General features: G+C 49.0%; 1 protein-coding gene across 1 annotated transcript; it reads left to right on the plus strand.

Annotated features, from left to right (window-relative positions):
• Positions 1 to 1,148: 1,148 nt before the first annotated feature.
• On the plus strand, positions 1,149 to 44,524 carry LOC119456641 (uncharacterized). The gene is made up of 7 exons (XM_037718468.1): positions 1,149 to 1,179; positions 4,020 to 4,233; positions 15,302 to 15,569; positions 26,463 to 26,852; positions 37,290 to 37,496; positions 41,089 to 41,170; positions 44,301 to 44,524. The coding sequence occupies exons 1-7, from the start codon at positions 1,149 to 1,151 to the stop codon at positions 44,522 to 44,524; spliced, it is 1,416 nt and encodes a 471-aa protein (XP_037574396.1).
• Positions 44,525 to 72,089: the final 27,565 nt, after the last annotated feature.

Raw genomic sequence — 72,089 nt, forward strand, 5'->3', positions numbered from 1 at the left:
CTCATGGTCGTTTTGTTAGCTTTGTAGGCTCCAGGCACACTGCTTCGCATAACATCGATTCCCACAGGGCGTGGGATCTGCTGGCTTTTTGAGTATTAATCTATTTTCGCTGAGTCATTGTCATGACCTACATGACACCCATGACATGACATTCATCTCATGACCTATCATTTATATTCGTCATACAATCTTGATCTTATGCCAATTTTAGTACATACCAAGTTAACGAAACGACCATGAGAGCTCACAGACGTAGGCAGCTAGATAGATAGATAGATAGATAGATAGATAGATAGATAGATAGATAGATAGATAGATAGATAGATAGATAGATAGATAGATAGATAGATAGATAGATACTGTCAAAATGACAAATGTTCGCCAAGAAATGCTTCGCATTTAAAAGCAGCAGAAAGAAGATGTGACAAGCACTGTCGCACTTCATTTTCTTTATCTTTTCTCGTGATCTCTCTGCAGGTTTCAGAAAGTTATGAACGACTAGTTGAATTTTGTGCAAACAAAGCACGATGGTTGTTAGTGATTGATATCATTGGCGCGCGTGTTTTTCTTGCAGTTCTTCAAGCACCCGTCGCCCTGCGAAGTACGTCCGGGAAGAAACAAATTCGACCGTACACGTCGCCGGCAGCTCTCTGTAAGTGAGCAAAAAAGTGTTAGTACCGAGGTCAACGCGCTTTTCTATAACCACGTGCTTAGGGCTGCGATGGCGGCATCTAAAAATGGACGTATGATGCAAAATCGGCTGGATGTGAGCTTGCGTACCTACATTTAAATTTTCCATTAATCTCTCTCGACCTGGTATTCGCCTCAAGATTTTGCAGCTGCTAGGGCCCTCAGGAGCCCATCCTAGACAAGTGTATTGACCTCTGCACTTAATGCTGGCAGCCACTTCCATAAGGGGGCCTGCAATTTATGTATGGCACGCCTTTCTTTTTATGGCGCAATGCAAGGACTGTCGCGCAGGGTGGTCAGTCAAGTAGCGATTGCGCGAAAATTGCGTAACTGCTACATGATAACGCTACGTAAAGGAATTTTTATTAGAGGTTGTTGCCTAAAATCACAGTAACGTATATGGAGCCCTACGCTAAACGTAGTGATAAATTAGCATTATATGTCTATTGTGTGCTCCGATGAGAAAAGATGCCAAGCGCTGCTCCAGCCGTGAGAGATTCGTTTTCGGCTTATCAAGGTGGTCGTCATGTGGCTCACGCTTTCAGACCATCTGATTTTTTTTCTGCAACAGTATACGTGTTTGTCCATTTGTTGTTGAAGCGTCTTTCCTGTTCCGATTATTTAAGAGGTAGTTAGTTGATGCCGAGCTCCGCCCTTATTGCTTGGGAGTTCGGACACTGTGAAATTCAGCCATGTTGTCAAATTCCGCTACGTTGTCGTCTTCAGCCAATCAGAGATGCCGTAGCAGCCGCGCGGGCCAATTAGAGCTGACATTCTGGCGGGTTTGACAATGCGCCGGAATTCGACAATACACGGAAGGGCAAACATTAATTTCGGACAATATCTGGAAGTGCCGACACTTCCTTACGCACGGAAACTTTACGGTTCAACGCACCGAAGGCGTTGCATATACCGCAAGGAGAACACAGAACAGCATAGAGGGCGCTCTGGAAGAATCGCAAACTCGCATCCGTAGGAAACACCGATGCACACCGCCATGCTATGAGGGACTCCACACGACGCCCCTGTTGCACGCTTTGATTCGTTCCCACGATGACAGGGCTGCTTGTAAACGTGAACTTTGTTTGCATCGCCATACGGCACTGAAAAGTGCGCGAACGCAAGTAAAATGCAATACTTGTTCCAACGAAAAACAGGGTGCAGTTTTATAGTATATCTTAGGTACATCATAACAAGCACTGCGATGGGCCTAGTTGGTACGGATGCATAATGTCGAATCGTCGCGCAAGAGGGACGAATCTCCCGTGTAGTTCTTGGTCGTTCGTCTCTTTTGTGCTATCCGAAGTTAAGAACAATTTGTCATCAAGGGTGTTTATTGAAAGCTATAGAGTTGCGACACGCAGTTTTACACCGTCTTCGGTGCATATCCTAAATTTACTTCCGACTGTTAACGTCCTTTTATAATATGTGATTGTAAGGATCACTCTTTTCAATCCCATCAAGTTACTATGACGCGTTTTTCATCAGTTGTCGTGCGCATTCGCAGCATGAATAGGGTTTACACCAAAATGTGTACTTGGAACGAATAACATGGCTCAAACAATGGGATGTCTCGTACTGGAGCGAATGTACCGATAGGGGGACTTGGCTTGGCTTAAAGAGGGTACTTGACGGGGAAACATTGGCTCAAGCATGTGATGTTCCATGTTCGACCAGCCTTAATCCTTTTATTGGCAGCCTATAGGCTTGAATGAACAAGTTGAAGATTCTTACTGTGAAGCAGTCGTGGAAGTATTGAACGCAGGTTGACGAACACTCTTGCGCTTACTCATGAGTCGTTCATTAGAAAGAGTAACTGTTGGGGTTTTTGGTCTGGCATGTTGACTACAAAACTGAGCACGAGTGATTTAGACAGACACATGGAACAGACGAGGACAAGCGCTTGTCCTCGTCTGTTACATGTGTCTTTGTCTAAATTATTCACGTCTAGTTTTTCATTGGTTCATTAGAAGCTGCCTATCCATAAAACTGATTATTTCGCAGAGTAGAGACGGGGGACTCCCTCGACTACCTTGTCATCTGCGCCGTTATAATTTCTGCCGGTAAGTGCTTTCAATAGAGGAAACGTTTCTTATCCCCACAGTGCGTCGTAAATATATTGCTTCGAAATTTGCGCTGGTAGTGACAGACCACATTGTCCTGAACACGTAACAAGACATTAATCTGGACACTGGCAATTGCTTTTATCGCCCAGCACAGCCAACTTCTGTGACTTTGCATACAGCCCAACTTTCAGCGAAGTTGCATCTTTCTAACAGTTGCATTAGGAATTTGAATTTCGTAAAGTTAAGGTACACACTCTAAAACATTGCCCAAAGATGATTCAAGACGCAAGTTTCATTTCGTGCAATTTAAACACGGTGGCACATTTCGTTCTCCTAGGACATCGTGAAAACGTATACAAATAACGCTTCGCTTACGTAGTAGTACAACAACGTGTACACAGTAAACTTTGTACGAACGTAACACATAGTGTTCATTACAAATATAAAATTACTGCCACCTTTAGTTCTTCCATGGCAGGGAGTGAACTTTGTAATCCTCTCATACAACACCTCTCAACCAGCAGCGCACGACTGTTAAGCAATTTTCCTTTCTCACGCCAAATTAACATACCCACTCCAAAACTTGATTGGCTATCTTCTATAACGTGCCCCCCCCCCCCCTTTCCCCCTTTCCACTTTCTCGAAAAGTAAACTCGGTGGGTGGTTTAGTTTTTCCAGGGCATCTTAAAGCACGCACATAACGCTTTCGAGCGCATCGAGTTGCACAAATAACTTGGCTGCATATACGTACTCGTGTATCGACACGAACAGTTAAGGCATTCCGAGGACGATACCCAATGTCTCTGCAGCATTAATAACTAACGACACAAGAAAAGCAATACAGTGGCCATGGCATACTCACATGTGGCAAATGGGAGATTTCACCCGATTACCCTATTTGTTCGAAAAAGAAGCTCAGAGGTTCCTCACATGGTCACTGACCAAGTAAGAAGTTAACTGCCATCAACCCAATCGGATCCATACGGGTTCCTTGTTTGCATGCAGAAACCCTGTATAGGTTCCGAAACAAATCACTTTCGACTTCGTCATTAACGTTCCTTGTTCCCAGAAGTGTGAACAAACTACCAGCCCGATTCTTTATGGGTTTACGTAAGCTAAATTTTTCCTTGGTCCGTTACCTGAATCGTTTGCGTTTTTTTTTCTAACATGCAACCGAAAAAAAAACGATTTTTCGTCAAACTCTTGACCACAGCTTTACTTGTGCTGCTCGAACGATCTTTCTTCTATCCTGACCCAACGCAGTGGTGTTGAAAAGAGTGCAGCGCCAGATCCACGTCCCGTACACCGTGTTCATGTTACTCGCTGGCATATGGTTCTCCTACCAAGACCTGCAAACCCAGGGCATTGGGTCTCTGTCCAACTGGTTGCGAAACATCAAGTTCCACGTGCTCATGGTGTTCGTGCCGGCAGCCACGGTCTACGCCACTCAAGGCATCAACCATTTCATCTTTCGAAGGTTAGTTGCAGCCGAGGCATGGATTCCTCTATGTAGGGCATTTTTCTAGTGCATAAAAGAAACGCTTGAGTGCATATTTTCAGCACGCAAAAAAAAAAGAAAACTAAAATCCTTGGACACATCAGGGCACACGCGATGTGCGGAACATTTAGAAAATCATGCGTAATAATTTTTTTTCATTCTATGCAGTCGTTTTAGCTTGTAATTTTGTGAAAACCATAGGATATGGTAGGAATTAAGACATAAGTGCAGTGATGGTTCAAATACAAGAACTTGTATTTAAAGCTTTTGTTTAAAAATCAGCTTCGAGGGGTAATGGTTCGAGATGAATTACACTCTTCAATTAAATAGTTGCAATCTTCCTACGATGGTAAATAACTTGCCTGTAAGTAATGTTGATCCGAATTCGTGTATGACCTTCTATAGATATGCTGTTTTTTTTTTACTTTGAAATCTTTCACGTGCTTTCAATTGTGTTTCCCTGAATTTTTATTAGTCGGTTTTTTACCGAATTCCCAATCTATCATTTTCTATGCAATCATTGTAAGTGTTTTGACCTGTTTGATTGATGCACCTGTTGATTGATGCATCGAATGTCTATTTTCTTGCATATACTTCTGTTATTCATGCACTCGGTAGTTTTGTAGATTTAATAAAAATTGGTTTTACACTGTCGCAAGAGTATTCCGCGCATTAATCCGACAAAACATACTCTTGAGTAATTTGATTTATTTGATTCTTTATTACAATAATTTCTCGCGTCACATGCTCCTTCTGCCCGTGTCATCGTGCACAGGGATCCGGGCGTTGTCAGGTTCTTCACGTAACTTTTTACAGCAAAGCTGCATATGGCTACCCCGGGAAATTTTCTGCATCCGTGCGTGTACACCGTCTCCAGAGACGGTGTACACGCTGTACACGACAAAAAAATTTCGTCTCCAGAGCTTATTGAATAAGTTCAGTAATTGCACTTGCGCCAGGCGGAGGTCTACTACAGAACGAGGATATATGCTGCACTCCGGAGCACCTGCGTGCGCGCGTGACAAGCGTGTGCACACGATGTATCTGTCCTTGATGAGTGGGCGCTCTTTCCGTTGCATCGGTCGCGCAGAGTGTGCTGCGACCATAAACGACATCAGGGCAAGACTGTTAAAAAAAATCTCATCATCTCACCCTACGGGCAACCGTGGTGGGATGCGAAAGCATCGCGGGGTGTGCGCATCGAGTTTTCGCTTCGTTTCACTTGGCAACACAATCCAATGAAAGTGAGAGTGAGACAATGTATTGGGAACAGAGGAGACGTTTGTACGGGGTTGTTTTCGTTTGACGTGTACGCCGATCGCCGCGTAGTCAGGAACGTTCCTGGGTAGGCATTGCGCGAGTTCCCCCACTTCGATCGGAACGTTCACGACTTTACTCGACGCTGACGTTCGTTCTGGACGCTGCCGACCTTGCTCAGGTTGTTGCGAACCAAAGCCGGTCGCATACGTTTCAGCTGTGCCCGAAGCTTCGAACGCAACAACCCCGGCTCCCCGAGCCTTCCTATGCTCCGCGGCGGTGGCGCTGCAACTAGCGCCGACGTTGACATTGTTCATGGCGTTTCGTACATCGTTGTACAGAGAGAGAATGAAGGAAGCACAGCGAACGCCCGCTTTATACTGCGCCGCGACACTGGCGCCGCCTACCGGCGTACCCTTAGAGAGAGAGAGGGAGAGAGTGAGAGAGAGAGTTATATACAATGATTTGCTGCGCCGCACCTGTGGCGGAGAGGGGGAGTGGCGAGGAGGAGACCGCACACCTGCGTAGGAGAGGAGAATGAGGGAGAGTTGCGCATGCGCAGTATGGGTGCGGACGCCGCAGAACGGACACTGCCTCGAGCATAAGATGCTGTCGCATCTAAAATTGCAGTGACGTTCACTTCGTGAACGCGGGTTACATCCAAGCCTATGGAGGCCGCGAACGTGCACCGTGGCGTAGAAGCACCAACGAAGAGGGCGCGAACGAGGTAGTGGACGCTGCATTTACCGCGACGGTGCGACGCCTTGTGGTGGTGGCGCTTGTGTAACGTCGGCGACAGCTTCGCTGTACATACACTTTCACAGGGTGGAATTGAGGCGAAATTTTTTGATCGATCTCCTTCCATATGCACATTTCTATCAAAAATGAAAGACCAAATTAATAACGCAACAATTCGTCAGATCATGATATGATATGATTAATAAAAATCGGGCCCCTCGGTTCCCTTTCTTCTCGTTCATAACAATTCGTCAGGTGGTTCGAAGCCTGAAGGAAGTGTAAGCAAACACATGCGCTAACATTTGTTCCGAGTGTTGTCGTTGACATACTTGGACACTAGCGCCATATTCCGCTATATATATACGAGCGCTGTTAGCGCACCTCATCGTTTTCGTCTGTATATAATCATTCCATACCTCCTCCTCCTTGGCGGGTGCTATCCTGCGGCCTCGCCTAATACAAGCGTTTGGTCTGGTTCCGTCCTTTTAAGTGGTGGAGGCTCTCCTCGAACTTTGTGCGGCCATACAAGCTTCCCGTTCTCCCTGGAGCTGAGCTCAGGCAGCCGGGTGCGCCCGCTTACAAGCGAAATGTTGGACTCCCGTGTGTCTGTTTCTACTAACCCTAAAGCTCCAGCAGCCCCAAGCACGCCAGTTGGCACTGTGAATAGTCGTCAGCGTGATCCCAAGTTTTCGCAGGACTCCGTGGTGTCGACATTGAAGACTGAATCGACGACTGCAACAGAGTCAGCGACTATAACGAGTGGAATGACCATCAAAAGTTAGTAAGCGTAGCATTTTACTGCACCCACACCGCCAAAACATCGTTCCTCAACCAGGAACAGGAAATCGTCGATTAGGCTACGTTTACACAGAAGACCCAACAAATATTTGGCACTATTTCTGTAGATCTGATGCCGCCAAAGAGAAGCTCACCGACCGCTGCCAGCATAAAGGTGATTCGTATACTTCGCACATTGAAGAAGACATGACGTACGCAGATCGCATTCGACATATTTTTAAGGGAATGAGCCCCATCGCATTTAATACCTTGGTGGTTCAAAATCCCACTTCGGTTACTGATACCGCCACTACATGCCAGCGGCCTGACAAGCTTCACTTTCTTCGGGTACCGCGTCTCTACGACAGTGTGAATCTTCCCGGTAAGGCTGATCTAGCTGATCTATGGGATCTCATAGGCACGACAATATGTGAGGAGCTTCGCAGTCAAGATGCAACGTTCTCCTCTGTTGCCTCTCACCAGTACGCACCTTCTGGACTCAAATCATCAGGGAAGAAGTAGCGCCACTGTCATATATTTGCACCACATACACTCGGTCCACCACCCCGTCGCCTCGCAGTCACCTCTGACAGCGCCTGCTTTAACGTTCCAGCATTCAATAAAGCTGCTACGATGGGACTAGAGCCACCCATCACCCAATATGAAGCTGATGTACCCGTATGTCCACCCTTGCCGACTGCATCTGCTTCTACCCACCTAGCTCCGATGGCAAAGCATTTAACGGCCACGGCGTCTTATACTCCTTGGCGTCAATCCTAACCAATGTGCTACTACTGCGGCATTCGGGGGCACATTGCTTGAGTTTACGTGACGTTTGAGCGTGAGCCTGTCCGTCGACTGCAGATTTACCAACCTCGTGTGTACTTGGCCCCCTCTCACCGCTCTCCACCCCCTGTGAAGTCTGTGGATACATTTCGCCATTCTCTTTCGTCCACTCTACCGCCGCCCTACTTCGCCGATTCGTGCCGCCATGCCACCTCTCGATCTCAACTCAGAAACTAAGTTGCAGTTGCTGGAGTGGAAACTTTTTTCCGTCGAACTATATCAATTCCTCCTGCCAATCCTGCCAATTTACTATGTCTATGTGTTGTGGCTGTTTCTGCGCACGCGCTCATTGACACTGGTATCGCTATTTCTGTCATTCGGCAAGTCTTGCGTACCCTTCTTCGGAAAGTGCAGACACCGTATCTCGGTTCCGTTCTTCGCTGCGCTAATGGCGTTTTGATTCATACAGCTGGACAATCCACCGCTCATGTGTTCATCGATGGCATTCGCCACGACATTGAGCTCGTAGTGCTTCAAACACGCATACAAGTTACTCTTGGTTGACTATACACCATTAACCTTACGGAGGCAACGCCATTGCTCACTTCGGATCGCTCATGCCTCAGTATAGTAATACACGCCGACTGTGTTATCCCTCCTGACTAGGAAGAAATTCTCACCGCCTCATCTCCCTCTATCATCGACGTGGTGACAGAGGGAGATGATCCCTCATTTTTATCACGCCTTCAGCCAGATGCATTCCTCGGGGAATTGCCATCACCTCCCTCTATCATCGACGTGGTGACAGAGGGAGATGATCCCTCATTTTTATCACGCCTTCAGCCCGATGCATTCCTCGGGGAATTGCCATCACCTCCTGCCTTCTTCGCTTTTCACGTCATCGTGCCTGTCTAGTAGCCCCGAACACAACCCGTGAACACGTGCTGCCTAAAGGGACCACCGTTGCCTGTGTTGCGGACGCAACGCCAACATCGGTCTTGGCTGTTTCTCCTCCGACTTCCCCCGCCAGTTCTGCTGTTTTGGAGCCCAATGCGATTTTTTTAATGTTTGTTCATGAGCTTTCGGACAGACATACCTTGTTACACACTGCTCAGACTCGAAGGTTATTCCTTGTCCTCGCTACCATGTTTCCTCGCCCCAACGGAACGTCATCGAGGACGACGTTGCTTACACGCTCGTACGCAAAATCGTACGACCTTCAGTGAGCCCTTGCGTCTTCTTCCGTTGTCCTCGTAAAAAAAAAGGACGGCTCTGCGCCGTTTTGTGTATATTGTAGGGCCCTGCACAAGGTCACTCGGAAGGATGTCCCTCCGATGCTTCGCATTGATGACACTCTCGACCTCCTCTAAGGTTCTGAATACTTTTCGAGCCTAGAATCTCCTGAACGGAGATTCTAGGCTAGAAATCGATGCACGCGGCAGACAAAGAAATCACTCCGTTCGCTACAACTGATGGCCTGTTCGAATTTAATGTAATCTCTTACGGTGTCTGCAGCGCCCCTGCCCCATTCGAACAAATGATAGTCACAGTACTGCATGGTGCACGGTGCTGCGTGGAAAGCCACGCTCTGGATTTCAAGTCGCGCGATGTTAGGAAAGCGCCTGGCAGATCTTGGCTGAAATAAGTTGAAGTATAGTGACAGAACCATAGAAACAGCGGCTGTGATTATTAAAGATATGGCGCCTAATGCTAGAAGGGCCACGCATCCAACTCAACGATGCAAACGACAGTAAGTCTGTTGCGACTTGTTTTTGAAGAAGCCATCTATTGAGCAATTCTACTACTACTACTACGACTACTACTACTACTACTACTACTACTACTACTAGACTACTACTACTACTACACTACTACTACTACTACTACTATACTACTACTACTACTACTACTACTACTACTACTACTACTACTACTACTACTACGACTACTACTACTACTACTACTACTACTACTACTACTGGATAACTACTACTACTAACTACTACTACTACTACTACTACTACTACTACTACTACTACTACTACTGACTACTACTACTTACTACTACACTACTACTACTACTACTACTACTACTACTACTACTACTACTGACTACTACTACTACTACTACTACTACTACTACTACTACTAACTACTACTACTACTACTACTCTACTACTACTACTTACTACTACTACTACTACTACTACTAAACTACTACTACTACTACGACTACTACTACTACTACTACTACTTACTACTACGACTACTACTACTACTACTACTACTACTACTACTACTACGACTACACTACTACTACTACTACTACTACTAACTACTACTACTACTACTACTACTACTACTACTACTACTACTACTACACTACTACTACTACTACTACTACTACTACTACTACTACTACTACTACTACTACTACTACTACTACTAAACTACTACTACTACTACTACTACTACTACTACTACTACTACTACTACTACTTACTACTACTAATACTACTACTACGACGACTACTACTACTACTACTACTACTACTACTACTACTACTACTACTACTACTACTACTACTACTACTACTACTACTACTACTACTACTACTACTACTACTACTACTACTACTACTACTACTACTACTACTACTACTACTACTACTACTACTACTACTACTACTACTACTACTACTACTACTACTACTACTACTACTACTACTACTACTACTACTACTACTACTACTACTACTACTACTACTACTACTACTACTACTACTACTACTACTACTACTACTACTACTACTACTACTACTACTACTACTACTACTACTACTACTACTACTACTACTACTACTACTACTACTACTACTACTACTACTACTACTACTACTACTACTACTACTACTACTACTACTACTACTACTACTACTACTACTACTACTACTACTACTACTACTACTACTACTACTACTACTACTACTACTACTACTACTACTACTACTACTACTACTACTACTACTACTACTACTACTACTACTACTACTACTACTACTACTACTACTACTACTACTACTACTACTACTACTACTACTACTACTACTACTACTACTACTACTACTACTACTACTACTACTACTACTACTACTACTACTACTACTACTACTACTACTACTACTACTACTACTACTACTACTACTACTACTACTACTACTACTACTACTACTACTACTACTACTACTACTACTACTACTACTACTACTACTACTACTACTACTACTACTACTACTACTACTACTACTACTACTACTACTACTACTACTACTACTACTACTACTACTACTACTACTACTACTACTACTACTACTACTACTACTACTACTACTACTACTACTACTACTACTACTACTACTACTACTACTACTACTACTACTACTACTACTACTACTACTACTACTACTACTACTACTACTACTACTACTACTACTACTACTACTACTACTACTACTACTACTACTACTACTACTACTACTACTACTACTACTACTACTACTACTACTACTACTACTACTACTACTACTACTACTACTACTACTACTACTACTACTACTACTACTACTACTACTACTACTACTACTACTACTACTACTACTACTACTACTACTACTACTACTACTACTACTACTACTACTACTACTACTACTACTACTACTACTACTACTACTACTACTACTACTACTACTACTACTACTACTACTACTACTACTACTACTACTACTACTACTACTACTACTACTACTACTACTACTACTACTACTACTACTACTACTACTACTACTACTACTACTACTACTACTACTACTACTACTACTAGAAGAGGGAACGACCCACACCCTAAGGAGCTTCGCCCCTAAAACTGCTTCGTCTCTGCGCGCCACGCGGTGCTTGCAGACACAATTTGTTATTAGTCCTGCAGCGCTCACGAAACTGAGCTTCTGCTATTCAGAAATTAAATAGCTCCAATTTTTATGAGTCCATTGGCAACAAACACTTCAGCAGAAGAGCTTCGGTTAAGTAGTTACTTTGCGTTTGGCAATATTAGCTTAAAGGATGTAAATGGTAAATGAAGAATCTTGAAAAGGCATATATATTGTATGGTTGCTTTTAATTATAATTGTAAGTGATGGCAAAATTAGCCGAATAACCATAGAATCGCGGAGGCTTTTAAATATAGAGTACGTTAGCAGCGCCTGCAACACCTGGCTCCATTAGAGGTGCGATTTCTTCCTTGCTACGTATCCATCAGAAAATGGCCCTGTGTGCAATGTTCGGTACTTCGTGTATGTTATCGTCCTGGTGGAATTGTGCCGTCATAGTGACTCCGCACCCGCCGCGGTGGCTCAGTCAGCTGAGGCGTTGCGCTGCTCGCAGCACGAGATCCCGGCCGTGGCGGCCGCATTTCGATGGAGCCAAAATGCAAAAAATGTGGTTGATCCCTCTTATATAGGAATCGGTATAGAACACGAAAGTGAAACGTGTCTTCACAGAAGTAGTGTAATGTTTATTGCACATTGATATATAATGTCTATTGGTGTTTTGTGGCTAAAGCGCCCTTAGGCGTTGATGCACCCACGCTGACGCCTGGTGGCACGTCTCCTCCATCACGACTACCAACGTCGATGACCATGAGCAACCGTCGTGCATATGGAAGCTGCACTACGCTGCACACGCTAGCACAACGCGAAAGACGAAGCACGTAACTGACACACTAATACAACGCGCAAGACAAAGCACGTAACTGAATCGTCACCGAGTCAAATCAGCGCGTACAGCGCGTCGTAATTGCAGCCTCCGCGATCAACTTCAGAAACATTTTCAGAGCTAATTGCGGAGGCCACGCTCCGCTGTGCTGAGTACGGTGAACGCCACCTAGTAGTGCTTCTGCGAGAACGCGTTGGTAGTGCTTCTTGATGCCAGCGTCCCTTCGAATGCTGGCATCGAGGCGTCGTAGTGTTGAGACCACCGAAGCGTTCACTGTCGGTGCGCGTTAGTGTCATAATGCAGTACTTCTCTTTTCTGCTCGTAGGCGGCGGCACCGCCCCGAGCAAGAGCGCGGGTACACGGAGGAGTGTTAGATATATAAGGCGCGTCTGTGTAGCTCTCTGCAAATGCGTTTGTGGCGCAATGGGTTAAACGCTCGGCGATCTATCGTCGCGGACCGAGAGGTCGTGGGTTCGATTTCCAAATTTTGCATGTTTGTGGAACTTCTTCTTCTGGTTTCTTTCTTTGTATTATGTTCGTGTATGTTCGTGTGACGTATTTCCGTGACGGAAATACGTCAGTGAAGTCTTGGTGGACCCCGGCATAAAACACTTTTGTGTTAAAACGCCCGTGTGCTTGCGTTGTAGTCCGTTTTAAAGAACCCGATGTGGTCAAAATTAATCCGGAGCCCTCCACTACGGCGGGCCACATAATCAGAACTGGTTTTGGCACGTAAAACCCTAGAAAGAACATAGTGACTCAGTGTTTGTATCGCCTCTGGTGGAATAAACATTTTCTAAGCCCATCCATCATTTACCAGTGCTTCAAACACGCATACAAGTTACTCTTGGTTGAGATTTTCTCTCCCCTGCGTCTGCGCTCCTTTCTAGTCATGACTATACACCATTAACCTTACGGAGGCAACGCCATTGCTCACTTCGGATCACTCATGCCTCAGTATAGTAATACACGCCGACTGTGTTATCCCTCCTGACTAGGAAGAAATTCTCACCGCCTCATCTCCCTCTATCATCGACGTCGTGACAGAGGGAGATGATCCCTCATTTTTATCACGCCTTCAGCCCGATGCATTCCTCGGGGAATTGCCATCACCTCCTGCCTTCTTCGCTTTTCACGTCATCGTGCCTGTCTAGTAGCCCCGAACACAACCCGTGAACACGTGCTGCCTAAAGGGACCACCGTTGCCTGTGTTGCGGACGCAACGCCAACATCGGTCTTGGCTGTTTCTCCTCCGACTTCCCCCGCCAGTTCTGCTGTTTTGGAGCCCTATGCGATTTTTTTAATGTTTGTTCATGAGCTTTCGGACAGACATACCTTGTTACACACTGCTCAGACTCGAAGGTTATTCCTTGTCCTCGCTACCATGTTTCCTCGCCCCAACGGAACGTCATCGAGGACGACGTTGCTTACACGCTCGTACGCAAAATCGTACGACCTTCAGTGAGCCCTTGGGTCTTCTCCCGTTGTCCTCGTAAAAAAAAGGATGGCTCTGCGCCGTTTTGTGTATATTGTAGGGCCCTGAACAAGGTCACTCGGAAGGATGTCCCTCCGATGCTTCGCATTGATGACACTCTCGACCTCCTCTAAGGTTCTGAATACTTTTCGAGCCTAGAATCTCCTGAACGGAGATTCTAGGCTAGAAATCGATGCACGCGGCAGACAAAGAAATCACTCCGTTCGCTACAACTGATGGCCTGTTCGAATTTAATGTAATCTCTTACGGTGTCTGCAGCGCCCCTGCCCCATTCGAACGAATGATAGTCACGGTACTGCATGGTGCACGGTGCTGCGTGGAAAGCCACGCTCTGGATTTCAAGTCGCGCGATGTTAGGAAAGCGCCTGGCAGATCTTGGCTGAAATAAGTTGAAGTATAGTGACAGAACCATAGAAACAGCGGCTGTGATTATTAAAGATATGGCGCCTAATGCTAGAAGGGCCACGCATCCAACTCAACGATGCAAACGACAGTAAGTCTGTTGCTACTTGTTTTTGAAGAAGTAGCGAAGTGGTGAACTAGCGGGAACCGTAGAAATACAATAATGCAGACACAGTACGTAGATGAGTGTATGTAGACCGTTTCAAGTGGAAAAAGTGACAGCAATACAGATGTTAAAACACTGAAGAAGCTGGGGAAATGAATGGGGGCCTGGCAGGGCTAATACGTTAAATTTACTGTTAATAGGTGTCTCATGGGCAAGCAAGACCCTGCGGACAGTGCATTTATAATTCGCAGCTCATTTTAAACGTGTGTTAAAATCACTCCGGCTTAGTCAATAGCAGTGTTTAGGAGGAAAACTGCAGAACATAGGATGAACGATATTGATATTTAGCAAAATTAATATATTTTTTACGAGGAGAAAGAGTCTAGCAGACGCGTATGTAAACATATTATTTGCATTTAGAGGCGCTCTGGAAGACACGCAATACAGGTCATACATGAAGCTCACGCAAGCTGCCTACTGCACTTCTCTTCGTCGCTGCTTCTTGCATGAGAGTCTTCTTCAATTAGCTCCGTAACAATACATTAGGGGCTTCACCGGAAAGCGTCTTTCGTATGCTCCTGGGCAATTCAACCTTTCCGGGCGAATTCAGAGTAGACGATTCGCTAGCTCATGTATGCACAATCGCTGCAAGCAGCATTTGCCCCTTCGTTCCTGACCTGTCGCTGTCTATTACAGTAATTCACTTGCGATGCTTTCAGGTGCCACCGGGAGATCCTGGTGTTCGCCGTGGGCACCCTGGTCATCAGCACAGCGGTTTCGGCACTGTACGCGTACAGCTTCCTGGGCCCCATGAACATCAACGACTGCCTGCTCTTCGGCATCCTGCTCTGCTCCAACGAGCGACTGCCCATAGCCGACCAGTTGTTCGAGGAAGGCCGATACCCGATTCTGACGACCATGCTGCAAGCAGAGTCTATCCTCAACAACCTCTTCGTCTGGTCCGTTTTGGACATCATCGAGGCGAACGTATGTTTGCGTTGCCCGCACACAGCGATTATTTATTATTACAACCAGCCGCTAACATGCAGTTGATTCTTAACACTTTTACTGACAGCTCAACAATATTGTCGACCTAACAAAAGTATCTGCAAAAACTAGACAAATCCAAATAATAATTTTTGCCTTTCAATTTAACTTTATTTATGTACCTGCTAAACAGTGGGATACAATAAAATGTTGAGCGTGCGCAGCAGATGAGTTGGTCACAAAACCTGCGCACGTGGGGGTCATATTCTCACCAATGCGATTTTTTTTCTTTTTTAAGCAAGCTCTTATTTCTTAACTTCATAAAGGTATGTACATTTCAAGAACACGCATTAACCTTGCCAAATCAAGTGCCAGAGACCTGGTGAACAATAATTTTGACTTACTGTATATCACTTAGTTTTTGGAGAAACCGTTTATTATTGCAATTGCTATGTATTTGAACAAAGTAAAGAAGAACTAAAGCTATAAAAACATTCTAGGTCAAGTCTTTCTTATCTTGCCAGTTAAAGGGTTAAAAATAGTCGTTCCTCAACGATTTTCCACGACAAAAAAGTGGCAGTTTCGCCCGAAAGGCGAACTATCAATTGCGATAGCAAATTTAGTAGTAGAGTATACGGAGTAAGGATAGTAGTTTTATGGGCTGCATAAACTTGGACAAATTCGTTTACTAACTGAATTAACAAGCATGGTGTCAATGCGCTCAAGCAAACATGATTAGATCACACTCGATGACCGCAGACAAGCACGGTCAAAAGGCTGGCGTGTGCAAGCGCGGCAGGAGCAGTGACCGAAGGTTCGTGTAGTTTGTCGCTACCACTGGAACTCAGCGGCGAATACACAGCGCATACAAAGGTCAGAGGTGTGTGGAGATGGCTTTCAAGATACGGTGCGCTCGACAGCCCTCAGCCGCGCAAAGCAAGCAGTTCCTGGCAGAGTAGAAGCCGCGCACTCTGCCTCCCGCGCTGCTTACCGCTTTCCTCCTTTCGAGTGGGAGTTTGAGTGACCAGTTACCCTTGCGCCCGGTCGCAAGATACGCATTTAGTGCCACAGCTAAACGTCGCCTCCCCTCCCTCCCTCCCATCCCCCCCGGCCTTTCGCACGAACGGAGACGTCGTGTTCGCTCTACGTGAAAGCACGCGTCCCTCGCACGCTTTTCACTAACACATGCAGCATTACGGCGCGCTGCGACGGGTTTATCGCCGTTGGACTTTATAAGGAACCTCACGGCGACGACGACGGCAGGAATGCGCTTGAAGTGTCCATATAATTGCTATCACAATAAAACCAAGTTGCACTACTGCATTTTCCATTGACAGCACCCGCAAAGACACTGCTTTATGAACTGCTTCTATAAAAGCCGGCACGCTGAAACATTTTGCATCAGTTTAGGCCTAACTGAGCGCGCTCCCAATACTGTAAAATACAGTAAAACAATAAAATATAGTAAATTTTAAAGTCTAAGTAAACCTTGCTATGCTGCATCTGACCCGGGTAGGGCCTCCATGTGATAGTGATAATTGGAATAGAATAAAGAATGTCACTGTTACTTCTCTTCTTCGTTTTTCAAATGCACCGCTTGAGTGTCTCAACACACCATCCTTGCGTTTTGGGCAATCAGATGCGCAAAAAGCATCTCCCCTCCTCTAAAAAGTCACCGAAGGGCAACTCACACACTTTCCTCAATCTCATGAACTGTAATCACTTCTAAAATCTCTCTAATTAGCTTGACTGCTTCCTTCCAACACACCTTCGTTTTCTCGAGTTCGGTTGCGCAGCAGCAGTATCTACAGTGAAACGGCAGTGCCGGAATCTTTTTTTCGAACAATGATATCGATGCTCCATCAGGCTTGTGTTTAGGCTCCTTCCTGTTTGGCCAATGTAGACTTTATGGCACGTTAATGGGGTACCGTTAATGGGGTACCGTAAACAAGCCGCTCTGCACCTTCGACGTAAGAGTGCTGTGCAATCATTGATTGCATACCCGGCCTTACGAGGCTTGCCCATATTAACCTGCCAAATCTATTCTTCGATTTGAGTCCGCTTACAGCTTGACGTTTAGGCTGCACACTGCCCTTTGGGTTTTTGTAGACTGGAGAGATTCGTGCAAGAGTGTGGAGCTACGACGTCCACTAAAGCGTTCAACAGTCGGAATTGGGCGAAAATGTTTTGTGCCCTTTAAAAAGTTTTGATAATTCAGACATACGTAGATAGAGGGTGCATGGTACTTGCAATGATTACTACACGAAGCATCTTTCACTATGTTCTGGCTGCCAGTTCTCTGGAAGTCGTTTGCCTATCTGTTAAGTTGTTCAGCAGCATAAACCATTGCTTGATTGCTCTCTAAGTTGCGGTGAGCAACGCTAATACAATCATGCCGGGCTCATAGCTGTGTTAGCGGTTCAGCTACTTCAGGACTTGGCAGGACCAGGCACCCTGTCTACGTGCGGTTTATGTTTTGCTCTCTTCAGTTGTCTGTGCTGCTGGCCATGTTGAACGCGCACAAATCAGCCCAGTTTAACTCCCCTCAGCAGTATACTTCTTCGGCGCAGGACCATTTTCGGGCCGTTTCTCTTCCGTGTTTTCGATAACACGAACGCGTCCCGTTTGTCTCACTCTTGGTGCTGTCGGCGATGTTCGTCTTGAGCTCAGTTGTTCATTCCTATTGGCGCGGGAGGTGCATATTCCGGGAGGTAGTTAGCTGCTGCTCAACTTGGCTATTTTCTCGCTAAAAGGAAAATTGCCACCCCCGTGCCTATGTAAAACAGGCATGCAATGCGCACACGTATCTTTTGATGTGACTATTCATGCTTGTGCTGAGTCCCGGGCAGTCGATGGTTGCCGGCAACCTCCACGCGCTGGTCATTGGCTGCTGCAATAATTCAAGCTTTCGCTTTAGGATAGTTATACAAGGTGATATTGTTTAATCCTAAGAAGATCTCCGATAACACGAATACAGAAGCACCAGTGAGGAAATATGCTTCGCAGTCAATCCCTTTTCTGGGTGTGAGTAGCTCGATTTGTGGTGAGCAGTTGTCGCTCTCGTGCTTCAATTTTTTTTATTTTCTTTAACGATGGACATAGCCGATCTGGTTGCAACAGATGGTGGGCATTTGTGCGTTGGAATAAGTGATGACCGCTGGCTTCACGAAGGTACTCGACGTTACTGCAGCTACCCACTTGGACGCGGACTTTGATGGCGCCTGTTTGGGCTGCACAAACTCCTATTTACCCGTTGATTTTCATAGCAAAGGAAGAATAAGCTGCGTATACAGCTGTCGGCCATGGTAAGCCAGGGAAAGTGTTAAAGATAGGTCCCTTTATTACATTTCTAAAGTGTTAGAACAAAGTGCAAGCATCCCCGCCATGAATTCAAAGCTGTCGTTCGCATATTTCGCGTCCCATAAAATGGTCGCCAAGCTTCTTTTTTTTCGCAAGTTGATACGTCTTATCACTTTACCGGGTATTACTCGACCATATTACGCCTTGTGGTGCACCGATCTCCGTTGTTAATGCAAATAAGTTACGATATACTAAATGCATGGTCATCTGGCAACAGTGGCTATGTCCACCATCTTTGTTACGGCGTAGTCGTGAGGTGGCTGTGTGTCACGAGGTTCGGTTATGGTCACCGCGCGGCTCTTCGGGACTCTAAAATACAATAATCTCATTCATCGTCTCGAGAATAATAAACAGTGAACTTCATTGTGCTGCCAATAATCAACGAAGCCACGGCATGGGGTTTTCGCACGGCATTCTTAAGAAGCGTGTACTGCCTTCAAACTGAAATCTATGCCGAGCCTCCTTTTGCGGCCGTGTGCGTTTCCAGCCTAAGCTAAGCGCCCTGAAAAAAAAATGCTCATTCGTTCTGGAATTTTTGCGCCAAGGCTTTAAAGCAACCTTACAGCGCAATACAAGGCACCAGATTCGTTGCGTCCGAAAGAAAACATGTCACGTATAAAAAAAAAAAAATAGCGAATCCGGTACTAGTGCCGCTCGTTTAGGCTGGTAATAAATATAAAAGTTCATGAACGCAACTGACTAGAGCTGTTATTGCTCTCTTTGCACTGGATTCTCGCTTCGAGTGGGCGAACTGAAAGGCAGCAACTCAGTACGCGTGTCTGTGTCCTGGGAAAACGGAAGACAAACGTGATCGGCAGTTAGATCAATGTCAGGACTTTGTTACGTGTGCTGCTCGTACGTAGGAAGTTGTCGCACGATGGGGCGTTGAGCGCATTCCCTCTCGCTCGCGTTTTGTGCACAGCTCAATTCTCGCTCAGGTTTAGTGTCTGTAAGTCGACGACTCCACTGTTCACATACTGAACGCACAACGCAGTAACATGAACAGATCTGCAAGTGCGCGGCCCGCTAGCACTGCCTGTCAGTAGCGGAACCGAAAACGAAGAAACACAAGGTGATTAAATGCACAAGCGAAGCGCGGAAAAGAAACGCACGTACGATTCAAGAGCAGGCTGCGTGGTGAAGCCACCATAGCTTTGGGTTAAGGCACGCAGACATCTACTTTTGGTGCTCTGATGCGAAGCTGTGCAGCATCGATTCACGTGCACCGATGTCCTAGCGTCGGCGCACGTTACGCCATAGTGCTGCCCCCCCCCCCCCCACCAACCCCCTTTTGTTAATGTTAATGTTAATGGCAAAACCTTCTCCTACATTTTTTTTTCAGTTGTCTTGACTTTGCAGAGGCTAAATGGCGACAAAAAATACTCCATCGGCACCCCTATAATAAAACACGTGAAAGCGCATTGTTTTTTTTTTTTTTTCAGTGCGAATTGGAGTGCATGTTTGGGAACATCGTGCTGTCTTCTGAGAAGTTTCATATTTATTCAGACTGAAAAAGAAAATTTGGAGTAAAATTGGTGTCGTGCCGGCCCATGAGGGTTTTTTTTTCTTGTTTTACTTCATTAGTAAAGCAACTTTGCCGCTGCACTGTTTAAAACACTTTTGAAAAATCACATAGTGCGTTGTTAGAAAAAAGCAATGCCATTGCATAGAAAAATGTTCACTAGTATCAGTCATTCGCTAAACCGTCATTTTTCAAAGAATGTTTTGTGCAGAACGAAGCGTTGCCTCCGAAAGCAAATTTAAACGAAGTTGAAGAGCTGAAAAGTCAACCAGAAAACTTTATCTTTCATTTTTAGGGAAGGGGAGGAGGAGGCTAACATACTAATCACGGTTAAGACACGAGAGAACGAGATGTAAGTTAGAGTTATGTGCTAACAGCAGATACCAGGCCCACCACGTCGTCCGTGTCGGCCACAGTTTGGCATGTAGATTTAATTTCATTCCCTCATCTTGTTGGGCCTAGACTGTTGAAAAAAAGAAACAGCCCTTGGGGGTTGTTGCCGGTGTCCCCCCGGATCATCCGGTTAGATTACAGCTGCAATCAACAGAGGGAGGTCACCGCACAAGGTGGTTGAAAGCAGCAGCTAGGCGCGTAGCTTTGTTGTCGAGGGACCAGCTCAATCTTCAATTTCAATTTCAATGCTCGGCCGTAACCAAGATGATGGATGGCGCTTTGCTGTGAGTCGGTGGATGGCACTCTACTTTTGAATACTATAAAGCTCTGTAATTTCGCGGCCTCAATTGTTCGCGAATCAGAAACTTTGGGCCTGTTCGCAGCTATGGAACTTCGCGATGACAGGCTTGTACAATACGGAACCCTTTGACTGCAAAAAAGCCTCCGCGTATTTTTTTTTTTTACTACCTGTACTGTTGCGCTGATATAATCGCGATGTAGCTTAAGCAGGGTAAATACGGCAGTGTTGTAGGAGCCTTGCTGATGAATGCCCTGCACGCCGCGAAGCTTATGGAAGTAAGGCCCTCCCTCGCTGCGAGGCCGGAGGTTCGCCGCACAGAATTTGATAGGACTGGCATAAAGCAAGCGTGAGGAGCGAACTAAATTGAATACGCTGCATTTTAGGGGTCATAGCCAAAGGAACTATACGGCAAAATTAGTTTTTTTTGTGTGTGTGTGTGTTCAGTGTAATGTTCGTATTGTTCACGTGAACTATTCGAGTGCCCTTAAATTTACAGCATTTTCCTATCGCCAAATAAGGTGCGCGCAAAAACAGTTTTTCAGTATCCCCTACTACTCGCATGCAACATTTAAACTTGCCTTCCGCGGCCTATGCATTCGAGTTGACATGATTCGGACCATTTTCCCGTGGAGAATTGATTCTTTCTAAGACAAAATACGCGTTTCAAGAGCATGTAGCCAATATTGTATGCTTATCGGTACTAATAACAAGCCAGAAACACAACAACTAACTTTCATAATAAGAGATGAGGAGTAATGGGAAACCGTGCTGCTCAGCCTGGAGTCGGATGTTCAAGCAAGACTAGTCCAAACGGCTGAAGACGACTCCGCGGCCCAGGGGCTGCCGGCCGCCGTGTAAATGAGGAATGGGAGGAGCTTCTAGTCATTACTCCCTCCTCTAACCAAATTTTGGGCAAAAGAAAGTTATGTTTCTTTCTCTCAGTACTAGGACGTGATTCTGATTAATTAGATTGATTTTTCTAATGTGTGTAACTCACATTGCGTACTAGGAAGCTTCGGGTGCTTAAGGTGTACATTGGCATACGGCTGAGAGTATTCTGTGAAATGATCAGTAAGGGATGCCAGCGCACACTTTTATTTCTCAGCACGCGTGTTCCAGAAAAGTACAAGGCAAGGAAATGTTTCTTTTATGAAAAAGAAAGAAAAAAAACAAAGCTTATTGCAAAAGAAAGTGAAGTGTGATAACTGCTGTAGCGCTGCGTCTATTGCACTGTCCAAAAAAGAATGCTTTTATGTGAACAGTGGCATACTACATGACTATACAAGGGTAAGCGCCATTATATGAACCATTTATTTTTCTTTCCGCCTGGCATTTGTGTGCGTGTGCGTGTGCGTGTGTGTGTGTGTGTGTGTGTGTGTGTGTGTGTGTGTGTGTGTGTGTGTGTGTGTGTGTGTGTGTGTGTGTGTGTGAATTTCTTGCTGCAGTGAAAGTGTCTGTAGGTGACCTTTACGATTCAATGGGCTTTACCAGGCAAATGCATCTCGACCCCCTGCAGTCTGTCAGCTTCCACTGCAGTATTCTACGGCACAAAAAATAGTATCAACCAGTATTATCGGAAGAAATAATTTAGCATTATATCCATGGAACACGCAGAAGAGACACTTGTGAAGAAGCCATACGACAATACTCTCGAAAGTACTTAAAATACATTATACTTAAAATGCGCATAAGTCTGGACTTGCTGCAGCATATTCGACGTCGTGCATCTGATGCGGCGACTGGCGAGCAAGAGCACGTACTACGTCAGCTGCACCATCTGCAAGAGTCCTGGGACAGAATGATGTAGCAATTCTTTTGCTATATTCATTTTTGTCCTTGTGGAATTGTTTGAGCGGCGTTCCTTTTACGTTATCAACAGACTTGACCAGACGTAAGTGGTGCATGATAAGAAAGGAATAGCTTCGAGTGAAAGAAATCGCTCCGTTAGAGTGGGCATTGATTGGCGTCATCGAGGTCGCCCGTTATCTGCAGCAGTACAATGGAAGCTTGGAATGGGGCTACAAAATGGTGTGCGTGACGTCATGTGAATACTGTACCCTGTACTTTACATCGCAAGTTCTTTGAGTCATTGGAATTCGCGTAACGCCTTTGGTCAGATGCAACTTTATGCAGCTATAGAATATGCAGCTTTAGAACATCAAGATGAGGATAACATATAGGTAATGAATTAAACTTAACTAGAATGATCTCAGAAGTAGCAATTGAAGTGGGAGGTAAGGCACCAAGGCAACCAGTACGTAAACTCTCCCATGTAACAAAGGACATAATATCGAAACGACAAAGCATCAAAGTGTACAGCTCAAGAGATCAGATAGAGTTCTCTGAACTGTCAAAACTGATCAACAAAAAGAAGGCAAGGGATATTGGAAATTATAGCGTGGAAAAGATTGAGGAAGCAGCGAAATATGGACGCAGCATGAAATCAGTGAGAAGAAAATTTGACATAGGACAAGGTAAGATGTATGCAGTGAAAGATAAGCAGGGAAATATCATCAGCAATTTCGGTGACATAGTAAACGCAGCGGAAGAATTCTATACTTATCTGTACAGTGCCCAGAGCAGCCAAGCTACGTTCATTCGACGCATGGATTAACAGGATACAGAGGCTCAGAAGAAGTTGCTGGGTGAGTTGGTGCATTGCTGCATCGGGAAGCGTCGCACATACACACGGACAAACACAGGGGGGAAAAGGAGACGTAAACATAAAGAGCGCAAACTATCAACTCAACCTGTTGATAGTTTGCGCTCTTTCCGTGTACGTCTCCTTTTTTTCCTGTGTTTGTCCGTGTGTATGTGCGACGCTTCCCGATGCAGCAATACAGAGACTCCTTCTATAACTAGCGATGAAGTTAGAAAGGCCTTGCAAGACATGGTCAGCGGGAAAGCTCCTGGAGAAGATGGAATAACAGTCGATTTAATAAAAGACGGAGGATATATCATGCTTCAAAAGCTTGCGACCCTTTGTACACAATGTCTCACGACTTCAAGTGTACCAGAAAACTCGAATGCCAACATTATACTAATCCATAAGAAGGGAGACGTTAGAGAAATGAAAAATTATAGGCGCAATAGCTCACTTTCAGTATTATATAGACTATTCACCGTGATAATTTCCAATAGAATCGGGGCAACACTCGACTTCAATCAACCAAGAGAACAGGCTGTCTTCAGGACAGGATATTCTACAATGTATCACATCAATGTCATCAATCACGTAATCTAGAAATCTGCCGAGTACAATAAACCTCTTTATATGGCTTTCATAGCTGATGAAAATACATTTGATTCAGTAGACATACCAGCTGTCTAGAGGCATTGGGCAATCAAGGAGTACAGGAGGCATACCTGAATATGTTCGGAAATATCTACAAAGATTTCACAGCTTCATTGGTTCTACACAAGAAAGGTAGAAAATTACCTGTCAGGAAACGGGTCAGGCAAGGAGACACAATCTGTCCAACGCTATTCACTGCATGCTTAGAAGAAGTATTCAAGCTATTAGACTGGAAAGGCTTAGGAGTGAGGTTCCACGGCGAATACCTCAGCTACGTTCGGTTTGCAGATGACATTGTCCTGTTCAGCAACAATGGACACAAATTACAACAAATGATTGAGAACCTTAACCGAGAAAGTGTAAGAGTGGGATTGAATATTAACATGCAGAAGAGAACGATAATGTTCAATTGCCTTGCAAGGGAACAATAATTCAGGATCGCCAGTCAGCCTCTAGAATCAATAAAGGTGTACGTTTATCGAGGTCAATTACTCACAGGGGACCCTGATCATGAGAAAAAAAGGTGGTTGATCCCTCTTATGTAGGAATCGGTATAGAACACGAAAGTGAAACGTGTCTTCACAGAAGTAGTGTAATGTTTATTGCACATTGATATATAATGTCTATTGGTGTTTTGTGGCTAAAGCGCCCTTAGGCGTTGATGCACCCACGCTGACGCCTGGTGGCACGTCTCCTCCATCACGACTACCAACGTCGATGACCATGAGCAACCGTCGTGCATATGGAAGCTGCACTACGCTGCACACGCTAGCACAACGCGAAAGACGAAGCACGTAACTGACACACTAATACAACGGCCAGCGTCCCTTCGAATGCTGGCATCGAGGCGTCGTAGTGCTGAGACCACCGAAGCGTTCACTGTCGGTGCGCGTTAGTGTCATAATGCAGTACTTCTCTTTTCTGCTCGTAGGCGGCGGCACCGCCCCGAGCAAGAGCGCGGGTACACGGAGGAGTGTTAGATATATAAGGCGCGTCTGTGTAGCTCTCTGCAAATGCGTTTGTGGCGCAATGGGTTAAACGCTCGGTGATCTATCGTCGCGGACCGAGAGGTCGTGGGTTCGATTTCCAAATTTTGCATGTTTGTGGAACTTTTTCTTCTGGTTTCTTTCTTTGTATTATGTTCTATGACGTATTTCCGTCACGGAAATACGTCATCGGCATGCATATTATGTTCTATGACGTATTTCCGTGACTGAAATACGTCAGTGAAGTCTTGGTGGACCCTGGCATAAAACACTTTCGTGTTAAAAAATTTACAGAAGAATAAAATTGAGCTGGAGCGCCTACGGAAGGCACTGCCAAATCCTGACTGGGAGCTTCCCACTGTCGTTGAAAAGTGTACAATCATTGCATTCTACCGGTGCTAACATATCAGGCAGAAACTTGGAGTTTAACAAAGAAGCTCGAGAACAAGTTAAGGACCGCACAAAGAGCGAAGGAACGAAAAATCTTGGCCTAACGTTAAGAGACAGGAAGAGGGCGGTGTGGATAAGCGAGCAAACAGAGAAAGCCGATATTGTAGCTGACATTAAAAGAAAGAAATGGAGCTGGGCAGGCCGTGTAATGCGTAGGGAAGATAACCGATGAACTACTAGAGTTACAGACTGGGTGCCAAGAGAAGGGAAGCGCAGTCGAGGACAGCAGAGAACAAGATGTGTTGATGAAGTTAGGAAATTTGCATGCGAAAGTTGGAATCCGCTAGTGTAATACAGGAGTAATTGGAGATCGCAGGGAGAGGCCTTCATCCTGCAGTGGACATAAATCTATTGGAGATCGCAGGGAGAGGCCTTCATCCTGCAGTGGACATAAATCTATTGGAGATCGCAGGGAGAGGCCTTCATCCTGCAGTGGACATAAATCTAGGGCGACGAAGATGGTGATGATGATGACGAAAGCCTTTGGTCTATTCGTATCATCGCTCGATGCGGCATCCGGAACTGCAAAGCATGCGTGTAAATACATAAACGAAAACAGCCATCTCAACAACACACCTGTCCGCAGGAGCACCAAGGTCTGGCGACGATACTGAATCACCTGCTGCTATCGCACGTAGTCGGTGCCTTGGGCGGCGTTGTCATGGGCATCGTGGCCATATGGTCACTGCGCGTGGCCCCGCAGAGCCAGAGCAGCAACACGTACCTGCACATTTGCCTGACGTACTTCACCTTCTGCATGCTCGAGGTGATGGGTACGTCGGGCGTCGACGGCGTAGTCGCCTTCACCCTGGTCACGACGTCGCACCGCCTCGTTGCTTGCACCGAGCTCGAGGGTCTGCTTCACAAGTACTGGTCCACCATCTACGACGTGTCCGGCTTCCTGTCGCTCTTCGTATCCTCGCTCTACACGGGAGAGCTGCTGCTGATATTCTTCGGAAACGCCGCACTACCACAGGCACGTGAACGCGTTGTTTCGGAATCTCCTGCTCACTGTATACATTGGGCGGCGCATTCAAGTAAAGCATTTATTGGTTCTTCCCCTTCACCCTTTTCCGCACGCACACACACACATACACACACACACACACAACACACGCACATACTTCTACCAGCCGTGGTTGCTTAGTGGTTTTGGCGTTGCACTCTAAAGCACGAAGTCGCGGGAGGAAATCCCGGACATGGCGGCCGCATTTCGGTGGGGGCAAAATGCAAAAACGCTTAAAGACGCAAAGATGCAACGCATGAACAATTCTGGCCCTTCAGCTATCGTTTGCTCTCAGAGCACTCGTCTCGAGATGATTGAAGCGCTAATTGACGTGCACATGCTCACGAGGACCTTAGAACGCTTCTACAGATATTTCGCGACTCCGATGCGCAACCTTCGCTATCAGACTTGTCACTTAGGGATATATAATTTTTCAAGGTATTTCATTTTGATTTCTGATTTCTAAACCACGTGGCGGCATTTATTTCAGCGGTGTTTCACGATTACCCAGCATGCAACCTTAGTGAAAAAAAAAAACAGAAGAAAACACTACGCTTCCTCGCTCGACGTATACGAAAGGATACGTTGCTCCGTCATGGTTGTGATATCACTGCCAATGAGGTAAAAAAAATAACAGCATATCCACGGGGTGAATGATGATGAGTGGGGCGAAGCTCCGAGGGATCATTCGGGCAAACCACAGCTACGGACGAGAGATAAAAGAGAGAGCGCGTCGGGAACGAGAGAGAAAGAGAACGCGCGTCGGGAACGAACGCCCTTGTGCACCGCAGGGCCCATAGCTACGGACGAGAAAGAGAGCGCGCGTCGGGAGCGAGAGAAAGAGAACGCGCGTCGGGAACGAACGCCCTTGTGCACCGCAGGGCCCCTAGCTATGGACGAGAAAGGGAGCGCGCGTCGGGAGCGAGAGAAAGAGAACGCGCGTCGGGAACGAACGCCCTTGTGCACCGCAGGGCCCCTAGCTACGGACGAGAAAGAGAGCGCGCGTCGGGAACGAGAGAAAGAGAACGCGCGTCGGGAACGAACGCCCTTGTGCACCGCAGGGCCCCTAGCTACGGACGAGAAAGAGAGCGCGCGTCGGGAACGAGAGAAAGAGAACGCGCGTCGGGAACGAACGCCCTTGTGCACCGCAGGGCCCCTAGCTACGGACGAGAAAGAGAGCGCGCGTCGGGAACGAGAGAAAGAGAACGCGCGTCGGGAACGAACGCCCTTGTGCACCGCAGGGCCCCTAGCTACGGACAAGAAAGAGAGCGCGCGTCGGGAGCGAGAGAAAGAGAACGCGCGTCGGGAACGAACGCCCTTGTGCACCGCAGGGCCCCTAGCTATGGACGAGAAAGGGAGCGCGCGTCGGGAACGAGAGAAAGAGAACGCGCGTCGGGAACGAACGCCCTTGTGCACCGCAGGGCCCCTAGCTATGGACGAGAAAGGGAGCGCGCGTCGGGAGCGAGAGAAAGAGAACGCGCGTCGGGAACGAACGCCCTTGTGCACCGCAGGGCCCCTAGCTATGGACGAGAAAGGGAGCGCGCGTCGGGAACGAGAGAAAGAGAACGCGCGTCGGGAACGAACGCCCTTGTGCACCGCAGGGCCCCTAGCTACGGACGAGAAAGAGAGCGCGCGTCGGGAACGAGAGAAAGAGAACGCGCGTCGGGAACGAACGCCCTTGTGCACCGCAGGGCCCCTAGCTACGGACGAGAAAGAGAGCGCGCGTCGGGAACGAGAGAAAGAGAACGCGCGTCGGGAACGAACGCCCTTGTGCACCGCAGGGCCCCTAGCTACGGACAAGAAAGAGAGCGCGCGTCGGGAACGAGAGAAAGAGAACGCGCGTCGGGAACGAACGCCCTTGTGCACCGCAGGGCCCCTAGCTACGGACGAGAAAGAGAGCGCGCGTCGGGAACGAGAGAAAGAGAACGCGCGTCGGGAACGAACGCCCTTGTGCACCGCAGGGCCCCTAGCTACGGACGAGAAAGAGAGCGCGCGTCGGGAACGAGAGAAAGAGAACGCGCGTCGGGAACGAACGCCCTTGTGCACCGCAGGGCCCCTAGCTACGGACGAGAAAGAGAGCGCGCGTCGGGAACGAGAGAAAGAGAACGCGCGTCGGGAACGAACGCCCTTGTGCACCGCAGGGCCCCTAGCTATGGACGAGAAAGAGAGCGCGCGTCGGGAGCGAGAGAAAGAGAACGCGCGTCGGGAACGAACGCCCTTGTGCACCGCAGGGCCCCTAGCTATGGACGAGAAAGAGAGCGCGCGTCGGGAACGAGAGAAAGAGAACGCGCGTCGGGAACGAACGCCCTTGTGCACCGCAGGGCCCCTAGCTACGGACGAGAAAGAGAGCGCGCGTCGGGAACGAGAGAAAGAGAACGCGCGTCGGGAACGAACGCCCTTGTGCACCGCAGGGCCCCTAGCTACGGACGAGAAAGAGAGCGCGCGTCGGGAACGAGAGAAAGAGAACGCGCGTCGGGAACGAACGCCCTTGTGCACCGCAGGGCCCCTAGCTACGGACGAGAAAGAGAGCGCGCGTCGGGAACGAGAGAAAGAGAACGCGCGTCGGGAACGAACGCCCTTGTGCACCGCAGGGCCCCTAGCTACGGACGAGAAAGAGAGCGCGCGTCGGGAACGAGAGAAAGAGAACGCGCGTCGGGAACGAACGCCCTTGTGCACCGCAGGGCCCCTAGCTACGGACGAGAAAGAGAGCGCGCGTCGGGAACGAGAGAAAGAGAACGCGCGTCGGGAACGAACGCCCTTGTGCACCGCAGGGCCCCTAGCTACGGACGAGAAAGAGAGCGCGCGTCGGGAACGAGAGAAAGAGAACGCGCGTCGGGAACGAACGCCCTTGTGCACCGCAGGGCCCCTAGCTACGGACGAGAAAGAGAGCGCGCGTCGGGAACGAGAGAAAGAGAACGCGCGTCGGGAACGAACGCCCTTGTGCACCGCAGGGCCCCTAGCTACGGACGAGAAAGAGAGCGCGCGTCGGGAACGAGAGAAAGAGAACGCGCGTCGGGAACGAACGCCCTTGTGCACCGCAGGGCCCCTAGCTACGGACGAGAAAGAGAGCGCGCGTCGGGAACGAGAGAAAGAGAACGCGCGTCGGGAACGAACGCCCTTGTGCACCGCAGGGCCCCTAGCTACGGACGAGAAAGAGAGCGCGCGTCGGGAACGAGAGAAAGAGAACGCGCGTCGGGAACGAACGCCCTTGTGCACCGCAGGGCCCCTAGCTACGGACGAGAAAGAGAGCGCGCGTCGGGAACGAGAGAAAGAGAACGCGCGTCGGGAACGAACGCCCTTGTGCACCGCAGGGCCCCTAGCTACGGACGAGAAAGAGAGCGCGCGTCGGGAACGAGAGAAAGAGAACGCGCGTCGGGAACGAACGCCCTTGTGCACCGCAGGGCCCCTAGCTACGGACGAGAAAGAGAGCGCGCGTCGGGAACGAGAGAAAGAGAACGCGCGTCGGGAACGAACGCCCTTGTGCACCGCAGGGCCCCTAGCTACGGACGAGAAAGAGAGCGCGCGTCGGGAACGAGAGAAAGAGAACGCGCGTCGGGAACGAACGCCCTTGTGCACCGCAGGGCCCCTAGCTACGGACGAGAAAGAGAGCGCGCGTCGGGAACGAGAGAAAGAGAACGCGCGTCGGGAACGAACGCCCTTGTGCACCGCAGGGCCCCTAGCTACGGACGAGAAAGAGAGCGCGCGTCGGGAACGAGAGAAAGAGAACGCGCGTCGGGAACGAACGCCCTTGTGCACCGCAGGGCCCCTAGCTACGGACGAGAAAGAGAGCGCGCGTCGGGAACGAGAGAAAGAGAACGCGCGTCGGGAACGAACGCCCTTGTGCACCGCAGGGCCCCTAGCTACGGACGAGAAAGAGAGCGCGCGTCGGGAACGAGAGAAAGAGAACGCGCGTCGTCGGGAACGAACGCCCTTGTGCACCGCAGGGCCCCTAGCTACGGACGAGAAAGAGAGCGCGCGTCGGGAACGAGAGAAAGAGAACGCGCGTCGGGAACGAACGCCCTTGTGCACCGCAGGGCCCCTAGCTACGGACGAGAAAGAGAGCGCGCGTCGGGAACGAGAGAAAGAGAACGCGCGTCGGGAACGAACGCCCTTGTGCACCGCAGGGCCCCTAGCTACGGACGAGAAAGAGAGCGCGCGTCGGGAACGAGAGAAAGAGAACGCGCGTCGGGAACGAACGCCCTTGTGCACCGCAGGGCCCCTAGCTACGGACGAGAAAGAGAGCGCGCGTCGGGAACGAGAGAAAGAGAACGCGCGTCGGGAACGAACGCCCTTGTGCACCGCAGGGCCCCTAGCTACGGACGAGAAAGAGAGCGCGCGTCGGGAACGAGAGAAAGAGAACGCGCGTCGGGAACGAACGCCCTTGTGCACCGCAGGGCCCCTAGCTACGGACGAGAAAGAGAGCGCGCGTCGGGAACGAGAGAAAGAGAACGCGCGTCGGGAACGAACGCCCTTGTGCACCGCAGGGCCCCTAGCTACGGACGAGAAAGAGAGCGCGCGTCGGGAACGAGAGAAAGAGAACGCGCGTCGGGAACGAACGCCCTTGTGCACCGCAGGGCCCCTAGCTACGGACGAGAAAGAGAGCGCGCGTCGGGAACGAGAGAAAGAGAACGCGCGTCGGAACGAACGCCTTGTGCACCGCAGGGCCCCTAGCTACGGACGAGAAAGAGAGCGCGCGTCGGGAACGAGAGAAAGAGAACGCGCGTCGGGAACGAACGCCCTTGTGCACCGCAGGGCCCTAGCTACGGACAAGAAAGAGAGCGCGCGTCGGGAACGAGAGAAAGAGAACGCGCGTCGGGAACGAACGCCCTTGTGCACCGCAGGGCCCCTAGCTACGGACGAGAAAGAGAGCGCGCGTCGGGAACGAGAGAAAGAGAACGCGCGTCGGGAACGAACGCCCTTGTGCACCGCAGGGCCCCTAGCTACGGACGAGAAAGAGAGCGCGCGTCGGGAACGAGAGAAAGAGAACGCGCGTCGGGAACGAACGCCCTTGTGCACCGCAGGGCCCCTAGCTACGGACAAGAAAGAGAGCGCGCGTCGGGAACGAGAGAAAGAGAGCGCGCGTCGGGAACGAACGCCCTTGTGCACCGCAGGGCCCCTAGCTACGGACAAGAAAGAGAGCGCGCGTCGGGAACGAACGCCCTTGTGCACCGCAGGGCCCCTAGCTACGGACGAGAAAGAGAGCGCGCGTCGGGAACGAGAGAAAGAGAACGCGCGTCGGGAACGAACGCCCTTGTGCACCGCAGGGCCCCTAGCTACGGACAAGAAAGAGAGCGCGCGTCGGGAACGAGAGAAAGAGAAGCGCGCGTCGGGAACGAACGCCCTTGTGCACCGCAGGGCCCCTAGCTACGGACAAGAGAAGAGAGCGCGCGTCGGGAACGAGAGAAAGAGAGCGCGCGTCGGGTAACGAACGCCCTTGTGCACCGCAGGGCCCTAGCTACGGACGAGAAAGAGAGCGCGCGTCGGGAACGAGAGAAAGAGAACGCGCGTCGGGAACGAACGCCCTTGTGCACCGCAGGGCCCCTAGCTACGGACGAGAAAGAGAGCGCGCGTCGGGAACGAGAGAAAGAGAACGCGCGTCGGGAACGAACGCCCTTGTGCACCGCAGGGCCCCTAGCTACGGACAAGAAAGAGAGCGCGCGTCGGGAACGAGAGAAGAGAGCGCGCGTCGGGAACGAACGCCCTTGTGCACCGCAGGGCCCCTAGCTACGGACAGAAAGAGAGCGCGCGTCGGGAACGAGAGAAAGAGAGCGCGCGTCGGGAACGAACGCCCTTGTGCACCGCAGGGCCCCTAGCTACGGACGAGAAAGAGAGCGCGCGTCGGGAACGAGAGAAGAGAACGCGCGTCGGGAACGAACGCCCTTGTGCACCGCAGGGCCCCTAGCTACGGACGAGAAAGAGAGCGCGCGTCGGGAACGAGAGAAAGAGAACGCGCGTCGGGAACGAACGCCCTTGTGCACCGCAGGGCCCCTAGCTACGGACGAGGAAAGAGAGCGCGCGTCGGGAACGAGAGAAAGAGAACGCGCGTCGGGAACGAACGCCCTTGTGCACCGCAGGGCCCCTAGCTACGGACAAGAAAGAGAGCGCGCGTCGGGAACGAGAGAAAGAGAACGCGCGTCGGGAACGAACGCCCTTGTGCACCGCAGGGCCCCTAGCTACGGACAAGAAAGAGAGCGCGCGTCGGGAACGAGAGAAAGAGAACGCGCGTCGGGAACGAACGCGCTTGTGCACCGCAGCCACGGAGGAAGATTATTTAGGAGTAGAAACTCCTGTCAGCGCGGGCGCTCGCGTGCGACCAGATAACGTCACATTATTATGCGCCGACGGGGGCGCATGCAGTGGCGGCGCCTTGCGGCACGTCATGCAAGCAGCAGCGAAAAAAAAAAAGAGCAGCAGCCCGGCGGATCGGTGGTGCCGCTCGGGCGCGTTCTCTTCGGCGGCGCCCGTGTCTCCCGCGCTCAAAGTAGACGACACAGGCGTTCGGCGTTCGCTTCAGCGTGCACGCCGTAGCGTTGTTTTTGTGGGCCTTTAAGTCAAACAGTAACCGTTCTTGTCGGTGTCTGTTCGAGGGCCGTAATACTAACAGCGCTGATACGTGCAGTGTACCCTTGTTCGGAAATTGCTAGCCTAAGATGGGATGCAGGTGGGATGCGTGAGTGCCCTCAGTAGAAGTTGTGAGGCGCGCGGCCGAACGGGAGCAACGCGCGCGGCCGCGAACGAGAGAAACACGTGACCGGTTGCCTTGGCAACCAAGACGGCGGTAATTTCTTTCTCAGCCGCCAGGTGCCGCCAGCATGATAGTGGCTCCGCGGGCTTGTGACATTATCTGGTCGCCGCAACTGGCGGAGTTTCCACTCCTAAAGGTTTCTTGCTCCGTGACCGCAGCGCACCAAGCTACGGACGAGAGAGAAAAACGCCGGAAGCGTTCTCTGAAAGCCGGAAGCTGGCTTCCGTAACCTGAAGCGGAACCGCAAGTGGAACCGGAAGCGGAAGTGGAAACGGAAGCGGAAGTCGGTTTCCGGTTATACTATACATATACATATGTATATATGCGTATACATGCATATACAGACACACAACGCCATCTATTGAGCAATTCATAAACTAGAGGTGGCTACATACTACTACTACTACTACTACTACTACTACTACTACTACTACTACTACTACAGAAGAGGGAACGACCCACACCCTAAGGAGCTTCGCCCCTAAAACTGCTTCGTCTCTGCGCGCCACGCGGTGCTTGCAGACACAATTTGTTATTAGTTCTGCAGCGCTCACGAAACTGAGCTTCTGCTATTCAGAAATTAAATAGCTCCAATTTTTATTAGTCCATTGGCAACAAACACTTCAGCAGAAGAGCTTCGGTTAAATAGTTACTTTGCGTTTGGCAATATTAGCTTAAAGGATGTAAATGGTAAATGAAGAATCTTGAAAAGGCCTATATATTGTATGGTTGCTTTTAATTATAATTGTAAGTGATGGCAAAATTAGCCGAATAACCATAGAATCGCGGAGGCTTTTAAATATAGAGTACGTTAGCAGCGCCTGCAACACCCGGCTCCATTAGAGGTGCGATTTCTTCCTTGCTACGTATCCATCAGAAAATGGCCCTGTGTGCAATGTTCGGTACTTCGTGTATGTTATCGTCCTGGTGGAATTGTGCCGTCATAGTGACTCCGCACCCGCCGCGGTGGCTCAGTCAGCTGAGGCGTTGCGCTGCTCGCAGCACGAGATCCCGGCCGTGGCGGCCGCATTTCGATGGAGCCAAAATGCAAAAACGCCCGTGTGCTTGCGTTGTAGTCCGTTTTAAAGAACCCGATGTGGTCAAAATTAATCCGGAGCCCTCCACTACGGCGGGCCACATAATCAGAACTGGTTTTGGCACGTAAAACCCTAGAAAGAACATAGTGACTCAGTGTTTGTATCGCCTCTGGTGGAATAAACATTTTCTAAGCCCATCCATCATTTACCAGCGGGCTTGTGGCCGTTCTTCTCTAACCAGTGATCATAACTAATTCATGGAGAATCAAACAAAAGCAGCTCCACTAACGTGAAACCTGAGGAGGTGCGAAGCATGCAGTGATGCACCGCTAATGGGCTCATACTGCCTTAAGCAATGGCTCACAACCCCGTAAACGCGGCCTCCCCATTACGACGACAGAAGAGAAGTTCTATGCTGGAATGATGAGCGGCAACGCAGCCAGCTATGGAAGACGACGACGACGACGAACGCGGGAGCAGTGGCACGAGCGCGTGCCGAGCGCGAGCACGAGCCGCTTGCTTACCGTGACTACGACGACGCCGACAGGAGACTCCCATAGCCCGAACGCATAAGGTGCTTCGCAACTAAAGCGCCCGTGTGACCGTACATTGGGTCCAAGGTAAAAAAAAATGCAGGTGTGCAAAATTAGTCCGACATCCTACGGCGTGCCTCATAATAAGATAGTGGTTATGGCGCGTTAAACCTCAAAACTTTGTTTTTTAAACTCACACTTTCAGTAGACGGCCATATGGCCGGGAAGTTGAGCCGAGCCTGGAGTTGCACCAATCTCGTAGGGCAGTGTAATCAAAGGTGGTAATCTGGTAGGCCGAGCCCTGGGGTGCTATAACGTAAAATGATTTCAAACTTTTTTGATTCCAATTTCTGCAATCAGCCTCCACGATTGGTCAAAACAGTTCCGGGCCACTTCCAACTTCGCCTGTCTGTCACGCGTCGTCACGAAAATTGCGATAACTACCCATGTGATGTAAAGTGTACACACTGATTATGCATGATTAAACCTTACAAAAGAAAAATATTCATTCCTGATGCGACGCCTTTTCACCATCAGCCATCTGCTATTGGTCCAATGTTTTCTGGCTTCGCCCACTTTCCCTGTCTGTCACGCGATCTCACAAAACCGCGAAAACTCACCACGTCAAAGTGACGTGTACGCGAAAAAAAATGTATTAATATGCCGAACAAAACTGACATTTTTTTTTCTGAATAGCCACGGAGTGCCCCGTTCCGAAAGGAATTGAAGATTGCTGCCCGCCGATCGCTCAGGTCCTCGCTACTCGCTCTTGCCGGTGAGAATGTATTTGCGCATGATAAACCTTTTTGCGTGGCAGTAAAACGGTATCGAACCCTTTCGGCATACATACGACATCGTTCTGCCAACTCTTGCTTGCTGAGGATCCGTTTTAGCGGCATTTTTATCCTTCCGTTGCACGCCGCCGCGATTTTCGACCAGCCACCGTAAGCGAAGTAAGGCGAAGCGGACCAATCGGAGAAGCCGGCACAACCCTCTTCATGCGGTTATCTATTTTCGCTGTGCTGTCTCGGCCCCATCGAAACCCTCTCCACTAGAGCGTGCTCCTCGCCTCTTGTCAGCCAATCAGATAAGAAAAACCGCTGAGTGTTGACAATGTTATTGGTTTTGAAGGCGAACAAAGGTGGCCTCCTATAAACTAGGAGAGTGTTTGATTGGGTTGTTCAGACAGCGCTGCGGGTCACCGCCCGATGCTTGCGTCGGTGGTTACGTAAATTTGACGTCAGGAGTTTGGAATCAAAACAACTTGGAATAATTTTACGTTATAGCGCCCCTGGTAGACTAGAATTTACAGCGCTTTTCCAGACATCTTTTTGGCGAGGACAGCGGGAACTGTCGGAAAAAAAGACCGCAATAACGCCTTGCCTAGTCCTATATGCTTACCGCCAGTGCTCACGCGCTCTGGCTCTCTCGTCAGCTGCTCCGACGCCAAAACCCCAGCTCCCATGTGGGCTTCGACGACAGTTGGCGACGGGGTGAAGATTACGCGCCTTTACTGTAAACGCCAATGCGGGAGTAAAAGATTCTGGGCTCAGATTGACGAAAAAGCTCTAAAAACTCGTAAGGGTGAATCCGACCCAATCCTAATACAGGATACATTATTAACGAAAGGTCCTAGCTAATGAAAAAACAAAAAAAAACATTCACGAATTGTAAAAATCATTGTGAATTCAGTCCCTGGAGCAGGATTTGCAATGTGTGGATGCTGCGGCCGAAATCACACCCGCGACCTCGAGATAAGCGCTGCAACGCCAATACCAGTACGATACAGCGGCGGGCATCTTTCCCCTTCAACAAAAGTACAGGGAAAAGGCGACACGCAAACAACTGCAACAGTAGTGCATCCCTCATTAGTAAGGCCCCGGTCCTCAAATAAATGTTTCAGGCAAAATGCAACATAAGTGAAAAAAGACATTGACAGCCATCACTATCCGATGTAAAGATATATCCGACGGCCTTAACCCAAATTATTAAAGGAACGCTTGGCGTCTGCGTCTAGTCACTAACGCGGGGAGGGCAGGGGGCGCAATCAATAAGTCATGACCAGTTGAAGCGACTTGTTAGCTACCTGCAGGTCTCGCTGGCCTACTGTGTGCGCGTGCTGGCACGGCTGTTATCGGTAGTGGCCCTGTTCCCCATCCTCGAGCAGTTCGGCTACCCGGTCTCCTGGCGCCAAGCCGTGGTCACGATATGGATGGGGCTGAAAGGGCCGCTCAACATCACCGTCGTCACGTACCTCTACCACTACCAGTCGACCCTCAACGTAGACTACGTGGGAAGGGTAAATACCTGCGTATGTTCGGAAATAGGGAAATCTACACGAGGCAGCATGGGGGCGTGAGTCTCTATATTAACTTCGATTGGAAGCTATAGCCCGTTCATAATTCTTCCTTGATATAAGGCGCGCTGTAGGCAGAAACGCTCTCTGTAGGTCCGAAGTGAATTGGTTTCAGTGGCATTCGATACATTTAAAAGCCTAGATGACGTCATATACAAGACAGAAGCACACAAAGGAGTGCAAACTTGAAGTTATTGACCATGGTCGTACAAGGGTTCTCCGTAGCCAACGTTTGGAGTGGGAAACTTGTCTTCGTGAGGGCACCACTCACGACAAGCTCCCTTGTCGAAACGATGGCTTCAAAGATTAGCTTGTAGAAACTTTGTAGAAGCCGACAAGCCGGAAAATTATAGAAAATAAAACCTGAAGTAACAGTTGTCCAACTTTTTAACTGCGCGCAATAAAACACAGATGACTATTTTGTGAACAATGTTAGAGCATCTAAAGGAGATAAATGTAAAGCGTAGCATAAGTACTACTCCATAAGTTCGCGTCAACTTCTCCAAAGCATCATTCACAAACTATTTGTACATTTACCAGCAGTTGAAATGCATATATGTTACTCGTTTTTGTGTTGTTTCTTTTTCAGACGTTTCAATAACATTTACCTATGCTCTGATAAGCTTTTTTTTTCTTTTTTTTTCTTTTTGCAAGGGAGTTAGGAAACGTTATAGGCTTGAATTGCTTGATGTTTGATTTGTTTCATCTGCGAAAACTCTGCTGACAAGATGTGGATTGAGATGAAAATTTGCTCAAAGATGCCTCCGCATTCACTCTTTCTTGTAAATGCTTCGGCTTTGATCAAAACCAGCTAAACGGGTTGTTTTCCTCGTTCGTCTTCTTTTCTTTTTTTTTTAGGGGGGCGGGGGCATCTTTGCGCTTCAGGCGCTTTTTGATAGCGGGAACACAAAGTGAACATTTCAATTATGCAAAGCACTATTGGGGCCTGACTTCACAGGGTACACTTTAGCCTTGTTTGTTTCGGAAAAGAGTCGCGTGTTTAAAACAAAAAAGCAAGACAGAAGTTCAACTGTGGTCGAACAAGCAATGTCGCTGTGGGGAACGTTTCGACAAAGGGACTGGTCATGGTGTGAGTAGCAACTGCTTTACTAGGCAGTGTTTATGTGCACGTAGCGCATTCTTTCTCACTACCAATAGGTGAGGAAGAGAATGAGCTGGTGGGCCGAGGAGGGTGTTTGACATCGAAGTGCTCAAAAAGAAACGAATAAACTCGCAGTTTCGCCCGAAAGGTGAAGCATCGATCGCGATAGCAAATTAGTTGACATCTATTCAAAGAAAGAATAGTACTTTTATCAGCCCTATAAACTTGTAAACAAAGGCATACTAACTAAATTAACAAGCATGCTGTCACGCTCGTGCAAGCAAACATGAACGCAGCTCACTCGATGACCGCGGAAACTGGTTGTCAAAACGCTGGGGTGAGTCAACGCAGCAGCGAGTGAATTGAGCTTCGTGCCGGCGGCGCTCGGTTCAACGCGATCTTAGCCGCGAAACATAGGGAGGGCGTACTGTGCCCCATAGCAAATGGCGCGCAGCGCAGAACCCCCTTCCCCCCCCCCCCCCCTACCTTCAACCGAAACCTTCCCGCCCGGCGGGAGCGCGCGGCCTTAGTAGAACGTGGCCCCTCCATCTGCCCACCCTCATCGCTTAGTTTGTCCCCCTCAAGTAAATAGAACGGAAAAATAAAGTGGGGGTAAGCCTGCACCACCCGAAAGTATAACGGGCATAAAACCAATGAAAAGAGAAATGGAATGGCGTTGTGGTTGCCGGCAACCCAAGAGAAATTTGTATAAAAGCCAATTAGAGAAAAACAAAAATCGGAAGCCAAGCCCTTAAAGTAAAATAGAAGTTAGAGTGCTCAATAAGAAAAAAGGCATGACGGGAAAAGCGAAAGGTCTGCTCGAAGTGAGCGAAACACAGGCTCCATTAAAATAGGTTATTTGGTTTCGGCAGTGATCCGGAGTTAGCGCGATGAAGTTTACTAAACAGCAAGAGAAACGGAAGAAGATGAACTGCGCAGGGCTCCGAGCTGTGTGAGCTTGGAGCTGTGGCACTCCCTGGTCGCCGGTGCGTAGCAGGACCGCAAGGTGGTACCAAGACACCGAGCCTGAAGACAGACGCCTTACGCGCCCTGTGCATTGCCAGCCTGCAGATGGACGGCTGAACACAGTTAGCATAAGTAGGCCAGAAAGAGCAAAGCAGAGAGTAGATGTGAGGCCGAAGGATGGGGTGAGAAAGGAAGGATGAGGCATGCAGTTAGAGCCACACAGTACGGGGCAGACCCCGCCTTTGTTGGCATAAGCAGTGCAGATGGCGAGGAACAAACATGCAAGAATAACATGAAAATGGTGACAAAGACAAAGGAGATGAAAGGAGGCAGTAAACATTAATGGGGAAGAAAGTTAATGTGCATCTGGGAGAGGGGAAAGGCGTGGCGTGAGTGGTATACAGACGCAACTATTGCGCGCGCCAGCTGCAACAGCGCGGGCGCGTCGCGAGTCTAAAAGAGCCTGAGGAACGTCGCCGGAGTCACGGCGGCAACCCCACAGACCGTTCGCAGCGGGGCCGCAATGTGCGCAGTGCGCGGACACAAGGTAAGGTGTGTATCACCCCCTCGCACACCGCGCCACATGCGCACAGGTTGGGCGAACTCAGGTTAAAACGGTACAAGTAATGTGGACGAAAAGTGGCCATGCTCGATGAACCGGTGCACGAAATGGCGGTTCGGGGGGAATGACGTCGGGATCGCGTGCACACTGTTCACCCATTGATGAAGGCATGTGCCCTCCTCTTCCCGTTGCCAGTAGCCATGCCACAAGTTCTTCGAGATGGCATAAAGGCGGTTGCGAATAGTTTTGATGGACGCGGCACTCGGCCGCAGAGCGCCCGCCATTGGAGCGCGCCGACGAGGCGGCCCCAACAGCAAGTTCGTTTCCTACCACGCCCCCCCTGTGTCCCGGACCGTGGTGAAGAAACACGCGGCATCCGCCAACCTCGAGAGCATGAAGCGCGCGCTTAATCAAACGGACGCGTGCGTTCGTGCCTCGCAAACTCGAAAGACACGACAGAAGCGATAAACTATCGCTGTACAAATCGCTGTACAAATGACAGGAACGCTGCGCTTCCTTCCCGCTTCCCGCCCTTCTGTGCGCGAGCCTCGATTGCCGGCTCACCGTCGCATGCTTTGACTCGCACATACAGTGTATGACACGCAGCGACGATTTTATCGCCCGTGGACTTTATACGGAACCACACGGCGACGATGACGGCGGAATTTCGCCTAGTGTGTCCATATAAGCGCTACCGCAATGAAACGTGCTTTGGCGTTTGGTTGTGATAGAGAGGCAACAGGTAGGGATACTGCTGTTGGTTCTTCTAAGAGGTGGGGTGACAGTAGCGGAAAAGAACCATTGCGTATAAAAGTGTAAGTCATAAGCATTGCGCACTCAAGAATGTATCTTGTATACGAAGCCATGATTGTAAATGCATACACGCGTTTTTACTGTCTTTTCAGACGTTCCCAAACATTGTCTGCGATGTAATTCTGACCCAACTCGTTAACGTGACACTGCTGGAGTACGTCTTCAAGATCTTTGGTAAGACGCGTTAAGAGAGTACTATATTGGGTTAGATGGTCTGGGAATACTGTGCTGAATAGTGCAGGTGGCAGGAAATGAAGTAGACTTAACACAGGCACTGTTTATTTCTTTAAGACAGTACACATGCCGCGCACGGAGCCGTCTTTCTTGTTATGCTCTCTATCCTGTTAACCAAATTGGGTCAGTGTAAACCACCTTGAGATTCAAGGGAATAAATACTACGTTCTAGTGAACGTACACATGTACACGTATGCACATTCAGCACATGAATACTTGTGTTATCTAGGTCATTAAATATAACTGGACAAAACCTCGCCGCGACGCCAGTAATGCTAACAATAGAAAGCGAAAATAAATGTTCTATGTAATATCTTGTTAGTCACTGATGATATTGTCACAGGTAGCGAGACTAATGAAAAAAATTACTCCATCTCCCGCTAAAGGGAACCATGAGTAGATGCGAAGCCGCGGGGAGATGGTTAGCTTGAGCGGGATATGGTGTCGCGGCAGCGGCCCGAGCGCTCATCGCGGCGCTGCACAGGAGAGAGAATGAGGCGCGCGCACTCCGTCATTTTCATACCGCGGAACTACCGTGGCGCCCCCAGTGGAGTATGCAGCTGTCGCACCACCTGTCGTGCGCGCCGCTCCGGATTCCTAGACGAGAGAAAGGGGGGAGTGTAGGAGAGGAGAGAGAGGGAGGGGACGCGCATACGCTGTGGGGGTGTGGCACGCGGGCGCCGATCCGTAGAGGATTCCTACAGGAAAGAAAGGGAGAGTGTAGGAGAGGAGAGAGGGGGGAGGGGACGTGCATGCGCTGTGGGGGTGTAGGACGCGGGCGCCGCTCCGTACAGGGTTCCTAGAGGAGAGAAAGGGGGAGCGTAGGAGAGGAGAGAGAGGGGACGTGCATGTGCTATGCGGGTGTAGGACGCGGGCGCCGCTCCGTACAGGATTCCTAGAGGAGAGAAAGGGGGAGCGTAGGAGAGGAGAGAGAGGGGACGTGCATGCGCTGTGGGGGTGTAGGACGCGGGCGCGACTCCGTACAGGATTCTTAGAGGAGAGAAAGGGGGAGCGTAGGAGAGGAGAGAGAGGGGACGTGCATGCGCTGTGGGGGTGTAGGACGCGGGCGCCGCTCCGTACAGGATTCCTAGAGGAGAGAAAGGGGGAGCGTAGGAGAGGAGAGAGAGGGGACGTGCATGCGCTGTGGGGGTGTAGGACGCGGGCGCGACTCCGTACAGGATTCTTAGAGGAGAGAAAGGGGGAGCGTAGGAGAGGAGAGAGAGGGGACGTGCATGCGCTATGCGGGTGTAGGACGCGGGCGCGACTCCGTACAGGATTCCTAGAGGAGAGAAAGGGGGAGCGTAGGAGAGGAGAGAGAGGGGACGTGCATGCGCTGTGGGGGTGTAGGACGCGGGCGCCGCTCCGTACAGGGTTCCTAGAGGAGAGAAAGGGGGAGCGTAGGAGAGGAGAGAGAGGGGACGTGCATGCGCTATGCGGGTGTAGGACGCGGGCGCGACTCCGTACAGGATTCCTAGAGGAGAGAAAGGGGGAGCGTAGGAGAGGAGAGAGAGGGGACGTGCATGCGCTGTGGGGGTGTAGGACGCGGGCGCCGCTCCGTACAGGATTCATAGAGGAGAGAAATGGGCGGAGCGTAGGAGAGGAGAGAGGGGAGGGAACGCGCATGCGCTGTGGGGGTGTGGTGGGACGCGGGAGGGACGGACAGAGCCGCCGCAAGAAATGCTTCGCATTTAAAATATTTTCACAGCTTATACGCAAAATTTCACACGGCAACTAAGATGGAAGATGGTCTAGCGCAGAAACCATGCGTCGCCTTCTTCAACAACCTGGTGAAATGCGTCAGCGTTGCTGTGGTCAACGCACCTTAAAAATAATAATCATCATAATGAGCCTATTCGAATCCTATCCAGGCCGAAAGATTTTCACCACCACATCTAGCTGCCGTTTTCTACGCCAGCCAACACCTATCATCTATCCAGGACGAAGGTTTCTCCCAGCCATATCCAGTTGCCACTTTCTAGTCACTCAACACCCATGATTACAGATTTGCGAATGTCATCACTAACTTAGCAGTCTGCCACACTCATTTTATTTCCCTTCCATTAGAGAGAGTTTCACAAGAACGTGATCGACAGTGATCGAACAAGGCATCTATAAGGATGAAACCATCGCACCTGTTTTATCACTTTTTGTCATTTGACGAAGCCTCGGTTGCAGCCCGATACATGCTTTCCTCCAACTCTCGATATCTTCCATTGACAGTAATTGTGTTGCTCGATTGCAATACCATTTACCTGTTCTACGCATTGCACCTGCCTCTGCTCATCTTGACTTCTTCATATTCATCTTAACTAAAACATCAAATATTCGTGTCCGCACTCAAACTCATACTGCTGTTTTCATGTCTTCATCTCCGTCGGACTTACGTCCCTCATTTTCCGTTCCGCAACTCAAGTGCGCCGCACTTAACTTCAATTTTTATTTTGTTCTTCGCAGATGACAGCCGATAGGACACTACGCTCGCTGAATAAAGGCTTTACAAGCCCCTCTGTTTTTATATACATTGACCCCCGTTGTACGGACATGTAGAACCAGACGGTAGCAAAACTGTGTGTCACAAAACTAACTCTTTTCTGGGCAAACGTGTGCCCAAAAGACAAACACTCAAGCACAATGATAGCAGTGAGCACAGTCGTTGGTTGTCGAAATCTGATCACCTGGGTTGAAAGGGTCGGCTCGTTTACATGACTCATCGTTCACTTAAGCGTAATCACTGGTGCTCACATGTCAAGAATGTGTGTGCACTTGTGTTTTCTTTTAGCACACTCAATCCCATTAGACAAAGATTCTTTCGCTAGAGAATCGGCAATAGCAATCGAGAAAGTTCCGATACAGGAAAGCGCGTCTCGCTCCGACCAATGACTTCGTAACTCTAGTTAGGCGGTGAAAAACGGCCACTCGAAAAACATGCACAATGTACACCTGTCAGTACTACCAAACTTCCGTAGAAAAGCTGGTGTGTTATTGATGCGTTGCGTTTACCGTGCCCTCACGTGACTTACGCAAAAACGAGTTTACTTACCCAAGCTATATTTGCTCTTGTCACTTGCAGGAGTGCTAGAGGTGTCAGAAATAGAGCAGCGGACTATGACAAGCGCCGTCACTTACCTGCGAGACCACGTGGTGCTGTCCAGTAGAATGCAGAACAAGGACTCCTACTTTCTGCCGGTAGACTGGAAGTGGGTCATGCGCCGCACGATGATCGCGAACCCGTTTGATTTCGCGCCTAAACCTTGGGTAAGCCTGACAGCCAGCGCAGTCTTTTCTGTGCACTAGTAAACACGGTACATTAGTAAACACTAGTAAGTTCACGCCTGTTTACCAATATAAATGGTTTATGCGCCCTAATAAAGTTCTGCCAGAATCGCAGTGCGCTATCTCTCGCGGTCAACGTTTGAGGCGACTTGAAACGTTGGCTCACTCACGGACACTACGTCCCGTGCCGCAGTTTACGTGATTCCCGAATCAGCAATTTATACCCATCTGGACAGGAAATTTAGCACGGATACAGGGATCGGGCTAGTTGATAAAGGGAAATACCACGTATACTTACACTGAAGTCATATGAAAAAGACTAATAAAAACATGCACCGCATAAACAAAGAACGACAAGTGTGCACAACTGAGCACTGCCGTTTTCAAGAAAGTCAACTGTTTTGGCTTAAGATGCAACCACGCCACGCTTATTCATAAACTTTACATACGTACATACATTTAATTTTTTCCGCTTCAAAGTTATCCGTATGCGCTCATTGGGGACATGTACATTACCAAGCTTTTTTTGAAAGTCGGATGTGGAATTGTTCACTATTTCCCGTTGTTTCTTCTTGCTTATGAGGTTTTTCTTAGTTATTCTCTTTTTTTATGGAACCTATTGTACACATACGTGTTATTTCCCTGAATAACATAGTTGGAAGCAGGACCATAGCCAGGGGGGGGGGGGGGGTAGGAGCCCCCCCCCCCCTCCCCCGAAATTTTGATCTTTCCGTGCCCATGTCCTACTGCACTGAGTAACGCTGTCCTTTTTTTAATAGTGAAATCTATTAAGACGAATCGATTCGTCCGTATAAAAATATTATACTATTAAGAAGATTGCTCTCAAAACTAAAAATATCAAACTAATAATAAAATAGTACCTAAAAAGTCATATTATTTACATACTGCGATTTTTACCGAAAATAATTTCTGAAAATTAGGTGATTTCTTCAAATAGTGAAGGCTTTCAGCAAGTAGCCCCGCTCCCTGAAAAAACTTCCTGGCTACGGGCCTGGTTTGAATTTGGCGCTTGTCCGGTTTCTTGTCTCCTGTGTCAATTTCGTACTTCAGTTTTACTTATCTAGAAAGCTACAGAAATGTTTACATTTGTGTAAGATTATGTCCCAAAGCCGCGCGGAAATTTAGGATTTTCTCGGTTTCCCTGCGTCTGAATTTTAGCGATTATATCTACAATTTGCCAAAGCATGTCGCCTAAAGAATTATTTTATTTTTATGTTTAGTACTTTTAGCCCGAAGGCCGATACAGGGTGGAACAGCACATGTATAACATCAGTATTGATATTGAGCTCCTACATCGGGACACGAATAAAAATAGCAGTACAGTGCAACACGCAAATTTAACAATGGACTCATAAACATAAAAATACTCCCACGAAAATTTTTCACGAAATCAAGAAAGGGAATGCTCCCCTCCTCTCCCACCCCTGAAAAAAAGAACAAGAAAGCTTGCATAAGCAACGCTTATTGCATCGAAGAGGCAAAAAATTAAACAAAGAAAAAGAAAAAAACCTTGCACTCGTCCGCGCAACGCTTGAAACAGCAAAGCTGGCCGATCGTAGCCCAGCATTTTCCGGAAGTGCGCGCGAACTTTTCATCTTATTACTCATGATGATGATAATTTCTTTTCGCACCTCTCGGGCTTACGGCCGTCACTGCGCGGTGCATAGCGCAGCTTGCAACACCGACCCCGCGTCCCAATGCCGACACCGCGTTCCAGGAGACCCGCTCCGTGAATGCATCGCTCTCTCGCTCTCGTACGCGCAAAACCTCTTCATCTCGCAGAGAGAGAGAGAGAAAATGACTTTATTGACATTAATCCGGCATGTAGGGGTGGATCAGGCCACGTAGGGCTCCATCAACCCCCTATCTCACTAGACCTCAGCGCGGACCGGTCCGGCGCTAGCTACTAGGAGTTGCCTCCGTTCGCTTTTGCCGGGCCAGGGCCGCGTCGAGCCGCTGGATGGCTTGGAGTTGCGCCTGATGGTCAGGCGAACTGATGTAGTGTTCCATGTCCGGTGGCAGAGAGTCCCGCACGGTTCCCCCCGCACACGCGTCACACCCCCACAGCACGTGGGCTAAGGTTGCCAGTTCTCGCGCACACACACTGCACGTAGCACTTTCAAACAGTCCGGGACACACGTGCCGGGCTAGGGCCGGCGTGAGTACTGTTCCAGTCTGTAGCTGTCGTAAGAGGACCCCCTCACGTCGCCCTAGTCTCGGGTGAGGCCCAGGCAACGCTCGGCGGCCCTCTCGGTACCAAGCGAGGATTCCTCCGTAGTCCAGTAGCGGGTCCGGGTCCAGGAAGTCAGCCTCGTCCGCTTCCGAGGGGCGGGGGGGCGCCGCACGGTACGCGAGCTCACGCGCGACGACGTCCGCCTCCTCGTTTCGGTTGGCCGCTCCTCCTGGGATGACTCCGACGTGAGCCGGGAACCATCGTAGATAGGTTGTGGTTGACTTGGTCCTCGGCAACAGGCTCGCCGCCGGCGTCCCGACGCTCCCGCGGCCAAAGTTGGCGATGGCCGTGCGGGAGTCGCTCAGGATCGTGGTCGCCTCCGGTATGCCGCTCAGCGCCAGGGCGATGGCGGCTTCCTCCGCTTGCTCCGCAGACGTCGCTCGGACGCTGCAGGCGTTGAGTACTTTCCCGTCCGTGGCCCGGACAACCGCTGCCACGTACGTTTTCGGCTTGCGTTGGTGTTTGGCTGCGTCCACGTACACCGCCTTTGCGTCGTCGGCGTATGTTTCTGCCAGCGCTCTCGCCCTGGCCACCCTTCGCTCCTTGTTGCGGTGCGGGTGCACGTTGCGCGGGAGCGGCAGGACCACCAGGCGCCTTGCTACTTGCTTGCTCACCTCCTCCCGCTTCGGGGCTTCCTCCCAATAGGATTCGGCCCTTGGCGGGCGCAGGCCGACCCTCTGTAGGATCGCTCTTCCGGCTTTGGTTGTTGCGAGGCGAGTCAGCTGCGTCGTGCGCTGGGCCTCGCTCACCTCCTCCAGGGTATTATGCACTCCTAGTCGAGCCAGGGCATCGTTGCTCGTACTGGCGAGGAGGCCCAGCGCCGTCTTGTGGGCCTTCCTTATTGCAGCGTTGATTTTCTCCCGCTCGTGCCGCAGCCATCCGTGGAACGCGCCGACGTACGAGACGTGGCTCGTCACGAACGACTGCAGCAGTCGCAGGAGATTCGTCTCTCGCATCCCATGTCGTTTGGTGGAGATCTGCTTGACCAGGCGGGTCGCCACTCCCACCTTCGTTAGCAGCCGGCTCAGAGCGGTGTGGTTGCCGTTTCCCGCGTCGAAGTGCATGCCGAGTACTCTGATTCCTCGGACGTGCGGGATGGTGGTGCCGTCTTCGGTCCTCAGCCGCCTCCTTCTCCGTTGACTTGCGCCAGTGACCAGGAGGTGGCAATACCAGTAGCTCCGACTTCTGCGGAGAGCATCGGAGGCCTGTCCCCCGCAGGCAGTCTTCTATCTGCCAGATTGCCTCTTGCAGTGACTCCTCTATGTGGCCGGTCGTGCCTCCCGTCATCCACAATGTGATGTCATCTGCATATATTGTGTGCTGGACCTGCGGCAATCGGGCAAGGCGCTCGGCCACTGGTATCATGACTATATTAAAAAGAAAGGGGGAGATGACGGCCCCTTGCGGTGTGCCGACGCTGCCCAACCTTCGCTCCTCCAGCTGCAGGTGACCGACGTGGAGGCACGCCGTCCGATTCGAGAGAAAGGCCCGGATGTAATCGTACGTTCGCCGTCCCAGCCCAAGCCTCTCGACCTGTGCCAGGATTGCGGAGTGTAGCACGTTGTCAAAGGCACTTTTGAGGTCGAGGCCTAGGATCGCCCTGCAGTCGGTCTTGCTGGGGGACTCGAGCAGGTCGTGCTGGATCAGTAGCATTGCGTCCTGAGTGCTCAGCCGGGCTCGAAAGCCCAGCATCGCCGCAGGGTACGCGTCGTGCTCTTCCATGTAACTCTGCCAACGGTTGTTTAGCACGTGCTCCAGCACCTTGCCCGCGCATGACGTCAGGGAGATCGGGCGGAGATTCTCAATACTGGGCGGCTTGTTGGGTTTAGGGATCAATATCGTTCGGGCGGTCCGCCACTGCTTGGGCAGCGTGCCGGAGCGCCAACAGTCGTTGTAGAAATTCGTAAGGGCCGTGATGGCCACGTCGCCAAGGTTTCGCAGGGTCTTATTTTGGATCAGGTCCGGGCCGGCTGCCGACTTGCAGTTCAGCTCTTGCACCGCTCGGCGGACCTCCCATTCTTCTATATCCGCGTCGAGCGCGGGGTTGTCTGTGCCTTCGTAGTCCGGGTGGCGGACTTGTGCGGTGGCCGGGAGATATTGATCGATGAGGCGTTTGCCCACTTCGTCCTCGCCGTGTTCTTTGATTGCCGCGTGCAGGATCTGCGCCAGTCTGTGTTGCTGGAACGATTTGCTCTGCGTCTCGTCACGTAAGTGGCGGAGCAGCTTCCACGTACGGCTGGCGTGCAGCTGCCCGTCGGCTTCGTTACAGATGGCATGCCACTGCTGCACGCAGAGCTGCGTGCTGTATTTTTCGATTTCGCGGCCGAGGTGGGCGATGCGCTTGCGCAGTGTTCTGTTGTGCCGCATGCGCTTCCATCGGCGTTGCAGTGATTGTCGTGCCTCGATCAGGTGGGCCAGTCGAGGGTCCATAGTGGGGATCGATTCGTCCGTCTCCACTTCCGTGCTCACACGCGCCACCGCGTCTACCAGGCTGCGCGTCCACTTTTCGAGGTCCTCAATGGTGGGCGCAATCTCCTGCCGGCGGAAGGCGTTCCAATCCGTCAGCTTGTGCTTGCGAGTCGGGGCCTGCTTGCCCCGGACCCGCAGCGGCAATTCCACTTCTATGATGTAATGGTCACTTCCCAAGTTGAGCCCCGTGTTGCGCCAGCTCACCGGTCTGTCATCCGGGAGGTGCACGAAGGCGAGGTCGGGGGTGGTGTCCCTGGTTGCTGAAGTGCCAATTCGTGACGGCCGCTGCGGGTCCGAGAGCAGCTCAAATTCGGCCTCTTCAGCCTCGTCCAGTAGGCTCCGTCCTTTGGCAGTCGTGCGGGGGTAGCCCAGTTCCCTGTGGGACGAGTTGAAGTCACCCGCCACGATGATCGGCATGTCGACGGCTTTTCGCCTGGCTTTCTGGAACAGCGTCCGGAACCGCTGGCTGCGGTGCTTCGGGTTGCTGTAGGCGTTCATCAGACAAACGGACTCTTGCGTCTTCTTACCGACCACGACTTCGGTCGCGCACAACTCCAGGGCCGTGTTGCCATCGAGGAAGCGGTCGAGCTTGATGAGGGTGATGCCCTTGCGTACAAAGGTGCAGACTCCCTGTGCCGCGCCCGTGTTGCTGGTGCGCGCGCTGGGGGGTGATGTGTGAACGTGGTAACCCGGGAGTTTCGGGGTCTCTTCCATATGTGTCTCTTGAATCATGATCACGTCAGGAGGCGCGGCCATGGATTGTACTTGTTGTTGTAGTAGGGCCTTGCGGCACCGGAGGCCGTTGGCGTTCCAGTGCCACACTCTGAGCTTGGCGTTGTTGGCGGCCTTATCCATGGCTGGGCGAGGCTACGGGCGACGTGTGGCTGCCGTGGCCGAGTTTCACCATCTCCTCCTGCAGTAGTTGGACCATGAAATGTTTCATTTCCTCGAAGCCCGTGTTGATGCGGGCCTCCTCTCGGGCTTCGAGCTTTGCAAAGTCTGCCTTGACGTCGTTTTTGAAATTCTTCATGGCTGACGCCACGTTGTCGACCTTCTGTGAGATCTCTTTTGTGCACTTGTCTTGCCTGTTTAGGCGCGCGTTGATGTGTTTGAACCGGGCCCCGTAGTTAAGGCCGCCTTGGGTATCCGTGTCCCTAGAGTGAAGTGTCGAGATCGATGAGATGGATTCGGTCTCGTCGTCCCCGGTGTTCATGTTCAGGTGTTCGTCCTCGTCCGACTCGATCACCGAGCTACGGCGGGCCTTCTTCTGGCAAGGGGTCTTGCCTTGTTCCAACGATTGCGGCGATGGTGGTGGCGGTGGCATGACCGGCGTCCCCAGCGGGGTGAACGATGCCGTCTGCTGCGCCGTTCCCACACTCCATGGCGTATCTGATTGGTTTCCGTGCTGTTGCGAAGTGAATCTTGCAATCAGCTCCTTCTGCTGTTTCATAGTCTCCTGTTGTTGCTTCACCGTCTCCTGCAACAGCTTAATCGTGCTCTCGAGCTGCATCATTTTGGATGCAAGCGAGTTGTTCTGCGGCTTTCTCGCCGGCGTGCGCGAGCGCTGGCGCTCCTTCGCGTCTTTTCCGACCTTGGCTCCGCCTCTGGCGATATCTGACCACAACTTCCGGCCGTCACGTGAGCGACTGCGCCGCCTATCGCGACTCTCCGAGCGTCCGCGGCTTGGGGACCGCCCTCGGCTCTTGCTGCGGCTCTTGCGCCGCCCCTCTTGTTTGCTCGGGGAGAGGTCGGGGAATTCGTCTTTTCTAGAAAATCTGGCCTTGCTCTGGCCAGACTTTCCCGCCTTTTCCGCCGCCATCTTGCGCTCGTGTTCGCGCTTCCGAAGCAAGAATGGCGTCTTGAACTTGTTCGCACAGTTTCCCGTGCCGGTGGGATGCGAGCCTCCGCACAGTTTGCAGCGAGGTTTGCAATCCTGCTCGTGATTTTCGCCGGGGTTTGCCTTCCCGCAGGCGAAGCAAACCACCACATTCGGTCGGGGGCACACGTCTCTCCGGTGGCCGACCTGCCCGCATGTTCTGCACACTTCTTTGTGTTGGCGGTATAGCCGACACCTTATTAGCGCGCCGCAGTATTTAACGTAGGACGGGACTTTGTCCCCCTTAAAGAGCACGATCACTGCGTGCGAGTTTCCGATCCGGTGCGCTTCGAGCGCCGTACCGTTGTAGATATTTACAACTTTCGCTCGGATCATTTCAGGCGTTTCGCTGAGCGGGATGCCTCCGATTACGCCCTTCACCGTATTTTCGGGTGCCGCCGCGTAAGCGCACACTTCGTATGCTTGATTTCCAATCATGAGTGCATGGATGGCCGCGTAGCGGCTGACTCTCTCGCCTTCCGGCGTGCTGATCACGATAATGTTTTGTGCAACGTTTGGACAGATCGTGTCCCTCTGTATGTCTTCGAGACTTATTCTCGCCGCACCCGCAATCGCCTGCACGAGCTCCGGCATCATAATCTTGCCCACCAGCAGTCCCCCGCGGGGCCTGACTATCACCTTGCATTCGTCACGTGGCACGTGAGGCATGCGTGCCGTCTTCGCGAAGTTCGCGTTGACTTTCTTGATAATCTGGGCCCGGGTTGGCTGGGCTGCCTTCTTACCGGGCTGGGGTGCCGAAACTTGCTGCGGACTCTCGGCGTTGTTCAGAGTGGCCTTCTTGCCTCGCTGAGTGGCGACCACCCAACCGGCGATGTTTTCTGGGGTCTCGTCGATCGGCGTTCCGGGGACGGCAACCACCATGCGTCCCGAGCTGCGGTCCAAAATGGGCTGCTGGTCCCGGGCCGGACTCGTATCCATGGCTGAGTGACCCGACGCCGACATTTCGCACGAAGCGGGGCCACCGGCGCGGTCCGATGCGGCCGAAGCCGTCGCTAAGCCTAGCTGGCCGGTTAGGCCTAGCTGGCTCGCCACTTTGTCCGGCGCAAAACAGGCGTAAAATCCGCAAAAATGGGCGGACTCACCAAAATTTGGGCTCTACGTGCTCCGGGTGTCAAGCCGAAACCGATCGTACCGTTTTGGACGGGCTGGGGTCGAATGGTCCTCCCAAAATTGGCCTCATCGACGGAGCCGACGCGAAGTACGTCCGCTCGCTCCAAACGCTCCGCAGCGTCCACGGCGTAGAACGCGCGTTTGTTCGCCGTGGTACATTCGCTCCCTGTGAAAGCGCGCGTCCTTCGCGCCCTTTCGCTCGCACATCCATCTCGCAGAGCACGAGCGTACGAACGCGCCAGGTGCGCACGAAGACGACGACGCTCGAACGCAATCATATGGTTCGCATAAATGCGTGCTCTGCAAGCTTGGCTGTATAGCCTATAGTGGTTACGATGCGCGCCGGGGGTACGTGGGTTCGAATCCCCCCTCGCAAGAAAGTTCATTTTCTTTTCTTTTTTGGTAGACTATTTCTACGCACCACAAATTACGGCTGGCGTAAACAGCTTCCCTGTTAAAACATCACATAACGCAGCACTTTGTTTTAACACAAGGCAAGAGTTATGTTTCAGTTGCAGCAGCACAGTGCCCCAGTTCTTATTTTCCAAATCGCCCTAGAGAATGTGTTTAAATTATACCATGCGGCAGCCCATTAGCTGAATTGTTTTTCAGAAACAGGGACTACTTATTAGCATCTCAGGTTTCTTTCTTATTTCTTTCTTTCGTTCTTTCTTTTAACGAAAGAAAGGAAGACAGAAAGATCTACCCTTGCTGGTATAGGCATAAATTGATCAATGTTGTTTTCCCTAACGGAACGCGACATTTTTTTTTTTTTTACAAATATGTCTGAGGGTTAAAAATAAAGCAACATGGCGCATCCAGGAAAGAACATTTAACCTAGCTACCTTTCTTCGCTATAAGAGTGATGACAAGCTTAGATTCGTAAACATTTCGGTTGCTGAATTCATCAAGCAAAAGTTTGATTAGGTCAACCTTCCCGCATGTTTCTGATTTCTTTCTATTTTGTTTACTTGGTTCTTGTTGAATATATCCCTCACTACGCTAGCGTACTCTAATGCATATCGAACTAATGTTAAGTGGGCAGTTAATTTTGTATTCGAAGGTGCAAGCTTTAACTTAAGTTGTGTAGAGCACAACTTCATCTTCACTGCATTGCATATATTAGTTATACAGCGTTTTCCAACGTAAATTATTTGAAATAGTATCACCTATGTATTCAGAGGGAGTCACACTTCTTTTCCACCAGTTTTATGATCAAAACGAAGCACATTCATTTTTTTCGTAACCCTTTTCTAGACTGTTTTCAAGGTTTATTCTGAATTCCCACTTAACGCACCAAGCGCTAGCAGCTTCTAGTGCGGGATTCCCTGAAAGCTGATTTTTCACCCCCTGAAATTTTGGATTACATTGGGTAGTCGTCGGCGAATGAGCGACCCGTAGCGTCCCTGATACGTATTTCGTTGCAATGCGGACTGTCTCTTCTTGCTTGTGCTACGCAGTTCAACGTTGCCATGAAGCGTAGGCCTAGTGAGCGGGAGTCTCAGATTCAAGCGGAACACTTCGCCGTCGAGAACGTCCTGAGAATTGAGCAGGTGCGTGGGGCCTCCCCGATTTGGTCATTCTGTTTTCCCCATGGCGCCGTCCACTTGGCGTTGAGCATTGCGTCCATCGGGCCACGCCACGCAGGTGAGTTACTCGAGGCAGTACCGGGAAGGGATGATCCAGAAGAGCACGATGATGACGCTCCTGGCAGCGCTGCAGTACCCGTTCGACAAGAAAGTGTGAGTGTACGCTTCGAGAGGAGTCTCGCCGCGTTCAACGTAACTCCGACCGTATCTGTTCAACGAACTCCGAACGTATATCGGTATGCGGGATTGTCCATCCTTCATTTGCATGGCTGCAGCAAGTAAGAGAAAAAAAGTTGAAGATTCTTCTCCCTGAAGACATATGCTCAGCTGGAAAAACTGAAAAACAACATTGTCACACGTCACAAAAAAAAAAGACTTCTGCGTTTGTATATACGAACGTGTTTAGCGCCTTTGTTTTTTTATGCGCGGCCCAGGTTAGCATTGACAGTTCACGTCTCTTCCCTCCAAGCTCATATGCACAGCCTCGACTTCACATTCATTCTGAGACCGATAGAGGAAACATTACTTTTCAAGGTTAAATTCGAGGCGTAATTATAGCTCTAGGCAGAACACGGTCCTTATGCAGTCTGTTTTGCTTGTGTCTGTTCGCACGTTTCTTTCGCATGCAATGACACGGGAATCATACTACAAAGAAACATTGTTTAGGAGTAAGCCCGATCGTTCTCTATGTTATTAGCTCAGCTAAATACGTGAGACGTTTCAGCCTTACCTGCAGTTTCACTAAAACATGATTCTTTAGAGTAGAATAGAAATAAGCATTTAAAACGTTGTCTTCCGCAGCTACATGGGCGCAGACACCATCGAGTCCCTCATCGACATTCCAGAGTGGATTAAGTGGACGGTGAGAGCCTTTGGGAATGCCATTAGGTAGATTTAAGCTTCAATGTCACGTGACATGTACGCGCCCTATATGTCGCACCATGACGACGAAGTAATCCGTGCCGAAATGAGAACTACGTACGGGTGAGCTTTTTTTCATGGGAACCATTAAAAAATTACCTGATTTGATGACGCTAACGTCTCTATTCATTCTTTCAGTACGGCGGGCACTATCTGTTAGAGTAGTCGTGCATTTCGTTCGCTAATTAGGCAGGAACTGCTAATAATTTTTCAATTACTAGTTTTAATGCCAGTACTCATATTGTTGGACAGAAATGTCGAAGCAGGCAAACGGCCATTTAGGCGAGTTTAAAGAACGTCTTGCGTTGTTGAGATCATCGCCAGCCTATTTTGATGTCCACTACTGGACGAAGGCTCCTCCCAGAGGTCTCCAAGTAGAGGCTCCAGAGGTCTTGCGCTAGCTGATTCCAACTTGCGCCTGCAAATTTCCTAACTTAATCACCCCACCTAATTTCTTGCCGTCCTCAACTGCGCTTGCCTTTTCTTGGCACTCATTCCGTAACTCTAACGGTCCACTTGTTATCCACCCTACGCACTTCATGGCCTGCTCAGCTCGATTTCTTTCTATTAATGTCATATATAGAATATTGGTTATCCCCATTTGCTCTTTGATCCACACCACCGCCGGTAAATGCATCACTGGCGTAACCTATTCCTCCTCGCCCGTACCCCTCCTCCTTCCTTTTCCTTCTCCTCTACCCTCCACCGCCGAGCCGCGGGTTATCCAAGGCCGACGCCGAGGCGGCACGCGGTAAGCGGGGACACCGGCTGCTTCGCCGGAGCTTGGTCTCTCAGTCTCGCGGCGCGCCGGCCGGGCTGTCTGTGCGTGCGCTTCAGCGCAAGCGACAGGGTGAATACAATATTCCAGTAGATATAGCTAGATGGCAGGCAGCAAAATGTCAAGCAAAGCGAAGTTGGCTGCTGAAACACCGGAGCAAGGGGAGGCCAGGTTAGAACGTTATAGAGAAGCTTACCAAGCGCGGAAGCGTGCATTAATGAAACACTGTGTGCATAGTCTTTGCGAAGCCAAGCCAAACAGACCTTTCGCTCACGATAACTAGGTTTACAAGAGTTAAACCTCAGCCAATTCTTCTTTTTTTTTCTCTATTCCAGCGCGGCCGTAGCCAGGCTCAGCGCGCTACTACGCCCACCTGCTGGGCTCGTTAGTGTTACATAATACATAGTGTCAGTACGCGTTGACGCACATACGTATATATTAGGGGCTCTGTATATAACAGAGCCCCTAATATATACGAGATATAACAGCCGCTAAACGTCACTGCGTGTTTTTCTAAAATTTTTTGTTAATTTTTTTTCCCAGCAATATAGAAACATGCTCTAGGTTTGTGCAATGTGAGGTTGTGGAATGTGAGGTGAAGCGACTCAGACTATGAGTGACGCGGTAGTGTAGGGCTCCGGATTAATTTATACCGCCCGGGTTTATTTGACGTTCTCTTGCATCGCGCAGCATATGTGCGTTTTTGCCTCTCGCCTCCATCGGAATATGACCGCCGCGGCCGTGATCGACCTTCGCTGAGTGAACATCCCTGATGGCCGCGCACATTTGTAGTGCGAAGAGTTGTGTGCATGGCTAATGGACAGACCGTATTACGTTGTGCGTTTACGGTGATGGTTTATGAATGGGAACGGTATTGGGTGATGGATATCGGTAAGCTGTGGTCGTGGGTTGTAAGTGGCGTAAAACAATACACGCGCCGGCACCATGCGATGCCCACGCCGAATGCGCTTCGGAAATAATCTCTAAGTCGTTATTTGCTTTTTGAAAGCTACGAAAATGACAATAATATATGCAAGCGCCTATTTATAGGAAGCGGGAATGCGCTGAATGTGTGAGTACTTGTTGCATGGCATACAACGCTCTGTTTTCCGGCGTCACGGTAATCTGGAACTAGAACCGTTCGAAGCTACACACCAGAAAGTATTCCCAATGCTGCAAACACTCTGCACCATGCTTCCTACAGCACATAGCATGCTTATATATGGGCATGCGTGCAACATTACCTCCATACGGCACTAATAAATAAATTATCTGAGAGCGCAGCTCTTACGCGCCTGTTCCTACGGCGAGCGGGGGCGTCGGCGTAACCGAGCGAGCACAGCGAAGGATGAAAGAGCGAACGCGGAGCGCAGCGGGGGATGAGAAGTTGAGGAGGAAAGCGGAGGAGGAGAGTTCAGCGGAACCATGAGGCGGTAAGCGGAGGAGGAGGACATGGCGAAAGCATGAGAAGAAAAGCGTAGTGTGGCGACGATGGCTACGAGGTGGCGCCGGAGTAGCGCGCGTCGTCTAGGAGGTCTGTCTGCGGCGGCTGCTGTGAATCGCGCCCACGCGTCCCCACGCGCTGCCTCTCGCGATCTCAAGATTAGCGAGGCAGTCGCGCCACACTTCGCTCCGCTTGCAACGTTCCGCATGAGACAGATTGACCGCGCCAGCCAATATATCGCGAAATGAAAGCACGTATAGAGCTGCGCTCAAATTTAGCATTACCTAGGGAGTATCGTAATCGTCGGTGAATTTTTTTCTTGCATTTTCCCCTCAGTATTCTGCGTTTTTTTTAACTCTCATTGCTTTGAGGGGATAAGGGAGACGAGGCATAGCTGCTTCCATCCTGCCCTGGAATAGTTCAGGTGGCTCTGAAGAGAAAACTTTGGGGCCATAATGTTGGCCTCATATACATTAGGCGCGCACGAGTCTTGCTTCATGCGCTGCAAGAGTTATTGACTGCAAGTGGACTGACGCTTGTAATAAGTGCTCACTTGTTAAACTGATGATGTACGCTTCATGGTGCCAAGTCTCCCTATACTGGAATGGACTTATGTGTGCTAACGTCGACCTCGCTGTCGGTGTGACTCTTCAATTACACAAGCGGGTTATTTCTCTTCGAATTACAGTTATGCAGTAGTGCCAACTAGTGCACTGAGGGAGTTGGTATGCGGTATTCTCACCCAATTCAAACGTACTTATTCAAATAGAAAATATTTACAAGCAGCCTGGAAAGCTTGGGCAAATTAGTACGGTTGCGTCATGTGACATGACCCATATGGTATTCTGTCACTTTCTTATCTCGTCCCAGGCTTCCCTCCATGAAATCATACATTGCCACACTCCTTTTATAAAGCAGCGTCAGCAGTTCTGACCACTTCTGACTGAAGTCGTAATAGTGGAAGCAAGCGCTGGGTGTAAAAAAATCACAGGCCTGCGCGGCACAGGCAGCACAGTCACAGCGTAAGCTGGTGGAGCGGCTCAAGAGTAGCTCCAATTCGGGCACCACGCACAACAGGGTCTTCGCGGCAGTCTCTTCGCCTCGTTTTGACGAGAACGATCTGAACTGTCCGCCCGGCGTCGACGGCGAGCTGCGGCTTGTAATGCTCTCTGCACAGCAGTCTGCTCAGTCCGATCAAGCCTTACAACTACAACTTACATGTCGGGTGCACCACGTTTGCTGGCACCTTAACTAGATGGCGCCACCATACTGGCGGAGGCTCGGCAGCTCGGGAGCGCGTTGATTACGCGCCTCGTCAGAATCGCATATCGTGGTCTGCGCCTGCGGACGCTGCGTTTGCAGACATCTTACCTATTTATAATGGCGGAGGCTCGAGTCGTCTCCCCCTGCGTGCTTGCCTTATATATGGGTATTTTCCGCGCCCCGATAGCAAGCGCTTGCGTGGCTGAGTGGTAGAGTATCCGGCTCCCACGCAGTGGGCGTGGGCTCAATCCCGGCGGGAATCGGGTACTTTTTTCGCGTTTCCGGCGATAGCGGTTACGCGGCCGATAGCGGTTACGCGCCGGCATCATCGCGACCCGAAACGGCTATTGGAATGAGTCCATAACAGCTTACGCTGTGAAAGAGAGTGAAACCCTCGTAGATGCGCACACTATTGATCTTTCGTACCGAGGCTACTGCTCAAACTTTCTGCGTGATCGGTATTAATCACCGGTGCCTAGGAATTAATGCCTCGTGTTATTGGGCCCTTCATTGGCGGCTCTCGCAGAAGGAGCGCCTGTCGGTGTCGAGCTTCGGTGAAGACTTCATGGACGACACGGAGTCCTTCCAGAGCAATCTGGAGCACAACCTGCAGGAGCGCGTCATCGACATGTTCGAGCACCAGTACTACGAGTTAGTCATCACCAGCACGGCGCTCACGTTCCTGACGTGCCTGTTGGGCATGCTCCTGAACACGCCGCTGCCGATCAAGCCGCAGTCGGACGCCATCCTCATCATTGAAGGCGTCTACATTATCCTCTTCGCCGCCGAGATTACCACCATGGTGCGCTTGCAAATCTGATAAGCTTCGGTTTGTGCTATAAGAGGAAGCCAGCTGCGCAGCAATACTTATTTATTTATTTCCAAATAAGTGTTGGCATCATGCGAGTAAATACGGTACGTTGATTTTTCTCGCTAAATATGTTCCACAATATTTAACATAAAGGAGGTAGACATTTAAGGAGGTAGAATGCAAAAACAACCACTCTCGTTCTAGTCATGTGAAGAACCTCGCATTAAGTTAAAAAGCGTGGATTGTGGGAATTTTTTTAGGTTCCATTGTCGTCATGGTCATCTATTCGGCCACGAAAACACTCCATGCATATTTTTCTAAAGGCTTACTTGAAAATACAGATCTGATACTGCCGCATGATTGTGCCGAGATATACAATGACGCGATGTCTGCAGTAAAATTAATTAAATGCAACAATGCTTAGGGAAACACTGCAAAAGAAAGTCAAGGACGAGAGGCGGAGATATTATGCCCTATGACTTATTCTATACTAGTCTTATCATCCACCGCTGACAGCCGGCTGATCCCGTTGATAATGCGAGCGGACCATCGCTCTGACCACTGACAAAGCGCAATAAGCACGAAAAGGCATTATTACCGGAAGGGCATCGCTACAAAATACCGGCCATGGATTCACGCGAACTTAATTTTACTTAAGTCAGAGGTTGTCAATTTAAGAACATTACCACACATGCGCAATGAGGCGGCACACATTCAATGGAGAAAAAAATTATGCAGATTTCCACGCGCACTGGAAATCGATGTAAGCGAAGCTTTCTGTGCTGTTTGCGTTAATTGACTGATAATACGTGGCGGTGATGTTGACAGCATTCAGTCGGGAAAGGAAGTTAAATCAGTGGCGCTCCGAGGGGGGGGGGGGGGGGGCGGTTGCAACCCCCCCCCCCCTGAGGTCGACTTAACCACCCCTTTTGTTTAACCCCTTTGATTTCCTTGTGCATTTGAGTACTGAAACTAAGATGTAAGACGCGCAATCGTCTGCACACTCGCAAAAAGCGCATTTTCTGACAATTTCCCGTGAATAAATTGGAATCAGCTGCTGTTTAGATGGTATTGGCAAACTGTTAACCCCCCCCCCTGGCAGAGATCCTGGGTGCGCTACTCAGTTAAATGTTACTTTTCGAGCACCACTTGCGCCTCTCCACGTAGTACACGGAACACACAGCGAGAAGTGTTTTCTCGACACGTTGTTGCCGCACTTCTGTTCGTACCCTGCGAGGAGGTTAGTACTGCGATTGCCTCACAAGGTGCATGGCGTCGTGGTTGAAGTGTTGACTGGCTGGACGGCCGCTTGCGTATTGTCGTCGTGATCAACGCTTTGGTGCTTTAATGCGCCTTTGCGTCTGCACGAGTTGTCTACATGGACAAACTTGCCGGGTGTTTAGAGTTTTCTAAAATACCAGAAACGTGCCATAGCGTGCCCTGAATTAAAATTTGTTCAGTTTATGCGCAAGACCCCAACTCTTACCATGTCTATTAGTAGCGTTTCCTTTACTGAAGAGGCCCCAAACGAAGCGTGCTTTCTCCCCTGGTTTTCTCATGCGTGAGAGAGGCCATGAGCGAAGAGTCGCAAGGCTGTTATTAACTTGTTTCGTGAAGGCATTCCTTGACCAAATATCTGGCTCCTCTCTCAGCCTCCTCTCAACCATTCTACCTGCCCTGTGGGCGTCCGTTGCACGTGAGTACAAATGGTAAGCGCTGCAAGTTATGCAATGCTTTTGCGGGAGGCTCACGCCTAATAAAATTCGTCCAGAGGGCATATTGGTGACGCCCAGGGAGCTCTCGTTGGAATGGTCCCATGTAAAATATACACTTTCTCAACCACCCCCCGTCGTGGCGGGCAAGACAGCAGCAGAAGCAGCAGCAGAAGCAGTGGAAATGCCGAAGAGGAAGCGAAGAGAGTCGCTTTAAATCTTTTCTGAAAATTCAAAAAAAATTAACCACATCTACGCGTGCTCACACACTTGATCTCGCTTCGAATAGTACAGGCTCTACCCTTAAAATTACTATAAAGCTTCTCTGTTCCGATTTCAACGTTTGCTGTTCTTGTGTGTGTACAGTGTGCATGTTTTGAAAATGTCGATTCTTTATTCTTTGAAAGACGATTATCCCTTTGTAATGCCCACCTGCTTTACTATCAACTGAGAGTGGCAGTGAATGAATGAATAAATAAATGAATTAATTAATAAATAAGTAAGTTATTTATTCACGCTTTTCAAATTACTTGGATGTTCTTTACATGACTAGATCGAGAGTGGTTGTTTTTGCATTATACCTTATTAAATATTGATATTGTGGACTATATCAAGCAAGAAAACTCAACGTACCGTATTTACACGCATGATGCCCGCACTTCTTTTCCGAAATGAGGGAGGGGGGAGTAATTACGCTGGGAATATTTTCTGAGAGTTCTAGGTGCGAAACAGAGAAAGAAAATGCAGTGACGCTAAACTGCTTTCCTCACACTAGCCACTGCAAGCTCATTCAAAAATATTGCTGCCTAACAATATTCACATTTTTAATAAGGGCACAGGTTCTACACTAGCAAGAATTGCAAAGGCCCTTACTTGCATACAGTATCTGAACCTGGAGTAAATGAACAAATACGTAACGAGATACTAGACCGACCTATTCAAAGTCAGTGTCTATACATTGACGTCGCTCATCGCTTTCTCATCGCTAGTGACGTCACCACTGCATACACTGACGTCGGCCTTTCACTGAAGTCTAGGGTTTGACGAAAACTCGTCTGGCGCGGAAAGAACATGGCTGAATAAACGTACACTCGCCAACTGAAAAGAAAAACACAAAACAACAGATTCTCGTTTCGGCGCCAAATACGGGTGCCTTGTTCACAATGAACGAATGCATGATGGTCTTTATTATATATGCGTCGGAAGACTTAATGCGCTTGCGTACAACTCAGAGAGGGGGCCCCCGTGTCTGGTTTATCGTGTTAGTAGTAGATTGCATGCAGAATGATTCAAGGAGCAATAGGGATGATAATTTCTTCTCTCTTTCGATGATGGAAGCTGAATGGCAGTTAGTAATGTGTCCATTCTTTTCATGATACTCTGCCAGGGCACTGGAAACTGTTTGTCCTTTGGCTACATCATTGCGGTGCTGCTGTAGCCTTCTTTTAAAGTTCCCCGTCTCGCCTACGTAGCACGCCTGGAAGTCCTGGCAAGGAATTTTGTATACGACGCCGGCAGAATTTTTTGTTTCGAGGCGGTCTTTGACTCGGACGAGTTGTTGTTTTAGCTTGCTTGAAGGGACGTGGCAGATTTGTACTTCGTAATCTTTGAAAATTCTTGACAGTGACTCGCTCACGCCTCGTGCATAGGGGAGGGACGCCCATTTCTTTGTTCTCGTTGGCCTGAAAGGGGTTTCAGCTGCATGCTTTTCTTCGGGTTTTTTTTTCAATTGGCTGGGGCAGCCATTGATGAACAAGTCCTGCGTCACTCTCTTCAACTCAGCTCTGCGTGCGTCCGTAGTCGAGCACAATCGGAATACACGGGTGAACAATGCCGAGGCAACAGAACGTTTGTGTCCAAGGGGAAGGGTCGAATCAACGTGCAGATATTTCCCTGTGTGGGTAGGTGCCCGATAAACGCTAGTTGAAAGGCCGGATGCAGCGCGCATGATGCAGTGGCTTTACACTTGAAAACAACCATGTAACTTCCATATCGCCCTATGGGGAAATGACACGGAGTCGAATAATGCCGGGGTGCAAGTCTCAAACTGCGCAAAACCTCGCCACGAGTGCTTTGGATTGGATTGGATTGTGGTTACACGCACCAACATTGTGCTAGGCGTCCATGGGCATTTATCATCACCGACTGGAACAAAGAAGACGACAGCCGCTACAGCAATTTTCGAGTGTGCAATGATTATTCGAAGGAAGAAAAATATTCCAGTTTTTCATGGCCAATGTGGGGGACATTATGCGAGTGCGATAATTACGTGAGTAATTACGGTAGTTGGAACAACTTGAAATTTATATTCGTTAGCGACGCGATGTTAGTTACAACAGTTACAATCTGTAATGATTGACATGATTTGACGTTTTATGCGATGACGGCATCTGCATATTCTGCTAAACACTGCCCGTGCATGACTCTGTGCGTTGAAATGGTGATTATGTTGTGCGATATCGCGGACCGCGTACAAGAAACACAATTTTTAGAGCTGAGTGTGAACTTCAAAAGCAGTTTTTTTTAGCATAATGCTACGACGAATGCCAGCGTTATCTTCGGAGTAAAGTATGTTTACCAGAAAACGTGATTGTCTGTAAAGTTCATTCTGTGTTTTTTCACAGGTTGCTTTAACGCAACTTTTCTTTCATTTTTTTTTCTTTTTTTCTTTTTTGGTCACCGCCAATTCCACTATGAGAGCTCACTATAGCCGCTTGTGCAGTCGCAACTCTGCGGCACGCGTAACGCTGACGATCGCCCATATATTTTTGCCTGTTTTCACACGGCTGTGAGCTTGCTTCCTGGATAATTTTAGTCGAGAAATCAAATGTGTCTATAGGTTGCTTATCAATGTCTCAACGTATACCGCTAAGCAATACTGATGATGCGCAGTGGCGGCATACTGATACGGCCCAACAGTGGCTACCAGCAGTCTTTTGACATGCCTCAGAGCCTTCGTAAACGAGAGTTCTAGTGTTGCGATGGTGTGCATAGAACGCGGAGCGTTGTGCGACAACTGCAGAAGCAGTGGCCACAGGCGCCGAGTTGTTTATAAAATGTCGTAGCGATAGCACTGTGTAACGTAAGACAATAATGCTTGGGTCACAATGCACATGCCGGGAGCAGGAAAAAACTACACTCATGATGAGTGTGACGCATGTACTCGTCACATGTCACCTCGTCCTGTGTCCCGCGTCCTGCGTTTGTGCCCTTACATAAGCACTATGGAAAGCGACCAACATGCATGATTCGTCACGCTTCACTGTAAGACTTTTTAAAACGGAAGCTTAGTGGGCAATCTCCACTAAGCACACCTTATCGTAAAGTTAAAAAAAAAAAACGTGCATAACGAAGCTCACCGATTTATCTGGTCAAAGTAGATGCTTGGCATAAAAGCGTAGGCACTATGCGAGATAGAGCGTTCATACCTTCTCTGGCGAGCAGACGTAAAAGTGGCATCCATAAATGTTCTCTTCATGATTGCATCATGTATGCTATCAAGATAGATAAACAAATCAAGATAGATAAAAAATAGCATGTAAAGATGCCTCAGCACTACTCATATAGAATTAACCGCATTGAGCACATTAGGTAATTAATCTGGCGCTCGAACAAATTTAAATTTTCCTTTATTCCTGCATTTATGGAGACATCGAATAAACTGCCCTTGGAAATTGTGAACGCTGAGTGCAGGCGAGGTTCAGTGCGAAGAGTGAGTCTTATTTCAATGAACAATCTTGCATTGCGTACATGTATTTTGTAATATTATTCATAATTAGGAATGTTGTATTATGTATTACCTATCTTGCATTATAATCTGGTATTGGACTTTTATCTTGTACGTAGTATTTCATATTCGCTGCTTCTTATCTCTGTTATGCTTGCTGTTGTAATTGTATTCGAGCAGTCGCCTTGTGGCCTCCCACCTGTGAGAGCCTGATAACGGCTGACAGTACTGATAAATAAATAAATAAATAAATAAATAAATAAATAAATAAATAAATAAATAAATAAATAAATAAATAAATAAATAAATAAATAAATAAATAAGCCCTGTTAAATGTGTGACGCTCTCCTTGGTGTTGCAGATAACTGCTTACGGGCACCGTTTCGTGCGGCTGGACAACTACAACAAGCTGGACCTTGTGCTGCTGGCCTCGTGCATCTTTGTGTTCATCTTTCAGTTCACCATCTACTTCCTGGCTGGTCCCGGTGGCAATTACCAGACCATGCTCACGGTCACCTTCATACTGGCCGTGTCGGTGCGGCTTGTGCACGCCGTCAAATACATCGAGGTATATATGCACTGCACTGCATTAATTATTTAGCCTGTTCTACACACATTCAGTAAAATATGTGCAGTCCTTCCCATCTATTACGACATTTACCTACGTGAAGAATGTGCCTCAACAGCCGCACTTCATAAAGAGGAGCCACTATAGGAGAAGGAAATTTGGCTGTGCAGATAAGTTATCATCAGGCAATCACACACTTCAAAATGTTTTTGTTTTAATTTTGTCCAAAGGAAGCTGTTTCTTTAAAGCGCCTGCTTAATTATACGTAGGCTTCTTCGTTTTCGTGTTTTATACTTCTTGGAATACGAGTAGTAAAAATCAGCCGTTGTATTTTGAATGAAAAGTCTGGAGGACATCACGGTTTTTATCATCGGCCGCATAAAGTTCGGAGGGATAATTCTGGTAACTTTCCTAGTAAACTTCGTCGATTGTCTTGGTGACACACATACTGGCTTTATTTCGAACTCAAGCGCTTTACTTGAACGAGTGAAATTAGTCCCACGAATATGTAATGACAAGGATAGCCGCTCGCAAGTCACGTGATGAACATATCTATACGAATTCTCGCTGCACTTTTTTAACGAAGCCACATAAGTAAAAACAACCTATAGAGAGATGTGCTATGCGATCCGTTGTTTACGTGGTTCGGTCCCTTTTTTTAACGAACGGAAAAAAAAAGGTGCAAATAGGCATACGGCCAAATGAGCACACGGGCACGCTTTGCATGAAGTGTGATTATTTTCCTGATCTTGCCAGCGGTGTCGACCTACATTATCCTCTACATTTTGAGCATTTCTGTGTCGATCCGTGACCTGTCATCCCTTCTAACGTACTTTAGTAGATAAGAAAGGTACCTTCATATCGACCGTTTGCAGTTTGGCAGCAACGTCAGCGCTGCAGCGATCGCTAGGTAGGGGTATATCGGGTGCTGATGTCCTGTCAGTCGCTCAGCACGTGATCGCTACTTGCGGTGCTTCGTTCTAAGAGAAAGTGTTTTGACGAAACCTATATCAATATCAACGTACGTTCAGCAGAGACACGTAGTCATTTATAGTGATTGACTGAGCTGGCTATTCCGGCAAGGATGCAAAACCGCGCCCAGTCGTGTCCGAATACAAACTGATTGTCATCATCGTCATGGATATCTAGCTTCAATACGAGGTGCACTGCAATGTCCTAAAGGTGCCCCCCCCCCCCCCCCCTTACCCGTAAAGCACGCGATACGAGGAGCGCTACGATATCGACGGAAAGCAGTGGCAGCTACGGCGATGCTAACGCATAGCACGAGACACACGACGTCGCGATTTCTCTAGAAACGGTGTGCGTCGGGCTATTGTCAGCATTAAGCGCTACGTGCGTGCATTGCGCAAGTGAAAAACAGGGAGATAACAGCTTCAGAGGATGCACTCTAAACATTTTTACACCTTTACGGGTGTATAAAGGGTGTCCGGATTTCGCGTGGCTAACACCCTCCCATTGAAGGGGTTGGATAAATTTGTTGGTAGGAACCAATGACGGCATCTTGTTTGCCGACTTTTTCCTTGCAAGTAAACATTACGACAGCTCTGACGGGTGACATAAAAAGTTCGATAAATGAAGTTTCATATTTATCCCTGCGGAATTCTCCTGTAAGATATTTCTGTGCGCCCAAGGCTGTCAGTATGATCACATAGTTTTCGACTACGTATTTTGTCATCGCTAATATTTGGTTATAGCTCCATTATTGTTGTTCTCTGTAAATTTTTGTTAGGCCCTAACGGTAGGGGTGTTACCCGCGTGACAAGCAAACACCTTTAAGTTTGCAAACATTTTACAGCGGAGCTGTTAAGATTTTCGTAAGTCCGATTCGTGCCAACTGGAAATGTGGGCCGATCCTGGCGGTATAGTGCAGAAAGGGTCCAAGCGCAATGGCACATACCCCAGTGAACTAGCGAATGTGTTTAAGCTCCAGGATGGTCCGTCGAGCGTACGCCACAAAACATCCGCCTGGCGATGACATCACCTTGCGTCGCCTAGCAACGCTAAGCCCCAGCTGCGCCGACCACGCCGAGCCTCGCCACAGCTGCGTGAGCCGTAACGTCATCGCGCGCGCCGCATCGCTTCGCCTTAGCTTTGCCGAGCCGTGACGTCACCACGCCGTGCGGAGTATCCCGAGTATCGCGCCGCCGAAGCGGCGCCGAAATGTAGTCGATTCGCAGAGGATCCGGAGATACGAGCGCGCGAAACCGAGCAAAAGCGTTTGAGCGTCCAGAAGCGTCCCGATACTTGAATGACGAAACGTTCGTTGCTCCTTGGGCTGTCGATGATTCCGGGGTGACCTTGCACAAAATGTGACTGAGTCTTGAAGCACAACCTCGCAGAAACTTGCCCGAACCGAGATAAAGCTAGGTCTCCAGCTTCGCTGTTTGCCCAGTCTTGGCACCATTAGTGTGAAGCTGCCCTAATGTTTTTACAGTGTGCGATGCCTTGATGTCTGTACATGACTTCTTCAATATGTATGAAATTTTTCCACGATGCTGACATGCTAGTAGCATAGTTTGAGGTTGAGTGAGAGTGCGTCTTTCGTTTCTAACGCAGAATGTTGGCCCGGAGACGAATAATGACTTTTGGACACTTGCATTGTTTTGTTTTCCTATCTGAATGGGTGGAACATAGAGGCGACATCGAATTGAAGCCGATTTTAATCAAACTTATTCGGGCGAAAAAAAATCTCGGGTCATCGGGTTTTACCCGAAAACAAAGCACCCTAGTTATATAAGACAGGTCTTTCTCTGGCATTAACTGAAATAATTTTGATGGGGTTTGTCTGGTGGAGATTTTTTTATTTAGAAAAGGAATAGGTTTTTTTTTCTTTTTTTTAATTTTTGAATTTTAAAAATGCAACAATGCACAAACTTTTCCGCTCGCTGACCCGCTTAACTGAAAGGTTTTCCACTCTGTTACCCGGTAACTGAAAACTATTTCTCGATTCTGTAATCAGCATTTATAAAGACGTTTAAATCAGAGAATATTTATTTTACACCCCTATCAATGGTACCACTAAATTATGAATAATAATTTTTAAATACTCGCATAAACAATCTAACAATTTCATATATGTTGTTAACTATACCATATTTTACCACCTTTATAGTGTACTTGTCCACGTCATTCAGTAAATACGCCAGACGTACTATATAAACGCAGCTGCATAGAAGGGCCTGAATTAAGTGAACAGCTTGTGGAGTTACTCATAGCTGGCCATCATGTCTTCGTTGATACCGAATGGAAATCAAGATTCGAATGATCATGGTGTTTTAATGTGCTATTCCACTAACATTCCGCTTATTAAATTTAGTGCGCCTAAAAATAAACATTTAATAGAATAGTGTTGTACGTCTTGGGGCATATATACCAAGTTGTAAATTAGTACTTCTACTAATTTTTTTTCTTTTTGTATTTCGATTCTCACACTATATTTTAGTAAACTTCGAGGCCTTAAACCAAACGGCTCTTCCAAGAGCCGACAGAATTTATATTTTGCTTCCTTAAGTGCGCACTACATTTGATTCGAATTGATTCAACGGTTGTCTAATGATCATGCTTATCACGTGTAATAAATATGAAAATGGGAATTCGCCTCAAGCTTAAACTTCCTGCTTACAAAAAGGAAAAACGGAAAACAGGTAGCCAGTCAAATTGCGCGAAATCTTTACGTTCTCTCTGATTACCTGACTGCCGGTGATGCATGATGTTTAACATATATTTTATTTATTATTTCATTTCAGTTGCCCTCAGGGCCGAAGCATCACAGAAAAGAGTGGCAAACAAAAGTACAGAATCAGAAAAAAAATACAGAAGGAAACGAGAAAGTTATAGATTTTACTCAAAGAAAATGAATGCAACCGATTAGACAGGAAAGAGAACCAGGAACAAAGGTAAATCTTATATGCACAATGTTAGCCAGGGCGATCTGAGAAGAAAGACACGGTAAATGCGAAGTATCATTACGGAAAAAGAAAGCAAGTGCAGAAGCGTACCCTATTCATACAATGTTAGCTATACCATTTTAAAAGAAGTTGCGCCTTTCAATTGTTGCACTTTCTGTGGGAACGTGATTCCATTAGAGAGAGATGGGAGTGGAATAAATTAAAATTAATTCGTTCGGCAAGTTGGTATGCCAGACTTGTTAGGTTGCTGTAACCTACAAAATACGAATTGCCACGACAAAGGTTATTCGCTGTGTAACTGCATGAGGGTAATAAAAAAAAGAAAAAGTTATTTTGGCTATACAGTGAGCGAGAAACTGCGAGACCTCGTTCGAAAGATCCGCAATGGCCTGTCATAAAAAAATTGTTAAATTTAAGAAGCCATAAGGACCCGAAGGCATCACATAAGATGAGGACTGTATCATGGTAGTATGACATATACTGAAGAAAATACCAATAAGACAAAAGAAACAAGTCAGGTATACATCAATAACATTTAGTTATTATGCTAGGTGTGTAACAAACAAGCAGTGAAATATTATAACAAATAAGACTAAAAATTGTCAATTAATATACTGTTTTAGTACAACATGTTTAGCGTAATAGCGGGGTTTTAAATGCACATGCGATTAGCGATTCTTAACGTTTAGCGTACGCACGCTTCTTTTTTTTAGATTTAATGGTACTGGCATTGCGTCGTTTGTGTAAATTAAATTAGTGGTTTTTGCGTGCCAAAACCACGATCTGATTATGAGGCCCGCCGAAGTGGGGGACTCTGGCATAATGTGAACCACCTGGGGTTCTTTAAGGTGCACCTAAATCTAAGTAGCAGGGTGTTTTCATATTTCGCACCCATCGAAATGCAGCCGCCGTGGCCGGGATTTGATCCCGAGACCTCGTGCTTAGTAGCTCAACACAACAGCGGCTAAGCAGCCACGACGGCTGATTTGCGTAAATAGCGTGTCAAGATGCTGGCGGTCCCGGCGGACACCAGCTTCGAAATGAATTGACGTTGCTGTTATAGAATTCATTTTGCTCGTGCAAATTTGTGTGTAGAACGGCTTCTGCTTAGTCTCAGGCCGCTTCGATATTGAAGTATTTGGTTAACCCGGCGGAGTTCACGAGATCGCTTTTCATTTTCGAACGCTTCGAGGTGCAACAAGATAAAGTTCTGCAAAGGCAGCGTCATCTATCCGCGAGGTTGAGTGCTAGTCGTGACGGCACATGGCATCCGATCGCCCTATAGGGTAATCTCAGATGTCGTGAACTGTTCTGATTTCGCCACGGATTCACAGGCATGGAATGTACAAAAACGACACGCTCCCGGCTGTCATTGTGTTGTCTCTCGCTTTTTGCACGCACGCACACGGAAAGGTTGGCTAATTAATAAAACTACTTATGTGCACCCTGCATCTGAAATCTTTAAAGCGTAATTGAAAAGCGTTCGCGCGATGTAAAGAATGCTATCACGCTATACAAAAACTGGCTTCTGCAATGTATTTCGCAAAGGTAGCCCCATTTCCCTCAACCAGTGCTATCGCGCCAACGTCATACTAAAGATATCGAATGAGGCCGTGGTAACATTTCGTTTCAATGTGAAGAACTGTACTCCAGGGCTCGAATATGCTAGCACGCTAACAGTCACGCGATGTTGACGTCGGAAGGTGGCCCTGTCTGGCCACGCCTAAAAGAGGCCCGTTCTTCTTCTCCGTGGCGACGCAGGTGGTGCAGAACTGGGTGATCGAACTCGTCCACCGCCACCTGGACAAGATCATCTACGCCGCGTACGAGACCTCGCTGGCCATCATCACGGGCGAGGAAGAGGTGCAGCAGAACGTGTGGAAGTACGTCCACTCGTCCGACCTGGCCCTGGAGACGCGCAGCCGCGCGACCAACAACCGGCTGCTCGTGTTGCGCAACCTGGTGGAGATCCAGTCTCGCTTCCCGGGCATCGCGGTGGCCTTCAAGAGCCGCCAGGCGGGCCAGACCATCCTGAACGACGTGTCCGCTCACGTGGACGAGATGCAGCGAGACGGATTCTTCGCCGAAGAGCAGTACCGCGAGCTGTACCAGACGCTCAAGGAGAAGATGATGGGAATCATTTGCGCGCCAAACAGCTTGCCGGCCAGCTACAAGCCCATCGCCGTTCTCCGCGTCATCCCCTGGATCGGCTCCGACAGCGTGCGCCAGTTCCTTGCGGTAGGTGGCGCTCGCGGCAACCTCTTATAAGCTCTTAATAGCATACCTGATTAAATCAAGCAGGCTAGGTGACTATTTGTCAACACCCCGTTCCAAAGCGGTTGGCATTAAATCATCACCATCATCATAACGAGTCATTAGACAGAAACGAAGAGAAACAGAGACAGTGAATCGGATCCAAAGACTGGAAGATTTTGCGAAAGTTGGCAACCAAGTACAGGGTAATTGAAAGTGTAAATTGACAACCAGGAGTCCTCAAAAAGAAAGTGAGAGTAACAGAGAGTGTGAATTGGATGCAAAGAATGGAAACAAAAAGGACCATGGATATTTATAAGATTGAGAAGAAAGAAATTAGAAGGGAGAAATTGTACGAGAACACGAAGGGAAATGCCTCACTATTTGAGGCTCGAGCCGGTTGCCTAACGACAAAAAAACATACCGCAGCAAATATTCGCCACTGGATGAGGCATGTGATGATGCAGCAATAATCCGGATACCAGTCAGCGCATCCTAATTAGATGCGAAGGAGTTCACCCATTGAGACCCGTAGGTAACGTACACCTTCCGGAAGCGCTTGGATCTAAATTGGACACAAGCATCAACATGTCAGCATTCGAGATAAGCAAGATACGTTTAGAGTATTGGTGGAAAAGAAGCAGGGAATAGAGTTATACGACTTGATCCCTTACAGGCATAGTTTTGAGGAAGAAAGGAAAGATTAATGAGATGTATAAATGTGCTAGAGTGAAATACATGCATAGTATACCTGATTAAATAAAGCAGGCCAGGTGACTATTTGCCACCGCCCCGTTTCAAAGGGGATGCCAATAAATCATCACCATAAGAGAACTTGATGATCAGTGGTCGAAACAGGAA

Source organism: Dermacentor silvarum, chromosome 6, assembly GCF_013339745.2.
Source record: "Dermacentor silvarum isolate Dsil-2018 chromosome 6, BIME_Dsil_1.4, whole genome shotgun sequence".
Lineage (NCBI taxonomy): Eukaryota > Metazoa > Arthropoda > Arachnida > Ixodida > Ixodidae > Dermacentor > Dermacentor silvarum.

Coding starts and splice junctions, on each gene's coding strand:
- LOC119456641 (XM_037718468.1), top strand. CDS start 1,149: ATGAGAAAAGATGCCAAGCGCTGCTCCAGCC. Junction 26,853..37,289: donor GAAACGCCGCACTACCACAG/GCACGTGAACGC, acceptor AGCTACCTGCAG/GTCTCGCTGGCCTACTGTGT. Junction 37,497..41,088: donor ACGTAGACTACGTGGGAAGG/GTAAATACCTGC, acceptor CTGTCTTTTCAG/ACGTTCCCAAACATTGTCTG.